The sequence below is a fragment of the Solanum pennellii genome, chromosome 9, assembly GCF_001406875.1.
Source record: "Solanum pennellii chromosome 9, SPENNV200".
NCBI lineage: Eukaryota > Viridiplantae > Streptophyta > Magnoliopsida > Solanales > Solanaceae > Solanum > Solanum pennellii.
This window is the reverse complement of record NC_028645.1, coordinates 71,659,841-71,731,929: the sequence shown is the minus strand read 5'-3', so window position 1 is coordinate 71,731,929 and position 72,089 is coordinate 71,659,841. Positions and strand designations below refer to the sequence as shown.

At 34.1% G+C, this 72,089-nt stretch overlaps 4 protein-coding genes and 1 pseudogene across 10 annotated transcripts; 2 read left to right on the top strand and 3 right to left on the bottom strand.

The window, feature by feature from the left end:
• Positions 1-21,236, bottom strand: part of LOC114073998 — a 25,150-nt pseudogene extending 3,914 nt beyond the window's left edge.
• An 18,529-nt stretch (positions 21,237-39,765) lies between these two features.
• LOC107031506 lies at positions 39,766-44,306 on the top strand. Of its 6 annotated transcripts, none has more exons than XM_015232907.2 (4): positions 39,766-40,060; positions 41,408-41,560; positions 41,664-41,888; positions 42,003-44,306. In XM_015232907.2, the coding sequence occupies exons 3-4, from the start codon at positions 41,771-41,773 to the stop codon at positions 43,610-43,612; spliced, it is 1,728 nt and encodes a 575-aa protein (XP_015088393.1). In that variant the 5' UTR covers positions 39,766-40,060; positions 41,408-41,560; positions 41,664-41,770; the 3' UTR covers positions 43,613-44,306. The 6 variants fall into 6 exon arrangements, with proteins under 6 accessions (XP_015088393.1, XP_015088394.1, XP_015088396.1 ...); XM_015232908.2 differs by having other exon boundaries at positions 41,405-41,560; XM_015232909.2 differs by having other exon boundaries at positions 39,943-40,060; positions 41,427-41,560.
• A 3,588-nt stretch (positions 44,307-47,894) lies between these two features.
• Positions 47,895-53,273, top strand: LOC107031167 (auxin-responsive protein IAA13). Its single transcript, XM_015232421.2, has 5 exons — positions 47,895-48,501; positions 51,371-51,693; positions 52,047-52,182; positions 52,608-52,675; positions 52,772-53,273. The coding sequence occupies exons 1-5, from the start codon at positions 48,119-48,121 to the stop codon at positions 52,822-52,824; spliced, it is 963 nt and encodes a 320-aa protein (XP_015087907.1). The 5' UTR covers positions 47,895-48,118; the 3' UTR covers positions 52,825-53,273.
• On the bottom strand, positions 52,128-57,120 carry LOC114073832 (MDIS1-interacting receptor like kinase 1). Of its 2 annotated transcripts, XM_015232418.2 has the most exons (3): positions 54,298-57,120; positions 53,788-54,211; positions 52,128-52,215 (listed from the first exon to the last, which is right to left on the bottom strand). In XM_015232418.2, exons 1-2 carry the CDS (start codon positions 56,957-56,959, stop codon positions 53,796-53,798), a joined length of 3,078 nt encoding a protein of 1,025 aa, XP_015087904.1. In that variant the 5' UTR covers positions 56,960-57,120; the 3' UTR covers positions 52,128-52,215; positions 53,788-53,795. The 2 variants fall into 2 exon arrangements, with proteins under 2 accessions (XP_015087904.1, XP_027767531.1); XM_027911730.1 differs by lacking the exon at positions 52,128-52,215 and having other exon boundaries at positions 53,580-54,211.
• A 6,712-nt stretch (positions 57,121-63,832) lies between these two features.
• LOC107031166 (bifunctional TH2 protein, mitochondrial) lies at positions 63,833-68,470 on the bottom strand. Its single transcript, XM_027911794.1, has 6 exons — positions 67,938-68,470; positions 67,722-67,830; positions 66,570-66,860; positions 66,035-66,449; positions 65,674-65,940; positions 63,833-64,778 (listed from the first exon to the last, which is right to left on the bottom strand). Exons 1-6 carry the CDS (start codon positions 68,132-68,134, stop codon positions 64,366-64,368), a joined length of 1,692 nt encoding a protein of 563 aa, XP_027767595.1. The 5' UTR covers positions 68,135-68,470; the 3' UTR covers positions 63,833-64,365.
• Between the last annotated feature and the right edge of the window lie 3,619 nt (positions 68,471-72,089).

Sequence of the window (72,089 nt, the reverse complement as noted above, 5' to 3'; positions counted from 1 at the left end):
GTAACTTATTTTCTAGTTTACTTCAGTTTTTGCATCTACAATTATATTATCAACAACTGTGTACAAAAATTTGAAACTATCGCATCTGTACATGAATAAAAAAGAAGCAAATATCAAATATAGTAATGAGGAAAAATAAACTTAACCTACATTATCAAAATAAGAGCTGAAAAAGAAAGTGAATCATTTTATTTGATAGCAAATTTCGTTCTTGTACAATATATAAGTAGATAAAACGTGAATATAATATTATCCATCATCTAATCCATTCCTTTATTCACATCAAACAATAATGAGTTGATATTTTATCCAGTCATATGTAATATATTTTCGATTCACCGATATGTGATATAACTCGTCCATTATCCTTCACTAGTCATGGCACATGACAAGTGCCATAGTTAATCACAAAGAAGTTCACAAAATTGGTTTAGAAAGTTTTTGAATTTTTAACTGTGACACAGTAGGGATGTCAGGTTTTGGGAAAGAAAAGGTCTAGGGATTTGAGATCGAAGGGGATTGGGGCTTTGAAAAGCTTGGAGTTTAGGGCTTTGAAGAGCTAGCGGCTTGGGGCTTTGATAAACTAGGGATCTGGGGCTTTGAAAAACTAGGAGTCTCGGGCTTTGAGAAAAAAGGAGTCTTGGGTTTTGAGAAACAAGGTATTTCGGGCTTTGAAAAACTAGGGGTATCTGTCTTTGAGAAAGAAGGTTTCTCTGGCTTTGAGAAAGAAGGGATCTCCGGCTTTGAGGAAGTAGGAGTTTGGGGATTTGAGAAAGAAGGAATTTCGGGCTTTGAGAAACTAGGGGTATCGGGCTTTAAGAAACTAGGTGTCTTAGGCTTTGTGAAAGTAGGGGTCTCGGGTTTTGAGAAAGAAGGGGTATTGGGCTTTGAGAAAGAAGGTTTCTGTGGCTTTGGGAAAGAAGGGATCTCCGACTTTGAGAAAGATGGTTTTTCTGGCTTTGAGAAAGAAGGGGTCTCTGACTTTGAGGAACTAGGGGTTTGGTGCTTTGAAAAACTAGGGGTCTTGGGCTTTGTGAAACTAGGGATCTCGGGCTTAGAGAAACTAGGGGTCTCAGGCTTTGAAAAACTAGTGGTTTTGGGCTTTGAGAAAGAAGGTTTCTGTGGCTTTGAGAAAGAAGGGATCTCGGGCTTTGAAAAACTAGGTGTCTCAGGCTTTGAGAAATTAGAGGTCCGTAGAATGTGACGTGCACTTGTAGTAGTTATAGTGTTGTCATGCATGGAGTAGATAAATGCAAGCAATAAGATTGAGGACATGTAGTTATGTTGAGCCATTTTTCTGCAGATGAAAGAAGCTTTGACAAAGTATGTGTTTAGAGCAAATGAAAATTTTATATTTTAATGGTTTTCTATTTATCTATATATATAGGTTTTTAGATGCATCCACAAAGGAGGATTTCACTGATTGATATGTTAGTTGACCTACTTGTGTGCCAATATTATAGTATCTAGAATTTGTCTTATGATATAAATATTGTAGTATCTTTAATATCTCTAGAATAAAGGGATCCCCAAATCTACTAATTTATCTTAGATTATATGATGGAAACAAACATTTCCTAAAATACTTATTATTTATTTGTAACCTTTAAATTGTTAATAACAAAGTAATTTATGTCTTTTCTGTATTTGTACTTTTTCTATTGGTTCCTCCTTTTAAGAACTGAAATCGTTAAATTTTTAAATTAATATTTTAAAATAAAAACATAAAACTCACTCACTTATTTTTGATAAGGCAACTTTTACTGAATATCGTGTTTTAATTTTAATTTGAATTGAGTGGTACCGTTTTATTTATATAAATATTATTTAATTATTGATAAGTTAATTTGTTTTGGAGAAGCTATTAAATTTAAATTGGATAATTAGAAATTGTGATCAATGCTCTACAAGATAAATGTTATTATTATTATTATTAAATTTTATTACAACTTCTTTTTCTCCAAGAGGTTGTGGTAGGGTCTACATACACTCTACCCTCTTCAAATCTTATTAGTGGGATTTCACCGGAGATGCATTGGGGTTTGAATATTGTTTCATGTTTCATCTCATAATTTAGTTGAATTTATTTTAACACTTTCCTTATTCTATTGTTTTTCATGTTTCTTTTCTCTTTCGTGTTTTTGAAAGAAATCAATCGAATCTATTAAAGGTTACCTAAGTAGCATGTTAAACATGAATTAGATCATAATAACAGATAGTATTAAATAAATAGTATAAAATAATATTAGTATTTACTGTGTACTAATCCTAGTCCTATTAGGATTAGTACTCCTTAATTCTAGTCCTATTAGGATTAGTACTCCTTCCTATATCTCCTATATATATCTCCCATGTATTTCCTTAACACTTGAATACAATCAATATTCCTTCATGGTATCAGAGCCAGAAAACCTAGATCTTCTTTTCTCTAGGTTTTTTTTTTCTCTCTTTAGGGCACCGATTGTTCCCTCTCTTCTCTTGGGCGGCGGCAGCCATGACAACCGAGGTGGATCCTCTCGATTCACTTCCTTCTGGCGTTAAACTCCTTCTCAGGCATCTTCATGCCCTGATTCCCGAAAAATTATCAGACATAAATTACCCTACATGGAAAATCACCGTTCTTACAGCCCTTGAGGCCAATTACCTTCTCAAATACGTCGATGGAAGCACAGAACCGCCGCCGGCAGTCATCACCGCCACGGACAAATCAGAAAAAACCAATCCGGCCCATGCCGCCTGGAAAGCCGTGGATGGCCAGATCCGATCATGTTTGATTGCGGTCATCTCTCCCACGGTTCAGAAACACGTCCGATCCTACACAACTGCTTCAGCCCTGTGGACGGCCCTCGCAACACGCTATGCATCAATTTCCCACTCTCATATTTTTCAATTGCGTGATCGTCTCCACACAATTACCAAAGGCACGAAAACTATGGCGGAGTATTTAGACGAGGTCTCCACCATCATCACAGCCCTCGACACCGTGAACGAAATCATTCCCGAAAAAGATCTCGTCATGTGCGTCGTTCGGGGGCTCCCATCAGCTTACTCCTCCATTAAACAGGCGGTTCGCATCAGTCCAACGCCCGTTGACCTGGCTACTCTCTCCTCGTGGCTAAAAAGTGAAGAAATCAACGTGGATCTGGAGAGCAAACTTCTTCTCCGAGAAGCCGCTGTTATGGAGCCGGCCACCGCCCTCACCGCAAGCCAGAACTATCGCGGGGGGCGTGGTGGCGGCCGGCAGGGGAGCCGCGGCGGCTACGGCAGAAACAGCGGAGGCCGCGGGCGCGGCGGTCGGCAGGGCAGTCGTCCGCCGTACGACGGTCAGCAGCACGGCAGCAACAACAGCCTGCACTCCTTCGGCAGCGGCGGGCAGTCATCTTCCAGCGGCGGGCAGGGCACTTACGAGCGGGATCGTCCAACTTGTCAAATCTGTCAGAAAACAGGACACACCGCTGTTCATTGCTGGTTTCGGTATGAGGAGAGCCGAAATAGTGATAACCGTGCCAATTATGCATCTCAAGCCGGCCCTTCCTCTGAATGGCTGTTGGATACTGGGGCCAACATGCACGTTACTTCTGATCTATCCAAGCTTAACGCTCCAAATCCATATCATGGCTCCAATGGTATTACTGTTGGCAACGGTGAGTCCCTTAATATTTCTCACACTGGCACGGGTACCATTAAAACCCCCACCGCTATCTTTCACCTAGGTAACCTTACCCACGTCCCTTCTATTAAATCCAATCTCCTTTCAGTTCACCAATTCACAAAAGACAATAATTGCTCACTCTTGTTCACCTCTAATGATTTTCAGATCCTAGACAATACTACCAAGAGGGTGATTTTTCAGGGCCCCTGTGAGCATGGTCTGTACGTTCTTCCTGGCACAAGTTCGTCTGCCCACCCAGTTTCAGAAAGCGTTCCTGTGGCTCCGGTGGCTCTTTCGGCTGATGGCCACAGTCTGTTGTGGCACAGTCGTCTGGGTCACCCGTCTACTCAAATAATAAATTCTTTAATGTCTCAATTAGGTTTTTCTTCCATTCATGTAAACAATTGTGACTCCTGTTCAATTGCTAAATCTCATAAATTACCTTTTACTTTATCTGAGAAGCGTACAACTGCACCTTTTCAACTTATTCATTCTGACCTATGGGGTCCTACTGCTGTTCCTTCATTTGCTGGTTTTCGCTATTATATTTGTTTTGTGGATGATTTTACAAAATACACTTGGTTGTACCCACTAAAACACAAATCACAGGCATACACCACCTTTGTCACTTTTGAAAAAATGGTCAAAACACAATTCAATTCTCATGTTAAACTTTTTCGAAGTGACAATGGAAAGGAATATGTCAATAACATCTTTGGCCAGTTTCTGCAATCCCTGGGAATTATACATCAAACCTCCTGTCCATACACTCCCGAACAGAATGGGGTGGCTGAGCGTAAGCATCGCCATCTCATTGAAACGGTGGTTACTCTTCTACATCAATCTCATCTCCCTGTCTCCTTTTGGGTAGAAGCTCTAGCCACCGCAAACTACCTCATTAACAGAATGCCCAGTCACACTCTCTCCAACAAATCACCCTATCAACTCCTTTACCAAGAACTTCCCAATTATACCAACCTCCGCGTCTTTGGGTGTCTTGCCTACCCTTGGCTACGCCCTCATATTACTCACAAATTACAACCCCGATCCCGTCCTTGTATTTTTTTGGGCTATCATCCTACCTCCAAGGGTTATCGCTGTCTTGACCCACAAACTCATAAAGTCTACATATCTCGTCATGTCAAATTTGTCGAAAATGAGTTTCCCTACGAGTCTATTTCCTCCTCCACAAATACATCATTCATTGGCGTCCTTCCCCTTTTTCCAACATACTCACAGGGTCCCTCACCACCTTCCCCCACACCTCCACCCACTACCCAACCACCCCTCATCACCCCTTCGACCGTCACCCACAATACACCCGCAACCACCACCCACACTCACAACCAACCCGAACCACCCCATACCCACAACATCTCCAGCCCGATCCGTTTTGGGTCCTTCCCGGCCACCCCCGAATCACCACCGCCCGTGCCACCCCCCAATACTCATCCCATGTTAACCCGTGGCAAAGCCGGTATCTTTAAACCCAAAACCTTTCAGGCTACCATACTACCAAATACACCCCTTCCCGATAGTGAACCAACAACCTACTCTGTTGCCTCAAAAAATGCTTATTGGCGTCATGCTATGGATGACGAGTTTAAGGCTTTGACTGATCAGAAAACTTGGGTTCTTGTACCTAAGCCCCATGGGCGGCACCCAGTGGGCTGTAAATGGGTGTACAAAATTAAACACAATGCGGATGGCAGTATTTCCAGGTACAAGGCTCGTTTGGTTGCTAAAGGCTACAATCAGGAGTATGGGCTTGATTACTCCGAGACATTCAGTCCTGTTATTCGGCAAGAAACCATTCGCCTGGTACTGTCACTCGCCGTGCGCAACAATTGGCTCATCAATCAGTTGGATGTTTCCAATGCTTTTCTTCATGGCATGCTTGATGAAACTATCTACATGACGCAACCACCGGGCTATGTTGATCCCCGCTTCCCTCAACATGTTTGCAAACTCCAGAAGTCTCTGTATGGGCTCAAGCAAGCCCCCCGTGCTTGGTACACACGTCTGAAAACGTTCCTCCAGGGACTCGGCTTCACGTGTTGCGTACACGACACGAGTCTGTTTACTCGACATTCAGCACACGGTACAGTCATTCTTCTTGTCTATGTAGATGATATCATTATTACAGGCTCTACTGCAGCTCTCATTCAGGATGTCACTCGAGCTATGCATACTACCTTCAAAATGAAGGACCTTGGCCCGTTACATTATTTTCTGGGAATGGAGGTTTCTCGGACAGGCAGCGGCTTGTTTCTTCATCAGTCAAAATATGCTCGAGATCTGTTGCAGAAAGCTGGACTGGAAAAATGCACCAGTCAACCAACACCGATGGCAGTCTCTTCGTCTACGAATGGAGCCGACACCCCCTTTGCCGATATCACCCACTTCCGCAGCCTCATTGGGGCTCTACAGTATCTGGCCATTACCCGTCCTGACATCCAGTTTGCTGTCAACCGAGTTGCTCAGCGCATGCATCAACCAAGTGAACATGATTACCATTGTCTAAAACGCATTCTCAGGTACATTTTTGGCACTCTTGGTCGTGGTTTACTCATTCGACCCGGGGACTTGGAGCTTCGGGGTTTCTCAGATTCAGATTGGGCGAATGATAAAAATGACAGAAAATCTACATCGGGGTTTCTCGTTTTTTTGGGGCCGAACCTGATCTCCTGGTGTACAAAAAAACAACCCAAGGTCTCTCGGTCCTCGACTGAAGCTGAATACCGCGCCCTTGCTCTTCTTGCTGCTGAGACCATGTGGGTCACATATATTCTTCGCGAACTCCGCGCCACTCACACTGTTCCTGCTCTCTATTGTGACAACAAATCAACCATCTGTGTGGCCAAGAATTCCGTCCTACACACCAGAATGAAGCATGTTGATACCGATTGTCTCTTTGTTCGCGATGAAGTTCAGGCCGGCACCATGACTGTGCAGTATGTACCCAGCCTCTCCCGAGCCGACAGCACGATTACCTCAGTTCCAAGCTTCCGTTCGCTTCCGCTCAGCTCAGCTTGAGGGGGGATAATAACAGATAGTATTAAATAAATAGTATAAAATAATATTAGTATTTACTGGTACTAATCCTAGTCCTATTAGGATTAGTACTCCTTAATTCTAGTCCTATTAGGATTAGTACTCCTTCCTATATCTCCTATATATATCTCCCATGTATTCCCTTAACACTTGAATACAATCAATATTCCTTCAGATCACTACTAATTCAAAGTTGGAGTTTGCATTTATATATTATATTTTACTCTTTTAAGTAATAACCAACCTGAAAGTGTTGCATATGTATCTCATTAAGGTGATGAGAATCAATTGTATGTTGTAAAATAAATGAATAATATTTGTATTTTGAATAAAATCACCAAAATTAAAAAGGGCTACTAATGTATCTTATCGTTAAGATGAAAGCAGGTTTGTGCAGCTTATAGAGCATGAAATGTGAATCAACAAAACTTCATTTTTGAAAGAAATCAATCGAACCTATAAAAGGTTACCTAAATAGCATGTTAAACATGAATTAGATCATTACTAATTGAAAGAAGGAGTTTAGTTTATTTTTTAAACGAATAACCAACCCAAAAGGCTTGTTTGTGTATCTCATAAAAGTGACGAGAAGCTGTAACAACCTGATTTTCGCTGTTAGGGAAAGTCCAATGGGGAAAGAATTTAGGCTAGAAGCTTTTTCGTAGTAACTTGAGTTTTCCCAACCTAGTCCAGATTTGGACGAAATCGGAGTCAGTAAGGTCTAAGAAAATCTGGTAAGATATGAGAGACCTAATTATAATTTTAATTACATATGTATACAGACAAGACGTTAAGGAACCCGTACGACTTTAAAGAATGAATTCAGGGCGTGTAGAGCTCCCGAAATTGATCTTGGCGTGAACGGTATTTTCTTAGTGTCGTTGGTTGAAAGTGTGTTGTGAAATGACTCTTGAAATTATAAATTTTGCTCATTGGTTCCCTGCAAGCTGTTGGGGCGGGATTTCTACCGCCAGGGCGGGGCTGCTGTAGTGGTATGAGTGCCGCCATGGCGGGTCAGACACAACTTAAAGTCATAAATAAACCACAAAAATCTTTTATTCTGCACTTATCAACTTTGAAAGCTAAGGAATGACCCCAGGTGTGTTCTTGATGGTTTTACACCATTCTTGAGGATAAAGGTAAGGTTTTTACTCCCCTAATCCATTTTTTATCCGTAGAACCTACTTGCTTGAGTTATTATCGATGGATGAGGGGCTTGATCTACAATATATGGTGGAAAGAACCCTAATATGGGTAAAGAGATCTAGGTTTTGGTCTAGGGTTATTGGGTTTGTTATAATCTGGATAATTAGACTTTTGATTGTTGATCAATGCGTAAAAATTGTTGTTTGTACACCTAGAACAAGCAGAAAGAATCCAAAAGGGAAGATTCAAGTGTCTTAGGGGATTCGAGATAAGTGATTGTTGTGATTCTATGATTTTGTGATATATGTTTGTTCTTGCTTCATTATGATACATGTATGTGAATGTTGCATTGTTGATCACACTTGTTGTAAACGAGATAGATGAATAATTATATGTGAATCATTTCTTGATTGTATGATGTTTAGAATATACTTGTGATTGTGATTGTGGTGTTTTGAAGGATCGGTTGTCACATTCTGGCATAATTAAATGGATTGATTGCCACTTTCCTACATAACTAATTGGGATCGATTTCCATGTTCAGATATAACTAATCCCGATTAGTTGCCATATTTCGGTATGCTAACTATTTGGGTTTGGTTTCAATGAGAGGACTAACTACTTGATTTAACAATGATGTTTGAGAATTTTGAAATGCTCTGTTGTTCATAAATGATAATGATATTGTATATGTTTGGTGTATTCATTTTCTTATTATGTTGTATTGACTTGCTTATGTTGCACTTAATGGGATAGGCCCGTGAACCTACCAGTACATTGTGGTTGTATACAAATACCACACTTTCTCTTCCTTTATTGAGTACAACGCATCTTCATGTGGCTATTGATAGACCTTAGCTAAGTGACTATTGAGTGTGACCAGATTCAAGGGTGAGCTTGTTCTTTCATGCTGTCATAAATCTTTCTTGTTTAAGTCCACTCTTTTCGAACTCTAACTATTTGTTTAAGGTATTTTTTAGTTTCGGGGTCGTACCCCTTGCTCTTAAACTTGTTGTTAGTATAGTTTTGGTACAATGACTTTCAGGTTCTAAGGGTTGTTCTATCGCATTAGTTTGGTTAGTTATTTGTTTAAACCTTTGGAGTTTATGGGAACTCCTATTTTTATTGTCATTTAAACCTGCTTTTGTATATTTCAATACCTTAATTTTCCTAAAAAAATTTAGTTTGAGTTATAGTAATGGTTTTCCCCCCGGAGAGTTAGTGCAAATGTCAATCACGACGGTCTGGATCGTGAAAAGTTGGTATCTGATCCCTAGTTTGTTGATCTCATTGTAGCAAAACAAGTCTAGTAGAGTTTTGCGTAACGGTATAATGCGTCTGTACTATTCTTCGAGAGGCTATAAGACTTTAGGAAAAACTCACTTCTTTCTACTCCTTCGTACTATGACTTGAATCCAATTGGTATTTGGGTGATACAAATTGGTATGTTTTCCTCCTCCACTCTATCGTCTGAACTAGAGGAACAAAAGTGGTAACACCATCACTAGCAAAAGAGAATGTGTGTAGACTACTGATAGTTGAATAGGGTCACCATTCAGAACAAGTATCCATTGCCTCAGATGATTACCTTTTGACCAATTGCAAGGTGCACCGATTTTCTCTAAGATTGATCTAAAGTTTAGTTACCATCAGTTAATGATTAAGGCGAATAAGATTTGGGTTTGACAAAGTTGGATGATTGAAATTAGCAGTTTTGTGGGGCTCGCTAGCTACTATTGTTGCTTGTGATAGAGTTGAATCCAATTGGTCTCTCCCGATTCCATTGGTATCTGAAAGAAGAGAACTAGACATCATAGTCCCAACTGAAGGGACACAAGCAAGTAAAATTGGAACAAAAAAGGTTCCAATTGGTATTTGGCCTTAGGGGTCGTATAAGGCATAGATGATCAGTAATGGCCATCTATGAAATGAACTAATAAATGAATTTGGACTTGTATGCATGTTATAACTTCTCGGGTGTCGTGAAACTTGTTGTTGAAAGGAAAGTCATCACAAAATTAATGCAAGGGTCTAGATAAATTACAATGCGGTTTATAAGCAAGAAATCTGAACGTCTGTTGCGACCAACTGATAACCGTGTAAGAGAGTGTATCCTGGGGATTTGTGGACTATGGTGTTGAATTAATGAGAATGAGTTGGATTGTTAATCATTGGATTGACTTGGGGTAGACAATAATTATCCTAGTTCCAAGGATTATCCTAAATTGCTCGGTAAAGCTAAAACGGTTGGGAGATTTAGAAAAGAGAAAAACCTAGAAAAATTATAGCCTGGGTACTGCTTCCATCTAAGCCGTTGGGGAGGAATATTTTAGCAGCGCGTGGCAGCTAAAGCGGGTGGGGCGAGATAGAACCTCAACCATGTCTCCAGTGTTTTCCCAGGTCTCGTATAGAACCCGAACTAACCCCGCGATCTAATTCAATGTTCAACAATTGAATATAAGTTATAAAGTGTGTTAAAATTGTAAAGAACATGAGCATACAAAGAGGTAATCAACGAGGCCATGGAAATGGTAATGCAGGTAAAGGATTAGTGCAACCACGTGATCTGGTTTCTCATCAAGATGACAGGACTCAATTATATGCTTTTCTCGGCAAAATCTAGTTTGAGGTGTGATGTAGTGGTTTCTAATGCTACTCTTGTCTATGCCCAGATGGCTATTGTTTTCTGTGATCTGGATTCTACTTATTTCTACTGTTAGTTCAATCGCCTTAGGATTTGATGGTGTTTGTGATATACTTGATGCCCTCATCCATGTTTCTACCCATTTGAAAAGTCAGTGATAGTCACTCTGGTATATCGTGTTTATCCTGTTGTGTTTATGGATTTTTAGACTGTGGTTGATTTGATTACGGTTATTATGACTGACTTGATATAGTATTAGGCATGACTTGGTTGTCTCCTTATTATACCGGTCTTGATTCTAATTCTAAGTTTGTAACTTTACAGATCCCCAGTAGGGAAAGATTAGATTAGAAAAGGGTGTACAAGCCTAAGCTAGCTAAGATCATATCCTTCATTTGGGCTAAAAAACTGCTAAGGTAGGGTTGTTTGTATTATTTGGTTCATATTTGGGATGTTGAGGTTGAGTCTCCCTCTATTTAGTCTATTCATGTGGTGTTGGAGTTTTAAGGAAGTGTTTCCTATGGATATGCATGGTATGCCTCCATATACAGATATAGATTTCTGCATTGACTTGAAAATTGATACTCACCCCATTTCCATACCCCCATATCGTATGGCTACCGAATAATTAAGAGAAATTAAGGCTCAAATCCTAGAGCTTCTTGATAAATGATTTATTTGTCATATTGTTTCCAAGTGGGGTGCTCCTGTCTTGTTTGTTAAGAAGACGGAGGGTAGTGTGAGGGCTGATGAGTTTATCTTAATCATAAGTGAGTGAATTGATGTTGGAATGCCAAGTTAAGCTTATGGATGATTAAATTTCCTTGAGTATACTTGGGTGAAGGAAATTAAAGATTTTAGTAAGAAAGTGTGTACCAAGGTTGGGTTAGTCCTTTAAATTTGATGAGTATACCTGAGTTTTAGGTGTCATGTTGACTTCATAGTAATAGTCAGGGCTGACTGAGAGTAATGGTAATAAGAGTTTGCAATGGATTGTAATTAAATGCAATATAAGATTGTTGGTTAAGCAAACTTTGTATAGTAATTACGACTTGCGAGTAAGCAAGGTCATGGTTTTCTAATATTTGGTAAGTAACTTGGTTGTGTGGAAAGTTTTAAGAGATCGTGGAACACCACTCGAATAGAATGTTAGAGAGTTTGAGTCATAATGAAGAAAATAGTGAGATATAGTACAACCTTTAGATATAGGCGAGGAAAAGAATATTTTATTTGATTGCAAAGAATAAAAGGATATCTTCATAGGGGTAGCTAATTGGGTTCATAGACGCGTTATTTCATTCGTATTGTTGTGTCTATGGTAATAGTGTTACAAGTCTATCAGATTGGTTAAAAACCATTGGAAATGACTTGAGAAAAAGTGTACAGACATTAGCTCAAGTGTGATGATAAGTACTTAGTTTTATTTTTTAGTTTAGTGAAGAGTACGATTGAATTTTTATCAAAAGGTATTTAAGATCGATGGAGAGGTGATCAATGATAAGTGAAGATCCATGAATTCATACAAATCTTCGACGTCTAAACTAATGTTGAGAGATAAATGGGATTGTGTTATACGGTTGAAATTACAATTCATATTTTTAATTGTAAACCTACATTTGAGGTGATATATATTTGTCAAGGTATGAATTGGAAAGGTGAGCAATGATCAATTGTATCCGGTATTAGTCATTTGAAAGGACTTACACCTCGGTTGAGTCGTAAAGTTATTACTATTGATTGTTAAGTACCTTAGAAAATCTTCTTTAAAAGAGTGTTGGTTTGTAATAAGGTAAATGGTCAAAGTGCTTATGATGGTTGTTAGTATTATGAGTATGATTTACTATCTATGTTCATGTGTATTTTCACTTTTGTGGATGGATCTCAGTGGTGGAACAGGTGTATTGATCTTGCAAAGTTCTCTTTGTTGAGTTGGATGATTGCAAAGACGTGGTTATTTCAGATAACTTATGTGGTATTGTCTTGGAGCTGTTAAAGCATTTAGTTGTACGACAATCTAATATTTCTCTTGTCGTCGAGCTCGTGTATCGATATGTGTGGTTGAATATGGGGATCATAGGATCCAATTCTGCTGTTCTTAAGAGGTAATCGATAATTACTAAATTAAGCATTTCAATATTTTTATTGGAGGGTTTGTATGCTTGGACATATCCCTCAATGAGTATCTAATTTCTAAAGAAAAAACTTTTATAACTTAAACTCATGGGAAATTTGGTTGTGAGATGGATATGTTGATATGAACTATGATTGTTTGGGTATGATGATTATGTGTTGGTTTGTTCAGATTTACCTGATTGTGGCTAGTTTTGATTTCGGATTTATTCATGGTTATGTGAGAAAGAATTCATCCTAATGTTTGTGTCAAAGTTCTTGATAACATTTTACAGACATGTGTACGATCAACTTTGGTGGTTATTGGGAATAACTTTATGGTTAGCTAAGTTTACATATAACAATACTTATCACTCGAGTATTGTGATGACTTCATCTAGGCATTGTATGGGATGATGTATAGGTATTCAATTGGTTGGCTGGGGATGAAGATTATATCATTAGTGAGACTCAATATAGTTAATAAGGCCTTTGGTATGAGGAAGAACCGGTTGAAATTCTTGATCACGATGTCTTGAAGCTAAGGACATGTGAGACAAATATCCCCGGTAGTTAAACATTTCAGATACTACTCTACCCTTACTTTAGTCAGTTTTTCCTAGTTGATCACTCGAGGAAGATTAATGGGTAAATTGGTATCTATTTTAAAGACTTGATTTCCATTGTTAGGGAAAAGCCAATGGGGAAAGAATTGGGGCCAAAAAACTTTTTTACACTAACTTCAGATTTCCCAACCTAGTCCAGATTTGGACGAAATCAGAGTCATTAAGGTCAAGGGAAATTCGGTAACAAATGAGAGACCTGTTTCTGATTTTAATTACATGAGTAGATAACCAAGACGTTAAGGAACTCAAACGACTTTATGGAATTGAATTCGCATGACATAAACAAAATTTTGTAAGTGCCGTAGGTTGAAATTATGTTGTGAAATGGGGTCTTAGAACTATTAGTTTTTCTCGCTGGTTCATGCAAGCCCTTGGGGTGGGATTTCTACTGTCAGGGTGCGGCTGCTGTAGCAGGGTGAGTTACGTCGTGGCGGGGCAGACGTGACTTAAAGTCATAATTAAAATCCAAAAACATTTTATTTTGCACTTATGGACTTTGAGAGCTTAAAAACGACCACAGGTGTGTTCTTGATGGTTTTCCACCATTCCTGAGGCTAAATGTAAGGTTTTTACCCCCTTAATCCATTTTTCGATCTGTGAAAGCTATTTTCTTGGGTTATTATCGATAAGGGAGGATTTTGATCTAGAATTCATGGTGGAAATAACCCTAATCCGGGTATAGGGATCAAGGTTTTGGTCTAGGATTACTAGGTTTGTTATAATTTGGATAATTAGACATTTTATTGTTGATATTTGTGTATAAATTATTGTTTGTAGACGTAGAACAAGTGGAAAGAATCCGTAAAGGAAAGATTCAAGTGCCTTAGCAAGCTTGGATTCAAGGTAGGTGATGGTTGGGATTCTATGATTATGTGATGTATGTTTATTCTTGCTTCATCGTGATACAAGTATGTATGCAAATGTTCCATTATTAATCACACTTGTTGTAAACGAGTTAGATGAATAGTTATATTCCATGAATCACATTCCGGCATAATTAATTGGGATTGATTGCCACGTTCCGCCATAAATAATTGGGATCGGTTGTCATGTTCTGCCATAACTAACTGGGATCAGTTGCCACATTCTGACATAAATATTGGATTAGGTACCACGTTTTGGTATACTAATTATTTGGGTTTGGGTTCCATGGACTAGCTACTTGATATAACTGTGATATTTGAGAATCATGAAGTGCTCTGTTGTTCGTAAATGATGATGATATTGTATATGTTTGGTATATTAATGTTATTATTATGTTGTATTGACTTACTTATGTTGCACTTAATGAGATAGCAGTGGATCCTACAAGTAGAGTATGGTTGTGTATTGATACTGCACTTGCTCTTTCTTTGTTGAGTATAAGGCATCTTTAGAAGGCTATTGATAGACCTCAGCTAGGTTACTGTTGAGCGTGATTGGATTCAAGTTTTGAGCCACTTCTTTCAGACTGTCATGAATCTTTTTTGTTTAATTCCACTCTTTTTGGACTTAGACTAATTGTTTAAGGTGTTGTTCAGTTTCAGACTTGTGCCCCTTGTTATTAGACTAGGTATTAGTAGAGTTCTCATACAGTGACTGTAACATCTTTAAAATGAATTAGGTGAAGATAGATCCTAACAGGTGTGTCATGAGGTTTTGAATTCCTAAAATTGTCTATATGAGTGTTTAAGATAGTGTCTAAAGTTTGGTGGTGTTTGGAGGTCAAATGTCCAAGAACGTCCAAGACGTTCAAAAGTTTTGTCTTGAAACGTGTTTGTGTATCTTACAGTGTTTTGGCATTTTTGACATGTTTGTTTTGGTTGAAATTGATGTGAGAGGTTCCTAACCTGTGTACGATTGTATTTGGGTTGGAAACGTCTGGGCAATACTCCCCAAGGAACAACTCAAGGGTCCTTGAGGAGGACCCAACTTGTGAGCCAAAACTGTCAAAAATACTCCCAACCAACGATGCTAATCAACGGGGACCGTAGGTCCATCCACGCCCCGTCAAATGAGTCGCAGGTTGACACTGAGTGTGACGAGATTGTGCTCTTATTTGGTAAACCTCTGACCCAAACCACGGATCAGCAGGACGGTCCGCAGGTGGGTCTACAGGGCGTAGAAGAGTTCATCGATTGACACCTGCATATTTTAGGTATTTCACGTAGTGTTCTAAAAATGGTTTGGGCTGTTATTTAAGGTTTTTTTGGGGTATTTTAAGTAGTTTTATAAGCCTAGAACCCCAATTCAAGTCACTATTCAAAAATTATACCCCAAACCCAAAGAAGAACTCTCTAGAACTCCATTGGTTCTTGAAGCAAGGTGGGAGATTTTTTTCCATAAATTATCCTTCAATTTTGTGGTTAATCATCAATCAAGGTATGGTGTTTCATCCTTGAATCTTCTTTCTTCAAGAATCCAAACTTCAAAGTGTTTTTCAAGATTTTTTCAAGTATGAACTTCTAAATCGAATTCTAGCCATGTGTTCTTGCATAAAACTTTTTTAATCAATGATTTATGATTGAATTGATGTTTAAGTTGATGCTTCTAATTTAAAAAATCTATGAACCCATGCAAATCATGAACTCTTTGTTTTCACTATTTTATGGGTGATTTAATCATGTCTCTATTGTATTGAATTCTCGTGTAATTTACTTTGGGCTATTGAATTATGTAAGAAGAGTGTTAGAATTGTGTATAGGTTGTCCTAATTGGATGAATTTCATATTGTTTTCTGTTGATTCATGTATAGTTCAAGTATTGGTTTGAATTGGTGATTATGGCTATTGGTAAGAGCCTTTGTGTATTGGATTGGTTGAAATTGCTATGGATTGGAGATGTTGATATTGGAATGGTGGTATGTTGACCTAACCACTTCTATATTGTGTAGTATAGGTGTTTCAATTGTGATGTTTGGTATGGTCCACTTATGGTGGCAGTGCTTATGTGCTATACTTGTGAAGAATGTGGCCTTGTCGGATTACTTCCATAAATTGTGATATTATCATGTTGTGACTTGTGATGTTGATCAAGTGAAGTATGACTTTGGTTATGGATATGTATAAAGTGAAAGTATGCGTTGTTTTAATTGATTATAGGTGATCATGATAGACTATAGTGAGGTCTTTAGGTGTGTATACTTGATGTTGAAGTATGATGCTTCCTAATTGACTATATGAGTCTTGTTATGAAGTATGTTAAGGTTAGGAGTGAATAGGGTGACTTATAGTTAACTTGGTTGTCCCTATGTGCTTCTTGAGTTATGCTATATGTGATAAGGTGAAGTATGTGTGTGTCTTGTTGTGGTAGACCTATGTCCCTCTACTTGATACATGAAGAATATGAATATGACTCTTGACTTAGTAGGCTAAAGCACCTTTGTCATGTATGGATATGTGTGATGGAAATATGACCTTAAACATAGAGAAGAGGGTCACTTATGTGGAACCTTCAACCAAGATGGAAGGTTATGATATCCTTGAAGTTGAAAGTCGTAATGGTATCCTTCATGTGTGAATGATGGACTATAGGTATTGGCTGGCTGGGACAACATGAAATCATCCTTAGGAAAGTCATTGAGCTATCCTAGTAACCATTGTAAGGCAGCCCTAGTGGACCCTCTTTGGTAAGGTTTATTATGATTTGGTTATGACTACTATATGGTACCTCTTCATATGCCCTTGATTGAATTACTGTGTGAGAACAAAAGCTAGCACCGAGTGAGTATTCTTGGGAGTGGCTTTGATTGAGATAAGACTAGAGTACAAAGAAATCCTTGACATTCCTTAACCATGTGCCTATATGGGATGTGACCTAGTTCTACCATTGGCAAGTAGAACACCCTCTATTGGAGTAGGGTTGACTCCGAATTCCATGCCTAGCTAGTATGGTCTATGTCGGTTATTTCCTATTTTCATCATGTGGGATACATGATAGTGTTAGTGAAGTTCTATAAAGTGTAGGTAGTGAAATGGGACGCTATTTTGACATTGCACGAGTAGGTTTTGAAGATGTTAGTATGTAGGTTCCCTAGGTGTTCTCCAAGACCATTATGTGAAAGTACTTAATTGTTGAATGTCTCTTAAATGGTTTAATGAACATAGTGACTTAGGTTAAAGGTATGTTAATTAAAAGGTACTAATCTACAGTAGATTTAAGGATTGCTTGTGTAGGCTTGTAGAGGGTGTATGAGCGGTTTTTCATGTCTTACTTAGGTGAGTATTAGAGTAATTATAGGTAGGGATTTTAATTGATGAACTGGGAATAATCTTATATTAGATAGTTTAAAGGATCACTTTGGTGTGTGTGAAGGGGTTGTATGGGCGGTCGCTTCATAACTCACTCAAGTGAGGCTTAGGATAACCTTTGGTTGGAGCTCTCATGCATAAGTGTTTTGAAGTGATCTTGTACTATATTGTGGAGTGTGACTTATATGTGATGTTGGTGTTAAATGTGGTTCTTATACTTATGTTACAGAGTTTTCTTCCAAAAGGGCATGCTTTATGAAATGTCCTTTTAGCATGATTTTAATTGCATGTCACCATACTTAATGCATTCTAAAGTACTAATTCCATACATTTTGTCTATCTCTAAATGTGTAAGTGGCAATTGAAAGGAGTTCATTGAAGTGAAGCTTGGACATTAATATCCATTCAAGCAAAGTTGGGGTACGTCATCAATTGACTCGAGGACATTACTATCTTTAGTTTTCTTTATTAAAGACATTGTAATAGACTTAGCTATTTTTATATTTTAATGTATGCGACGTGTCCCAAGATATTTGTGTGTCTAAGATGGCGACTTTGAGACTTAGCATTTCCTTATGATTTTCTATGAAAGATATTTTTAAATATTATTCGATTGTGTGAAAAGATTTAATTCCACATTACTTTTCATACATGTATGAAATGAATGATGTCAAAGGGCTTGTACAAGATCTCCGTGAGGTCAAGTACGATGTGCCACGACTTGAAGGATGCGCTATTTTCTAGTGTACTCTCGGGTCGTGACATTGACTTTTGGGTTCTAAGTTGTTCTTCCGCATTAGTTTGGATAGATATTTGTTTAAAACTTTGGAGTTTACGAGAACTCTATATTTTTATTTAAACATGTTTCTGTATCTTTGAATGTCTTAGTTTTCATAAAATTTGTTAGTTTGGGTTGTAGTAGTGGTTCTCCCATCAGAGAGTTAGTGTGATGTCAATCATGATGGTCTGGGTTGTGACAGAATCAAGTGTGTGTAGTAAAATAAATAAAAAAACTTATCTTATCGACATGATGAGAATCAAGTGAGCATATTAAAATAAATAAACAAACTTCGAATTTTGAATAAAAATGACCCAATTTGAAAAGGGATGCCTACAAAGCTTGAAATGCAAAGTAATAATCCTTAAACTTTTTTTATTTTTGAATGAGGATAATCACTGTATTTAATGAGGATAATAACATTTTAAATTTTTTTGAATAAGAATTTAATATTTATTTTCAATTTTATGAACTGAAATCACCGAATTCAAGAAAACATGCCTATAAATCCGATTAAGGAGAGAATCAGGTTTGCATTGTTTCTCCGGATTCTATAGTACTGTATTATTTTTTTGAAATATTGGAGCATTGTTTGATAAATATGACTAATTTTGTTGTTTTAAAAATGGTATGATAGACTTTTAAAACAAAATTAAGGCTTAATAATGCATAGCATTCAAGGTGTTCAGTTGCAAGGATTAGAGTTAGGTAGCCATGTTTAAAACTAATAATGTGCCATGTGCGGTGAAGCATTTGTGTATTCATTCATGTGAAAACATCTAGAACTTGCCATGTATGTATGAAAATTTGAACTTGTTGGATGCTATCAAGACATTTTCAACCTACAATTTTTTTTAGTACACCGTATACCTTTCTAAATATTTTCCTTAGTTAACCCTATTGAGCCTATAGGCTTGAAATGTGCCATTTAATAAGAAATTACTCTTATGTCTGAATTGTTTTTATGCTTAGTATATGTTGCGGGAATAGTAACTATTGTTCCCGATATGTTCGGGTGAGATTTTATTGGATTTGAGTCATTTAGTTGAATTATTGATTTTGGTCAACGTTATGAGATATGAGCATTAAATAGTGCTTCTCTGAGTAGTATTGAGTCAACAACATTGAGTTTGGCTTATTAGGGCAGAAAGTTAGAGTCTCGAGACCTTAGGTTGTGATTAGGGTATTTAGAGAAAAAGTTAATTTTTTTGCCTAAATGGGGTCAGAGAGGGTATTTTGGTCATAACATTTTTAATGAAATTTCGACGATTTCATTTGTTCAAAAAATATTTTAATGATGACTTTGCACTATTGGATCTTGTTGATAGGGTTTCAGATGATTCGAGGGTCTAAAAGATGTTTTAAAGGTTGTTGAAGCACATTTTTAGCGACGAAAGATGGGTTTTAGCTACCAAATCGTTGAGTTAAATATCTAGTCGAAACCATTTATTATTTTTGACATTTTGGGAGCTAGAAAGGTTCGTTTAAGGTGATTTCCTCCTGTTTTTTTGGCCATTGTTTTGATCTTATTATTTTCTTTCAAAGTAAGTTAATACCAAATAATTAGAGTATATATAATGGAACTTATTTTCTAGTTTATTTCAATTTTAATATCTGCAATCATATTATTAACAACAGTGTACCAAGATTAGAAACTATCGCATCTGTACATGACTAAAAAGAAGCAAGCATCAAATACAGTCATGAGAAAAATCAACTTAAACTAAATTATCAAAATAAAATCTGAAAAAAGAAGTGACTCATTTTATTTGATAGCAAATTTCATTCTCGTACAATATATAAGTAGATAAAATGTGGATTATAATATTATCCATTATTCATCCCATTTCTTTATTTACATTAAATAACAATGAGTCGAATATTTTATCCCCTCATATCTAATACATTTTCGATTCACTCATATGTGATAGAAGTCTTCCATAAGCCAGCACTAGACATGGCACATGTCAAATACTATTGTTAATCACAAAGAAATTTGCAAAATTGGTTTAGAAAGTTCTAAAAAATTTAACTTTGACACAGTAGGGATATGAGGCTTTGAGAAAGAAAGGGTCTAATGATTTGACATAGAAGGGGATTGGGGCTTTAAAAATCTAGATGTTTGGGGCATTGAAAATATAGGGTCTTGGGCTTTGAGAAACTAGGGGTCTCGGGCTTTGAGGAAGACGGGGTCTTGGGCTTTGAAAAACTAGAATTCTCGGTCTTTGAGAAACTAGGGTTCTCAGGATTTGAGAAAGAAGGAGTCTTGGATTTTGAGAAAGAATGGGTCTCGGGCTTTGAGAAAGAAGGTTTACATGGAATTGAGAAAGCATGGGTCTCCGTCTTTGAGGAACTAGAGGTTTGGGACTTTCAGAAAGAAGGGTTCTCGGGCTTTGAGAAACTAGGGTTCTCGGTCCTTGGGAAACTAGGGGTATTAGGCTTTGAGAAACTATGTTTCTTGAGCTTAGAGAAACTAAGGGTCTTAGGCTTTGAAAGACTAGGGGTTTCGGTATTTGAGAAACTAGGGAAAGGGGTCTCTAGCTTTGAGAAAGAAGGTGTCTTGGGTTTGAGAAAGTTGGGGTCTTAGGCCTTGAAAAATTTGGGGTTTGGGGATTTGATGATGAAGGGATCTTGGGCTTTAAGAAACTAGGTATCTCAAAGCTTTCTGAAACTAGGGGTCTTAGACTTTGAAAAATTAGGGGTATCATGCTTTAAGAAACTAGGTGTTTCGGGCTTTGAAAAAACTAGGGGTGTCGGGATTTGAGAAAGCAGAAGTATTGGATTTTGAGAAACTAGGGGTTGGTGTCTTAGAGAAAGAAGGGTCTCGGGGATTTGATAAACTAGGGGTCTCAGGTTTTGAGAAAGTAGGTGTCTCTAGCTTTGAGAAACTAGGGTTCTGTAGAATGTGATGTGCACTTGTAGTAGTTATCATGTGGTCATGCATAAATTAGATAAATGCAAGCAATAAAATGGAGGACAAGTTATAATGTTGAGCCATTTTTCTGCAGATACAAGAAAACAAACTATGTGTTTAGAGCAAATGAAATTTTTATATTTTAATGGTTTTCCATTTGCCTATATATAGGTTTTTAGATGCATCCATAAAAGAGGATTTCACTCATTGATATGTAAGTTCACTTATTTATATGCCAATATAGTATCTAGAATATGTCTCACAATATTAATATTGTAGTATCTTTAATATCTCTAGAATAAAGGAATCCCCAGATCAACCAACTTATCTTAGATTATGAAGGAAACAAGCATTTCTTAAAATACTTATTATTTATTAATCAACTTTAAATTGCTAATCACAAAATAATTTATATCTTTTCTGTATTTTTATTTTTTCTATTTGAATCAAATCAAATAAGAAGTGGGTTTTAGAGAGACACCTCGTGCCTTAATTAAATATAGTTGAACTTGATATTAATGTTGGTTGCTCCTTTTAAGAATTAAAATTGTTAATTTTTAAATAAAAAATATAACTCACTCACTCATGTTTGATAAGTCATGCTTATCGTGATTTAATTTTAATTTGATTTAAGTAGTATATTTTAATTTCTAAAAATATTAAGGTAATTATTGATAAGTTAATTTGTTTGAAGATACTGTTAAATTTAAATTTAAATTTAAGTTTGAATTTTATAAATAGTGATCAATGCAATACACTTTACCTTTCCCAATCTAATTAGTGGGATTTCACCGAATATGTATTGGATTATTTCAGAAATCCTTCATGTTTCATCTCGTATTTTAGTTGAATTTATTTTAACACTTTCCTTATTCTATTGTTTTTCGTGTTTCTTTTCTCTTTAGTGTTTTTGAAAGAAATCAAGCGAACCTACTAAATGTTACCTAAATAGCATGTTAAACAAGAATTATATTACTACTAATTTGAAGATGGAGCTTTTGTTTATATTTTAAATTTTATTGTCTTAAGGAATAACCAACACGAAAGGGCTGCATGGTATTTCATTAAGCTGATGAGAATCAATTGTGTGGTAAAATAAATGAATAATCATTGTATTTTAAATAAAAATCACCAAAATTGAAAAGGGCTACAAATGTCTCCCATCGTTATGACGAAAACGAGGTGTGTGCAACTTACAAAGCTTGAAATTTGAATTAACAAAACTCTTTTTTTTTTGTCACTTTTGAATAAGGATAAACACTAGCATTCAAGGTGTTTAGTTGTAAAGATTACAGTTAGGTAACTATGTTTGAAACTAGTAATGTGCCATGTGTGGTGAGAATATGTGTATTTGTTCATGTTAAATAATATAGAACTTGACTTGTGTGTATGAAAATTTGAATTTGTTGGATGTGGTCAACACAATTTCCTGTTTAAACCTACAATTTCTTTTACTATGTTGTGGGCTACCTAAATATTTTCCTTAGTTAAACCTATTGAAGCTAGGTTTGTAATGTCTCATTTAATAACAAATGACCTTTATATGTGAATTAATCAAGTTTCCCTTCCCCTTAATGTTTTTATGCTTAGTATATGTTGGGGAATGGTTAGTGTCGTCCACGATGCATTCAGGAGAGATTTTGATTGATTTCAGCCATTTGAGTTGAATTATATTGGAATAGTTGATTTCGTTAAACATATGAGATCCGAGCATGGTGATTCTGTCAGTAGTATTGAGTCCGAAACATTAAGTTTTATCTATTAGGGTGGTCGGTTAGAGTCTCGAGACCTTAGGTTGTGAATAAGGCGTTTAGGTAAAAGGATGAATTTTGGCCTAAATGGATTCCGAGGGGGTATATCGTTCATAACATTTTTTTATGAAATTAGACGATCTCATTGGTTAAGAAAACAAGTCCAATGATGAATTTGCACTATTGGTTCATGTTTTGAGGGTTTCAGGGGTCAAAAAGATGCCTTAGAGGTTGCTGAAGCACACTTTTAGACACAGAAAATGGGTTTTAGCGAAAAAACCGCTAAGTGAAGTATGTTTCAGATCCATCTCGTATTTTTGACAATTTGGAAGCTAGAAAGGTTTGCTTAAGGTGATATTTGATGTTTTTTTCTCTCTTAATCATTATGTACGCATTTCTAACCTTCTTTTACTTGTTTCTCTAGAACATCTCTTCAAACTTCATGATTTCTATCCATAAATTGTAGATTTTAAACCCAAAGTAGAAAAATAAAATGATTGATTTGAAGATTGATCTGGAATGAGTTTTCATTGATTTTTTGGGATTAAGGTCCTTTTATTGTGGATAAACTTATTTTGACAAAGGTTTTCCAGAACTCCTCGCTTTGAACTGCATTTTAACTGACATTTTTTTAGATTTTCCTCTTAATGATGAAAAAAATGGGTTTCACCCGATTTGATCATTGATTTGGTCTCGCTTTCACTTGGGTTTTCACCTATAGACTTTTGTCCCTCTTGATGAACATGAATTTCTAACAAAATTTTGATGTCAACTTTTTCATTTTAAAAAGTTTTTAGGGTGATCTTAGATATTATTCTAGACCATAGCATTATCGGTATGTCACGATCCAAAGTACACCCTAGACGTGACATGGTGTAGAAAACTCAGAGAGGCAAGCCCCTTAGCATGCGTCATACAAGATTATAGAAACGCAAGAGTTTAAAAGGTAGCATTTCATACAAAGAGTTTGACGAAAGCGGAAGTGTAAATATAAGTCTCAAATACATTATAAAGAAAGTGATTGGACATAACACATACATCACATACAAAGTCAGAAATGGAAATGACATGAAATAAATAAAATAATCTTAGTCAGAAATGGAAATGACATGAAATAAATAAACTAATATTTGCGATCGGGTCATGAGGACTTACCAATCTTCAAATGCCCAAACGAATCAACTAGCCACAAGTATGGGGAATTGAAGTGTCGGACCCTACATTAGTGCAACAATGTAGGAACAAATATGCATTAGTACATGAAATGTACTAAGATGAGACAATATGCATAAACATAGGCATAATTATATAAGTAACTTAAAATGAGTAGGCATGATCATAAAGGAATATTTAAAAGCTTTAAAGAAGAGATGGTATGAAAATTATGAAAATATGCTAAAATATATCAACATATAGGATATAACAAAAGCCTTGAAGAAAACTTTTAGTCATTCTGAGGGATATTAGATTTAACCGACAATAAGATCATGAGAGATATATCATGAAATCTGGTATATTTCTCACAACAAAAAAGGGGGAAACTACTTGTCAATTAGGTAAAATCCGTACATATCATTATTTGCTAAAGTGGATCCACTATCTAGGTCATTTAAGATAATTCTACGGGGGCACGTAGTTAGGGACTAGAGGTTGATACCAGAGACTACTCTATGTGAGCCTTCACCTTAAAGCCCTCTTGGTGCTAAGTCTAAATCCCAACGAAACAGATAAAAGTAAAATATCATTTTAACATAGAAACGACAATGATCAATAAAAATCCACATATTTCAAGATCAAAATATAGAATATCTCCTTAAACATAATTCAACATAGATGAAAAAACATTTCACCAATGTGAATTCATTTGTGATACATACCTTTCACAATCATAATCATCATAGTAAGTGAGAAATACCTTTCACAATCATAATCATCACAGTAAGTGAGAAACTCTTTCACAATAACATCAATTCTTTCTTTTCAAACCATCATCAATTCATTTTGAATAACTTCATGAAAACATGCATATATTCATAACTTCATAGTTGATAGGTTCATCATAGAATCGTGGCTGAAAAGCATAATTTATGCACGGAAAAATGCAATTTCAACTAAATAGCATAGATTGACATCAAATAATGCATTACAAGACTTAATTAATCATAATTAATTATAATTGTAAGAAACCCACATTTATTTAATTGAAACACTAATTTGATCAATTAGAAATTGAAATCCTTAAGGACCTATGGAGAAAAGTACTTCATGGGTGAATACACTGGATCTTTTAAGTCTAATAAAATTGGATAAATTGGAGACTTGATTGAAAACCCTAACTCTCCTTCTTCCTTAGACTTGAGAGAACTTGGGAGGATGAATTTGGTGAAGTTTAGAGGATTTAGGAGAATGAATAGTAAAAATGGGTTAATTGGGGCTTTAAAACATTTACATAGGGATCAGGGCAATATATAAAATGACATAGTATTGGGTTAAAAAATTTAATAACAGACCTAAAAACCTCTACAAAAATAGTTGTCGACCTCCATATATGGTTTGTATCTACGATCTGTAGGTCTTTATACGAACCATACTGGTCAACAATAGATTAAATACTTGGACTTCAAATGTGACTCACTTTCAAGGGAATCATATGTACGACTTGTAGGTCTTCAGACGGATCGTACATACCAACAGTTGAGCCAAATTTTTAAATTTAAAATTTCACGAATAAGTCTAGGGTCACCTACAAGACCTATGTATGACTCGTACAAAGATGTACGAATCGTACTGGTGAACCGTAAAACGGTACTGGACTTGTTTTAAAAAAAATACTTTCCCTCTTCCTACTAGGGGTGAGCGTTCAGTTCTTCGGTTCAGTTTATTCAAATTATAATTTGATTCTTCGATATTCCTTTTTAGAAAAGTGTGCACCATATTTCAAACCAAACTAGATTGGTTCGGTTTGGTTTTTTCTACTTCGGTTGGTTTATTTTGGTGTTTCCAATCAGTTTTCGGTGTTAATAAAACAAAGAGAGAATACGGTAAAGTAACAATTACTGTTCACTTCACACTTGAAACTTCAAAGTAACAACTAACGGTCTGGCAATAAAAGGTAAGAACATCAATTTGTTGTTCACACTTCAAAGTAACAACATAAAATGATAAAATCATAAAGTAGAAAGTAGAAACACCAAGTTGCGGCTCAAACTTGAAACTTGAATTAAATTGAGTTTTTTTAAGTTTAGACTTTCGATCTTTAGGGTTTACGATTTTGTTATTTAGATTTTTGCTATTTAAGTTTAGGCTCTAAATATAAAAATTGAAATGAGCCTAGTAAAGTTAAAAACTGAGTATTATAATAAATATTTTAAAATTTATTGAATAAAACTTTGGCTCTTCGGTGCATCGAGTTTCTGGACCCTTACACCGAACTTCGATTAATGAAGTTTAGACTCTTTTAGACCTATGTTGAATTGATTATTCCTTTGTGATATATGTGTTCATCATAGCATTGGCCAGCTTTGTTTGTTGTGTAATTTGATTGTTGAAATGAGAAATTATTTGTAACCTTACATATTTACTTCTTCTTATATTAATCGGTGGCAGTGATGCCAGAATCCAAGTGTTTCCTACTTCATTTCATAAGTTTGATTAATTATTTTATACTCAGTCCGTCAACCCTTTTGAGAACTTGTGGATTTTTCTCGCCCCTACTCTTCTAACCTTTATTGCAGTTAGGGGTGTCAAAAATGAACCCACACATAGGTAACCCACTCAGAATTTCAAGGGTTGTCTCAAGATAATTTGAATTAGGTTAAATCTCAACTAGGGGTGTGTGAAAACTGAACCGACCGACAATCCAAACTGGAAAAAAAATGTTGTTGGGTTATTGGATTATTGGGTTTTTAATGGGTTTATAAAAAAATTATTGGATTATTGGTTCGGTATCGATTAAATTTTTAATTAAATATTTTTTAAAAAAAATATAACTCACTCAGCCATATTTTATAAGGCATGTTTAACTGAATATCATGTTTTAATTTTAACTTGATTTAAGTAGTACATTTTAATTTCTAAAAATAATTAAAGTAATTATTGATAAGTTTATTTGTTTTGGAGAAACTATTAAATTAGATTTAAATTTGAATACTTAGAAATTGTGTTCAATGCTATATGAAATGATATTATTATTAGTTAATTGCAATTACAGCTTCTCATTCTCCACGAGGTAGTGGTAGGGTCTACATACACTTTAACCTCCTCAAATATTATTAGTGGGATTTGACCGGTTATGTATTGGGATTTCAAATTTCTTTCATGTTTCATCTCGTATTTTAGTTGAATTTATTTTAACACTTTCCTTTCCTTATTTTAAGTGCTTCCTTTCTCTTTCGTGTATTTGAAATAAATCAATCGAACCTATTAAAGGTCACCCTTATAGCATGTTAAACATGAATTAGATCACTACTAATTCAATGATGGAGTTTTCGATTTGTTTTTAAATTTAAGTTTTAAGGAATTACTGACTCAAAAGGTCTACAAGTGTATCCCATTGAGGTAGTGAGAATCAAATGTGCAAGTCACCAAAATTAAAAAGTGCTACCAACGTATCCCGACGTTATGATGAGAACGAGGTGTGTTTAGCTTACAAAGCTTGAAATGTGAAGTAACAAAACTTTTTTTTTTCGAACAAGGATTAAAACTTTTTCATTTTCTTGAATAAAAATTTAATATTTATTTATTTTTTGAACTTAAATTACCAAACTCGAGGAAAAATGCATATAAATCTGATTAAGGTGAGAATCAGGTTTGCATCGTTCCTTAATTTTTTTTGAAAGATTGGAGCATTGTTTGAAAAATGTGAATATCTATTTATTTATTTTTTTATGAAAAATGGTACGAAAGACTTTAAAACAAAATTAAGGCTTATGCATAGCACTGGAAGGTGTTTAGTTGTAAAGATTAGAGTTAGGTAACTATGTTTGAAACTATTAATGTGCCATGTGTGATGAGCATTTTTGTATTCGTTCATGTGAAAACATCTAGAACTTGCCTTATGTGCATGAAAATTTGAATTATTTGTTGGATGTGATGAAGACATTTCCTTGTTTAAACCTACAATTTTTTACTATATTGTACACTTAGCAGAAAATTTTTTACATAGTTAATCGTATTGAACCTAGGTTTGTAATGTCCCATTTGATAAGTAATTACTATTGTTTGTGAATGAACCATTTTTCCCTTTCTTTTAATATTTTTATGCTTAGTATATGTTGCGGGAATGGTTAGTGTTGTCCCTGATGCGTTCAGGTTAGATTTAGACGGATTTGAGTCATTTGAGTTGAATTATGATCTCAGCATTGGGTGGTGATTCTATCAGTGGTATTGAGTCTGGAATGTTGAATTTGGCTTATTAGGGTGGTCGGTTAGACTCTGGAAATCTTAGGTTGTGATTAGGACATTTAGGTAAAAAGTTGAATTTTTGGCCTAAAAGGGATATTTCGGTTGTAACAATTTTTTTATGAAATTCAACGAGTTCATTGGTTAAGAAACCATATTTAATAGCGACGGAAAATGGGTTTTAGCAATCAAATCGTTGAGTTAAATATCTATTTGAGACCATTTCTTATTTTTGACATTTTGGGAGCTAGAAAGGTCCGTTTAAGGTGATTTTTTCTTATGCTTTTTTTCTCTCTTAATCATTAGATACACATTTCTAGGCTTCTTTTACTTGTTTCCCAAGAATGTCTCTTTCATACTTCATGATTTCTATCCACAAACTGGAGATTTTAAGCCTCAAACTAGAGAAATAAAAAATGGTTGATTTTAAAGTTGATTTGCAACGAGTTTTCATTGATTCTTAGGATTTAAGGTCCTTGTATTGTGGGTGAAATGATTTTGACAGAGGTTTCTCAATATTTCTCAACTTAAACTACGATTCAAATGACATTTTTTTCAGTTTTCCCTTAAAGTTGAAAAAATGGTTCTTACTCAATTTGATCATCGATATGGACTAGTTTTCACTTGGGTTTTCACCCATAGAGTTTTTTCACTTGATGAACATAAATTTTCACTTTATCATTTTTTCAATTTTGAAGAGTTTTTGGGGTGATCATAGATCTGATTTTAGACCTTAGCAACAGGATATTGTTTGAACCCTTTTGATGTGTATCTTCCATTTTTGATAGTTGGAAATCTTGAGATTGTTGATAGAGAAAAGTATCGATAGAGTTATTAGAGTGAAGTTTTGAATTTCAAGGTAGGTTTGGCTTATCCTTCTTATATACTTGGTTAGGTAATTAATCTTTCATATGAACTAGATATTGAATGGGATCATAGTATGAGATTGAGATGTTGGAAATTGTGTACTTTATTGCTTCGCCTATGTGGAGCTTATTTGTAACGCTTAGCCCATGTGGGAGCCTTATGTGATACTACTAGTTGCTTTGGGAGCATGTGATACATGAGATTTTCCCGATAGAGGGGTTGAGTTGACTATTCTTGCATTTTTACTTGAAATGCCTGATTTAGAGGCTTGAACTTGGTTTTTTCATCACATCTTAAAATGAAAGAAATATTTCCCAATGGTTAAGGATTATTTCAAATGATTTATTTTACTATTTTTCCATGTGAAGGTTTGTATCATGATTTATTGAGTTTGAGGACTTTGGACTCTTTTATACATATGTTGAATTGATTATGCCTTTATGTTGTATGTCTTATCATGCATCCATCCTCATTCATCATAGCATTAATCATAAGAATATGAGAAACTGGACAAGTACTATTTTGAAAAAAGAAAATGAGACGCCTTACTTTTATTCTTGACCATGAGCTAGGTTGCAATTGATGAAATATTGAGATTATAAGATTGGTATATGGACTGAGAGTCCCTCATGTGTCCTTTTCAAGGAGTTAATGCTCAACAAGGTGTATACGAGAGGTTGTGTGACAACCTTGGTTCCATCACAACATTTCCTCATTAGATTGCATTGCATTGGTCAACTTTGTTTGTTGTGTAATTTTCCTGTTAATATGAGAAATTGTTTGTAACCTTACGTGTTTACTTTTACTTGCGATGTTCTTATATTAACTAGGGGCACTGATGTCAGAATAGGACTTCTTCTATGTAGGTGGAAGTGCTTTGTAGTTTATTTCATAAGTTTATTTAATTACTTTGTTCTTAGTCGACCAAGCCTATTGAGTACACGTGGATTGTAATCGCCTGTACTTATGTAACCTTTTTTGCAGCCCTTGGTATAAGTGGTAACTGAGACAACTGAATTGATCATGCAATGTTTGAGCTTCGAGGTTGTGGTGAGATCGTTGTCTGGATCATCATTCGAGCTTTATCTTTAAATTGTGTATTTATGCATTTCAAAGACAACTGTTAAATTTTAAATTCAGATATTGTTTTAGAATACTCTTTAATGCTTATGTGTAGCACCTTGCAACTCTTCTCTTAGAATCGTAATAATTTGTCACAAGTATATAAAGTTGAACCGGGTGATGGACTACTTGTGTAAGGCTCTTTACCAAATGTAGAAAGGGTATTAGAAGTGATTTAGAGTCATAATGGACCTCTAACACCAAGCCTAATTCAAAGTATTTCTATCGACTAAGTTTTTTCATAAGTCCATATAAGGTTCAACTTCAAAAAACCATATCTCTTAGAATATTAAGTTAGGTGATCTTAAACCTATCACATTAAAGCTCTATGGTTTCTTTTCAACGTTGTCAAGTTTACGTCAATTCGAGTTTGGAGTAAGAAGTTATGACTGTTTTACTAGAGACTATCTAACCTGGCAGAAGCTCTACGATGGCTCGCAATATAGAGTTAATACAGACCTCACTGCCCGAGGAATAAAATCCTAACATCTAACTCTTACTATTTATATTTTAAGGGTATTATTGTCCTGAAAATCATTAGGGGTCATCTAAATAGACATAAATGCGTACAAAAACAGTTTTTCATAATTAAATCCTCTCATTCACTCCTAAAATTCTACCCTCAAGTACTTCAAGAGACATCAAGGGTAGGGTTCATCTTTCAAAATTCTCCATCAAGCTTCTTCAATTAGAGTATCATTTCACTCTCATGCCTAAAGTATTTTAATTTTCAAGAGCTCTTCAAGATTCTTAGAAGCCAAGCTTAGGATTTTTGTGAACTTATGATATTCTTCATTACTTTATGTTTCATCATTTCGCTTTGATTTTAAAAACTTTATTGTACTTATTTAGCATGATTACATGGTTCCTTAGAACATTTATGACTTTTAGGCATGAAGACTTATATGATATGAATTTCAACCTAAATTCAGGTTACTTTAGATATGACTTTTGAGCTTAGTCTCATATATGATTCAAACTGATAAATGACATTCATACATATAAGCATTATATGAATATATGTTGGTTTGGAGGATTATTTAGTACCAAGAGGACACATGTTCCAGAAAATCCAAGTCCCATAATTATATGCAATCGTAGTATTATGTTCTACCACCTTGTCGAATGACCATTTAGCCGTGAGAGGCTCAAATTAATGGATCCAGATAGATATAATATGGTCATATACTCTGTAAGGTATAGGTCAGCCCTCCAAACAAGATTAGTTGTTGGATATCATGAGCTCACATGGTGTATGTCAATTATAAGAAATGTCATGACCCGAGTCTACACCCTAGATGTGGCCAGTACTCAAGAACCATTATTGGTCCCCAAACGAACCCTTATCCAGACTCATTACAAGCAGAAGATTAACTTAAGCATGCAAAAACTTTAAAGTTAAATAAATTCAAATACTCAACTTTAAGATAATCTCAACAATACTGAATTGATAACTTTGAATAAAAATAATATGTTCAACTCGCCATGAATAGGCAAGTTAAGTATTTAAAATATTTAATAAGATAAATGAAACAGACTTCTCAAATTCTATTTTCTATCTATGAAGCATGTAACTGAAAAAGATTGAAGTGGGGACAAGACCCACGACATTCTAACAACTGATATAACTAAAAGTACAAGTGGAACCCTACGGAAGCAAGGAGGTTTACCATAGCTAACTTGAACTGCATGTGGTATCAACAAAGTGTCTCTTAATGACCCTGAATATCTGTATATGCATCATTAAACAATACAAGTCAAATGACTCAGTACGTGGAATGTACGAGCATGTAAGGGGAATTCTAAAGCATAACATAAGCTTGAACTTGATAAAAAGGAAACATACTTACCTCTTATCAGCTCACTCAACTAATTAAACTCAGGAATAAAGATACTTTACAAAAAGATAAAATATTCAACTTAGTGAAATAAGGCTTAACTCAATAATAAGATATTCAACACTATGAAATAAGGCTCAATTCAATAATAAGACACTCGACTTTTGATACTCAAACTATGGATACTCAACTCAATATAAAGCAACAATAAGAGATGCAATATATGGAAATCTTTTAAAATAGTAAAAAGCAACTCAATGTATTAGAAAATACAACGTAACTCTGTTCATATGAAAGAACACAAAATAAACTCTATTTGTATATAAAGCTACAAATAAACTTTGTGTATATGAGAACACAAAATATGTCTATGTGAGCTTCTCTAACTGACAACTATCATTATGAACTATGTGATGATTCAACGTCTCGTCCACACTATCAGAACTGTCATATACTTTGTCAGGGTATAAGACCTACTCACTAAAGGCATCCACTAGTCTATGTTAAAAGAGTACTAACAAATCATCTAAAAAGTATGACCCTATCTACCCACGTTGGCTACATGGTTTATGGGGATTGTGAGTTATCTGAACTCTCCCCCATATCGATGCTTAATGCTACTCCCAATATATACTAGCTCATATTTTTAAAAACATAACTTTTTCTGTAGTTTGAGATTTTTACTCAAAAATCTTTCTCTTAAAAGAGATGGTACTCAAACTGCTCAAAACTCTTTGGAAATATCAGTTTGATCCTCTTTCAAATGTGATAACATTTACTCTTGAAAATACTTAGTTCCCATGTACTCATACTTAAAAATTCTTTATCAAAAACATATCAAAATCATATTTCAAAATGATCATTGATGACTCAAGAAGTCATATTGCATAAACATTGATTGTATATCTAGATACCATACTCTTAAACATTGATGACATAACTAGTTACCACACTACTTAAACATTGATATCATACTCAATTGTCATACTAATCATGTTTTAGAAACTCTTTCTCAAAACTCATCTTAACTTTCTCAAAAACTCAGTTTAGAAACTCAAGTGTTGGCTTTAAAAAGCTTTTTAAATTTATAAATCAAGTCATAGGGTTAATGTGGAAAAATGAACGTGAACGACTCAACTCAGGGATCTTATTAAAAATAAAAAAACCTCAATACTCACCGCTCAAGACTTAATGATACGATTTATCTCTCGACTGCTCGACTCATACGTTTCATGCGGAATTATGGGCATGAAAAACTCAACTCAAGGGCTTCATGGGTAACATATAGTAGTTCCATTAGGAGGAATATAATCTCAAAAGGATTAGGAACTCAATTCTCAAGACTTAGAACTTGAAAATTCTACTCCTCTCAAAGTATTCAAATTATGTAGTTCATGTGGAATTTATGGGCATGAACGACTCGACTGGGGGTCTATATAACAATATAGAACTCATGTATACAACTCTTCAGAATCTCATACTTACTTCCTCAAAACTCAGTTTAAAAGTCAATAATTAGGAATATGATGTTTAAAAGAACCATGAACTCAAGACAAAGCTTATCCCAAGAATATTCAAATCTAGGGTCAGCATCCTAGATTTCTCTTTTATTAAATTGAAAGAACATATGGGGACTGAGAACGAACTAGTCCAACACTATGATAGTCTTACATACCTGAAAGAACAAGTTTCATGAAGAATCTTGAAGAAGAACTTGATTAAAAGTCTTGAAACCCTAGCTTGAAGGTAAATCATCAAGAAAACCTTTACTGATTTTCTTGAATTTCTTGAAATCTCTATGACCAAGAATTATGATTTCCATTAGTGATTAATAATTGTATGGAGGAATTTGAGTTGAAAAAAAAACTGAAATTCTTGGAAAAAGACTTACCCTGAAGAAGAATCTTGAAAAATATTGAAAGAATCTAGAATGGAGTCTTCTACTTTGATTTTTCTTAGGGTTTTGCCCTAGGGTTTGAGAGAGAAGAGAATGATGGATTAAAAGATGAAAATATGATTGTTTTGAAACTTTTATTAGTCAAGAAATTTTTTTGGGGTTTTCTTGGAGGTAATAAATTAAAAACAACTCTTTTTAATGTTTTCCCGTCGGCGGCTCAATTCATAACAGCGTTGTATAGTAGTACATTCAAATACCTTCAATTTAATAGGTTATAAATCACGTAAATCTTTGTATTCTAAGATATATGATCGTTTAAAATTGACTAAGTAGAATCTTACATCAAAACTTAATCGATAAGGTAACTTCAAGAACACTTATCAAGAAATTAAATTGCTCAACATCTATGGATAGATTCCCAAAATAAACTCATGATTGGTGTGTGGCTGAACGAACCCAATACTATGGAAGCTTACATACATCTTAGCGATTAAACTCATGGAAAAAATCCGTAACAAAACTCAAGAACCTCGACGAACACCTTGATCCCTTCCTATTTTTCCTTCTTGAACTCTTAACTAAAACCCTAGGCATATATTAGAATTATGAAACTGAATCTAATAGGATTGGACCCTTTTAAAAACCTTAGTAAATCAAACTAAATCTGATCGGGTAAGGAAAAGACCATAATACCCCTTACTATTTTTGATTAACTTTCCTTAACTGGACAGCTAGACTTCAAAAGGGCATATCTCACTCACTCGACCTCTAAACTTAGCAAACTCGGTGGAGTTGGAAATATAATTCGAATAACTTTCATTTAATATCTTATGGTTTACCTAATTCATCATGTACTGAGATTTATGATCATTTGAAGTTGACCAAAAACTCATACCCTAAGCATAACTCGCAAAATTTCAGATTTTGCTATTTCCAATTTAGTTCTTTTTGGAACTCAAGGTGCTACATCTAGTGACCTTAACACTCAAGAAAATTTTAAATTTCTTGGTAAGAATCTCACTCACTACGAAGAACGGTTCGATTCTGACGTCAAAAAATTTCCTGGGTTGTTACAAGAAACTCCCTCGTTTATACATTTTACTTACAATATGATCTTAACTCTACTTGAACCACTTTAAGTTTGCTATTTACAACTATGATTATGCAGGACTATTGAAATAGACTCATCTATGCATATGTTTATGAAGAAAGACTGTGAATGGTTTTTAGACGTGAACTCCTACTATTCTATTTAGTTTTTTTCATTATGCATATGATTTTGGCAACCTTATTTTACTATCCTTGTTATGAAATTTTATGATTAATTATGATTGTTTCGCTTACTTACTCAGTACATTTCACGTACTAATGCATATTTCTCTCTATGTTGCATCTTCGCGATGTAGATTTCGGCGCCCATACTCGGAATCGTGGCTAGTGGGGTTGCAACAGTTCCAACCAGCAGTTAGTGAGTCCTCTTCATTCAAGGACTTCCTAGTTTAGTTGTTAGTCAAATTTTTGTACTTTTTTTTAGTTAATTAGGGACATGTCCTGGTAAATTATTTCATTAGAGGCTTATTTCAAACATTAGTAGTTCAGTCATCATGGATTTGTTGGTTTCCTTATCAAGACTTATTAATTGTGTGTTTATATAGCTTCCAGATTAGTTTCTATGATATGCTTTGATTTGTTATGCCAATGGTTAGCTTGAGGTCACTCGTGGTTTGACTATCGTGTCTTGGTTGGGGTGTAGATCTAGGTTGTGACATTATGATACCAAGTTTTGCTAATTATATGTTGTATCTTAGTTTTTCTTTTTTTATGATTCGACTTCATTTCCAAAAGTCTCATATGTGTATGTACCTTCTTTTTGTATCATTTGAGATGAATCTTGAGTTAGATTCTTTAGCTTGAACGTCGGGCTGGGTTAGGGTGTATGTCATCATGAACTCAGTTTTTACGTGAGGAAAACTTGGTATTAAATCACTAGGTTCACCAGTTTCATAAGTTAAAGAACATGGTATCTAGTAGAGTTTTGCATATCGGTATGGAGATGTTTGTACCTATATTCAAAAGGCTGTGAGATGCTTCATAGGGAAGTTTTTTTTCGTTGATTCCTTGTCGTGTGAGTTATTTATATCAAGTATTTTAAATCTATAATATATTCTTTCTGCATTAGATGTGAAGGTTGGTTTGGAAAGGGAAATTCTTGCTCGAGAATGATTTAAGGAGGCCCCACCTAAGCTCGATTATGAGCATGAGGATGTGGAGCATCATAAGGAAGAAGTGAGGAATTGGTTGGTTAGACTTCGAGTGTTGGATGCTAGATTTTGACTGTCTATTCACCTCTGGTTGACGTATCTTAAAGATTTATGGATCCACCTATGCTACTATTATTATGTCTACTTCAGAGCAAAAGAGTTTTAAGAGATTTGTCAAAATATTACCTCCAAATTTTGTGGACTGACTAGTGAGGAGGCTTATGAGTTTCTGCCTGAGTATCAGAATAGATTGTTCATCCTAGACATTTTGGAGGCATATGGAGAGTCTTATACCTCTTTTCAATTCACAGAGGTAGCTAGGGAGTGGAGGAGATCAATGTTACCAGTAGGTCTTTTTGTTTTCCTCAATTGACTTGGGATCAATTCACTGAGGTAACTCTGGAGAGATTTGTGTCTTATATTGTAACACCTTGATTATTTTTTTTAAAAAAAGGAAAACAAATTTCTGAACTGAAGTCTAGCTTACGGGTCTCATCTACGAACTGTATAACCTTATACAGGACGTAGATGACAACCGTGGGAAGTGAGAAAAATACATGTCTAAAATCAAGTCCCTGTACCCTTTTTACATTCACCAAGACGGTCCTATCAGTCATTGTACAATTCATAAGTAGGTCTCCTAGGTGAGTCCCAGACATAGTGAAATTTTAAGGGGTAAAGTTAGTTTCTATTGTTGGCATGTATAGACCGTAGAAATATCTACAAGTCGTACATGGATTCCGTCAAAAGTTGGTCCAAAATAATAGTATATGAACCTATCTATGATTGATTAGTACGGTCCATAGAAGGGTCCAAACTGTAGGTAAGGTTCGACAATTATTTTTAAAGGGTTTTTGGGTCTTTCTAAATGATTTAACCTAAAACTATCGCATTTTACCTACTAATCTAATTCCTATATAAACGTTTTCTAAAAAGCTCCAAATTTACCTATTTCAACTCATTCTCATAATTCCATAAACTTGACCAAATTCATCCTCCCAATTTTCTCAAGTCTAAGGAAGAAAAAAAAAAGAGTTTTAGCATTTCATTCAAGTTTCCAAATTCTCCATTTTCTTGGGCTTAAGAGATCAAGGTATGTGTGTATTCACCCATGGAGTCCTTTCCTCCATGAGGTCCCTAAGGTTTTCAACTTCTCAACTAAGTTTCCAATGGATCAAATTAGGGTTTCAATTCAATAAATGTGGGATCCATTCAATTATGATTAATTATAATTAATTAAGTCTTCTAATGTGTTATATAGTGTTAGGGGCCATTTGGTTACGGTATAGCTTACATTTCATTCATGTATAAAATAATGTATTAAGTTATACTATGTTTGGTAGAATTTTTTGTTTAGATAGAAAAGTCAACAAAACTTATACAATGTTTGGTTGAATTTTTGTAGTTCTACATAATAAATACCAACATAATTTATGAGGGATCTATGTATAAAGTTATGCAGGGTAGAAGGTGGAATAAGTTTATGTGGATATTAGTTATACATGTATTAAAGTGATAAATTACATTTTTACCCTATTAATTTATTTTATTATTTTAATTGGAAACTTTATTGTTTTCCTATATATAAATTTGTTGTTTTTATTCTTTTTTATATTTAGACTATTTTTACTTCTTTTATTTTTTTTAATTGGAAACTTTATTGTTTCCTATCAAGATGTGTTGTTTTTATTTCTTATTATATATAGATTATTTTCATTTGTTTTTATATACTTACCATTTTGATTGATTTATGCAAATATAAATATTTTTTTAATATTAGAAATTGATTGTATATTTTTTAACGGTACATATGCCAATTAAATATTAGCATTATATATTATTCAATATATTTCATATTTTATTAGCATGTATTATTATTTTATAAATAATATATATTAATAATTTACAATAAGTTAAATATTCAATATTTAATAATTCATGTTTGTAATATTTAAACCCTGCATAACTAATATCTGCATAAATAAACTCTGCATAGCTAATACCTACATAACTAAACCCTGCATAACTAATACCTGCATAACTAATATCTGCATAAATAAACTCTGCATAGCTAATACCTGCATAGCTAAACCCTGCATAACTAATACCTGCATAACTAAACCCTGCATAGTTAATACCTGCATAACTCTTACCAGTAACCAAACAGCCCCTTAATGTATAATATTTAGTTGAAATTGCATTTACCCAGCCTTAATTTATGTTTTCAACCATGATCCTATAATGAACCTATAAAATATGAATTATGAAATGATAGAGGATATGCATGTTTTCATGAAGTTATTGTAAATGAACCGATGATGCTTTGAAAGAAAAGTACTGATGTTATTGTGAAAGGATTCTTCATTGAATATGATGATCATGATTGTGAAAGGTATTTTCACACATGATTTTACATTGGTGAAAGATTTTCTCATCTATGTTGAATTATGTTTAAGGAGTTATTTTATGTTTTGATCTTAAATTTTGTGGATTGGTATTCATCATTGCATTCTATGTCAAAATGATATTTGACTTTTATCCATTTCGTTGGGATTTAGACTTAGCACTGAGAGGGCTTTGAGGTGGAGGCTCGAATAGGATAGTTTCTAGAAGCGATCTCTAGTCCCAAACTATGTGCTCCGTATGATTCTTCTAAATCACCTAACTAGTGGGTCCACTTTAGCAAATGATGATATGTGCAAATTCTACCTTGGCAAGTAGTTTCCCTTTCTTTCGGTTTGAGAGATATATCAGATTTCATGATGTAACTCTCATGATCATATTATCGGTTAAAGCTAATATAACAAAAAATGACTATGTTTTCTTCAAAGTTTTTCTATGTCCTTAGTGTTAATATACTTGACCATGCTTTCATGATTTTCATGTCATCACTTCTTTAAAACTTTTAAATGTCTCATTATGATCATAACTATTCGTTTAAGTTATTTATGATATCATGTCTATGTTTATGCATATTGTCTCATACTTAGTACATGAAACTACTTACTTGTGCCTACATTATTTCCCAAATGTAGGATCCAACGTTACCATCCCCCATACTCGTGGCTAGTTGCTTCTTTTGGGATTTTGAAGATTGGTGAGTCCTCATGATTCAAGGTCCAAGAGTCTTATATTGCTTTCATGTCATTTCCGCTTTCTGACATTGTATATGATGCATGAGTTACATCTTAATCAACTTCCTCATAATATAATAGACGAGTTTGAGACTTATGTTTAGATTTCCGCTTTGTCAAACTCTTTTATATGAAGTGTTACCTTTTAAACTCTTTTGTTTCTATTATCTTGCATGATATATGTTAAGTGACTTTTAATTATTAAATTTTAGCATTTAATTGTTTAAATACTTTTTTAATATATATAGATATAGATATATATTTCAATAATAATAATTCATGTCAAGTTTAGTCGCTCCTAATTAAATGAGGCTAGCGAGATAAGGCCTATTTTATCATAATTAATAACCCATAAACGAATGTTGGATATGAGTCGAAAACAACAGTTGACGTCGTCATTCATCGTCCACTATTTTTCTACCAAAACACGCAAGAATTGATTCCCAGAAAGAAAGAAGAAGAATTGGGTATTCTTGATTCTTGTAGAGATGCTAAATTGTAGTTTTGAATTTCATAATTGATTTGAAGGAAAAAAATGTTTGGATGCAAATGCTTCCGTTGGAGTAAAATTTCAGATCTTTCTTCCCGAGAACCTGATACTTTTCTCCTCCCAGAACCCATCCCTCAATGGCCTCAAGGTATGCAAATTGCGTAATCAACATCTTTTGTTGCCAATGTTAAATGGGGTCACTTGGATAATTAGATTTAACATGTGGGGTTTATCTGTTGCCATTTTTTTTTTTTTGTAGTAATTGTGCCTATCCTTGCTCTTGCATTGAAAAGAATTTGTTTTTATTCGTAACTGCTTAGCAGAGGCGGAGCTAACAAGGGTTTGATGGAAAGTTATATTGTTTATACCCTACATGTGTTTACTTTTTCATATTTCGGAACTTTTTGTGAAAAATTCCTGGCTCCGACACTAGCTTAGGGTGTCTCACTTTTTGCTCGGCACGGACGGAGCTAATGAGGGTCAAGGGGTTCACCCAAACCCTCTTTGATGGAAAAGTAGACCGTTTATATATAGTTAAAATTATTTTTTTAGGACTTATTTGTGTGTTTACTTTTTCATGTATTAAACCGTGAATATTCGAGCTCTGCCTCTACTACTTAGGGTGTCTCATTGACACTGAAATACTTCTATGTTTCCAGCTAAACTGGAAATTACACATCCATCTTAAAGGGGCTTATAGTGGCATCTTTGCTATATTTTTCATCCAAAATATCGTGACTCTGTTAGGGTCCTTTGTCTTTTTATCTTAGATTGGACTAATAGGTTCAGTATTCAACAAGGTTCTCGTTTCTAATGTGGTTTATTGACTGACAGTGATGAAAGATAAAATGATTATGCCTTCTTAAAAAAAGAGAGAAGAGTGTATGCTATTGTTTGTGCCTTGTGGTGAAATATGAATGAGTTGGTATCCATGGCTGATTCTTTTAGCACTGTAAGAAAAGAATTTCTAATCTTTGTTGTGGTTTCCAAGCATGTTAATGAGTGTGAATCATTCTTAATTGGTAGTTTCTCTTTTGCATTAGTTTTTATGCTTTCAATTCTATTTACCCCTTTGTACAAGCGCTCTACAAGTTTCAATACATAGAGTTGTCACTGAAGTACACTAGTCTGCGAAGATGCTGCTGTAGCTTTTTTGATTGATAGGCACAGGGATAATGAGCAGTAAAATGGAAACTTCCTGATGTTATTTTGTTCTACAAGAAACTGAAATTAGCACAAATTTCTGAATTGTGAATACCTTCTGAAAGTTCCACTTCCACATACTTTGTTTGATCAGTAAATCTTATGTAATATTGGTTTCAAGATTTATCTTGGTTTTTCTTCATGATTAACTTCCATATATTAATGAAGGAGGTTGTTTCCTGACAATTTCTTGTTCAACTGATTAAGTTTCACTTCAATTTTCCTCTCTTCCTGTTCTCTATGTTGTACTTTCATTCTATCTGACAAGAGGTGTTTTGCCCACTTGAAGAAGACTTGAAATAACTCTGCAGACTGATTTGGCAATTTGCTGGATCCGTTATCACGAAACTTGGAAGTCACAAGTTTCAACTTGAATCCACTAAATGAAATTCTTAAGAGTTGGGATAAGTTCGTATTGGATGGTTTAGGATACTTTCATGTCTCAGTGAGTTACTTGTTCACCTTATAAGTTTTCATTGTGATCAAATGACTGTTTTGGGTTAAATGTAAGAGTTTTTCATTCAATTTCCTTCTTTTTCTTGGAGAAGATTGTCTAGGTTCTTGGACATGCTTTAGTTTTCTCGGTCGCTTGATATGATGTGTCTGTTTATGGGTTGTCGAATCAGCAGTGTACCCCAATAGACTGTTAGAATCTATGTTGTTCGGACTCTTCAAAAATGTCAACGGGTGCGTGTTGGATTCTCCAAAAGTAGTGTATTTTTTGGAGACAGACACGGATGCAACATTGAAAGTGAAGAGACCGTGCAACTTAGGTTAGAAACATGTTAGCAGATTGCATACAAACCTATATTAATTCCTTTATTTAAAATTAATTCAGAGAACATCTCTAATTTCTAGTTTTTTCCTGCTTTCTTCCACTGTCTTAGGATGTTCAGGTACAGGATTCGCTAGTGGAACAATTAAACTAGGGGAATTGGAGGTTCATAAAATCAGCAAGTTTGACTTTGTCTGGGGTTGTAATCTGTCACAAGATTGGAAACAGGGTGTTAGCTTTTATAAGCCAAGGGGGGTGCCTGATGGATTTTTCAGCCTTGGCCACTACTGCCAATCTAACAACAAGCCTCTACGAGGGTTTGTGCTTGTTGCTCGGGAAGTGGCTAAACCTGAGACAGGAGAGCATTGCAGTGGAAATCCTTGTTTGCCTGCGCTTCAGAATCCCCTTGATTACACGTTAGTCTGGAGCTCTAATGATGGAACTGAAGAAAATTTTGATGGATGCGGTTACTTTTGGTTACCTCAACCACCTGAAGGTTATAAAGCCCTGGGGTTCATTGCCACTACTAAGCCTGTTAAACCTGAGTTAGAGGAAGTCAAATGTGTTCGAGCTGACCTCACTGATGAATGTGAAACTTACCGCTTAATACTTAAAACCAGCTCAGTGCTTTCAGAAGTACTGGCAATTTGGAGCATAAGACCGCGGCATAGAGGAATGCATGGTAAAGGTATTTCAATTGGTACCTTTTTCTGCAGTAGCTATTGGAGCACAGGGCAAGAGCTAAACATCGCATGCCTAAAGAACTTCGATACGAGTCTACAAGCAATGCCAAACCTTGATCAGATTCATGCAATCATTAGGCACTATGGTCCTACTTTGTTTTTCCATCCCAACGAGGTCTATCTTCCATCTTCTGTACAATGGTTCCTTGACAATGGCGCAATGCTCTATACAAGAGGCGATTCAGTTGCTAAGCCCATTGAGCCTGAAGGTTCCAATTTACCTGGTGGTGGGACGAACGATGGCCAATGTTGGATTGATTTGCCAAGCGATGTCCGCAGGGATATTGTCATATTTGGAAATTTAGAGAGTGCAAAACTTTATGTTCATGTTAAGCCAGCCTTAGGTGGTACTTTCACGGATCTTGCAATGTGGATTTTTTGCCCCTTCAATGGGCCAGCTACTCTAAAGGTAGGAGTAGTGAATGTTTCTCTAAGCAAAGTCGGTCAGCATGTAGGTGATTGGGAGCATTTCACTCTCCGAGTGAGCAATTTCACAGGAGAGTTGTGGAGTATCTATTTTTCTCAACACAGTGGTGGTGAATGGGTGGATGCTTATGATTTGGAGTTCATTGCAGGGAATAAAGCAATTGTTTATTCATCAAAGAGTGGCCATGCTAGCTTTCCTCATCCTGGAACTTACATTCAAGGATCCTCAAAGCTAGGGATTGGAATTAGAAATGATGTTGCACGTAGTAATCTCTATGTAGATTCAAGTACCCAGTATGAAATTATTTCAGCACAGTATCTCGGACATGAAGCTGTTAGTGAGCCATGTTGGTTACAATACATGAGAGAGTGGGGTCCAACCATTATTTATGACTCAAGAAAGGAGCTTGAGAAAATTGTTAATCGCTTGCCAATAATGGTTCGAAATTCAGTACAGAGTATCTTTGATAAGCTGCCAATGGAACTGTTCAAGGAGGAAGGCCCTACTGGGCCAAAGGAGAAGAACAATTGGTTTGGAGACGAAAGATGGTAGCACATTTCTTTGTCTATGGGTATCTTAATCTTGCCATTGGCTTGTTGTAACATTATGTACAGATTCATATTACTCTAGGACTGGGCTTTGTAGTTGCTTTAGTTTAGCAATTTGTGAGGACGGACTACATTATGGATCCCAACAAGTTCATAGTCCATAGCAGGAGTTATGTTGATTATTTGGTTATCTACAGAAGGAAAGCAGAACACACTACTCATAAACCAAAAGGGAATCAAGAACGCGGTAATCCTTCACCTTAAAGCAAATTGATTCTTGTTATCACCATTTTGTTCTGCACCTATCACCATGTGCTGCTTCTCTTTCATTGTGGCATCAGATTGTCCTTTATGAGCTGTGCAAAGTTTAATGAGGACATTCCTCAATCCAAATCCTAAACTTCATTGCAATTCATGCCATCTTTTCTTCTCCATGCGGGCATCCTTTACTGTCTGAGCAAGTCATGCCAGTTTAATGTTTGGCATTGGCAGTCTGCCCGTGCATCCCTCTAATCTTAACAGGTAAGAAACTTGGAGAATGATCATTTGGTTCGAAAACAAAGTCAGGGATTATTTAGTGTATATGTTATTTTAGTGAATCTTTAAGTTCATTGCACTTGTATATACTGTGTACATATATTAATAGAAGTTCACAATTTGAACCTTGTTTTCGAATGAAAGTCATTAGAAGATACAAAGATGAGATTGAGGTTACTTTGGTCTTTAAGATGTGTTTTAGTTAGTTGATTTAACTACCTAAAAGGTTATAAAAGTAAAGAATGAAAAAAATTATTTGGTCCCCTCAGTAACAAGAAAATTGTTTGGTAATTTGATGTGTTTTTAGTTGGACCACTTCTGTTATGAACCATTCATTCAGCATCAGCTATGCCTATTCTCTACTGTTGATAAGTACGATGTTTGACTGAACACGAAATTTTACGACTATTTTATAAAAAAAACTAATGAGGGTAACTATCTGCATGAGTCAATCTGCAATACTCAACTAAAAAAAGGTACCTATTTCTCATTTTACTGTCATGAAAGTGAAAGGTACCCTCACATTAAGTATTCTATATTATTATTATTAATTATTAATACTAAGGTAATGATGGAAGTAAAAGCCACGTCAACCAGAATATTTGATGATTAAGTTTGAATGTGATTTTACGCATTGAACAACTAAATTAGCTCAATAATAGCAACACCAAGAACAAATGATCATTAAATTTGGATCAATTATCTAAATTCACACTATTGATGTAGCTCTGTTACAATATTCTCAATCTAATATAAAAGAAACACTATATTATATTATATTCATCTATTTAAATGACCCATTTGAATATTTTTGAATTATAAAAAAATTAAAAATATCCTTAAATTATGTGAAATTTAATAAAAATATCATTTATTAACAGAATTATTCAAAAAAATTATGTCGTCAATATGTTTGTCTAAAAATGCACCTATTATTACTTTTGGATCAAAAATGTCATTTTCCTGATAAAACATTTTTTTCTTCTTAAATACATTATTTTTAGAATAATATATTACTTTTAAAGAATTTTTGTTTTACTTTTTTTCTTTTAAAATAACTTAAATTAATATAGAATTGAAAAGTAATCTTGTGTTCTCTTAATCTCCTTTTATCAATTATTTTAGAAATTACCTGATATACTTTTTTAATTGATAATAAAGACATACATAAAAGATCATAGTAACTCAACACTAAATTTTATTTAGATAATCATTTTTAAATATAAATAAAAAATATTTTTTTTATTTCTTAATCTTTTTCTTCTTGAAGTAAAATAAACATTTGTTAATATATTTCTTGATTTTAAAGTTAATATTCAAAGAAGAAAAAAAAAAGAAGGGGGGAAGGGGGTGAACAATAACTTCAGCAATGATATTTTAAAAATATTTAATGACTAAAAGTAATGTAAGAAATTTTTCTATTTTATGATATTATGATTGTTATATCTTTAACTTTAAAATCAAAAATTATACAGCGAATGCTTATGGTTCTTCAATTTTAAAAATATTCAGAAATGAAAACAATTCTTATTTTATTAGGAAAAGAAGTTTTACGTTATTAAAATAAAAATTAATGATGAATTAGTGCAATCTTATATATATGAAAATACATAATGATTTTCCATGCTTCTTATTAAAAAGGAACGTGTTTAAAGCAAAGGAAATACTACTATAACCAACTTTCACATGTAACAAATATAATAATCATATTCTATGTTATAGTTATAAAGTACATAATTGCATTTCATAGCAAATTTGATGTTTCGTTTTGAAGCTTTTGATTTGTATAATTCGTTACAAACATTCAATTTTATACAAATTGTTCAATTTTATATAAATTTATTTATGTATTATAATTTGTATAATAAAATTTAAATTTGTGTAATTATAAATGAGTAAAATGAAAATATATATATTTATATATATTTTTTTCTCTCGCTTCACACAAATACATCCGTACATATGGGGTCCTAAAACTCTATGAGTACATTTCTCATACGACGCTACCCACAGGTTTGGTACCTTTAGGCATACTTTTTTTTTCATTAATAGATATAAAATAATTTATAATGAATGTTAAAAGTAATAAAGTAATTATGATTATAAATAAAATATGATTAATTTTTTTAAAAAAAATAATGAATACTTAACTTTCAGAAAAATAATATTTAATACATTAATTTCTTTAAAAATATGTAAAAAAATTAATGAAATATGCGAATATAATATATATTTTTTATTGACGTAAACTAAAGTTTAGGATGAGTACATAAATTTTAATCATATAACATAAAATTATAAGATACAGTTAAAGTGTTATTGAACAAGCAATTTGATTTCTTATGCACTAATTTCGTATTTAAAAATTTTCAAATCGTGTTTTTAAAAAATTTGAGAATTTATATAATAAAATAAAAATCAACTTGGAATTACTTCTCCGAGTGCTAACTTCATATCACGATATAAAATTACATATCCAAATACCTATTTATATTCAGTTTCGCAAAATTTCGATGTCTTCGTTTTTGTGTTTGCTTAGCGTAGGTTAGTGGCGTTCCACGCAGGGCTATGGTGTTGTATTTTAGGTTGGGGAGTGGGCTATGTTATTAGGTGGGCACACCTTTGTCTGGTTGTTTTTGGCAACTCTATACCCACTTTTCTTTGTCCCTATGCTCATCAATTCTTCAAAATCATTCATAATCAACATTTTTAAAACTTACTTGTATCTGTGTTTATATTAAATTTAATATAATTTTTATTATTATGTAATTTAATAAAATAAAATATATGTTAATTAATTAATATTAGAAAAAATGAACGATAAATTTAAACACATGATTTGCATGTATTGGATTGATATAAACATCAGTGGATATAATTTTACCCGTTACGATGGAGTGGTAAATAATTTTTCATCTTTAATTAGAATTTTAATTTTGTTGAATATTTCTTCGTTCATTTTTATTTGTCATGTTACGCTTCTTGAAAGTCAATTTGATTAATTTTTAAATTTAAATTAGAATACATAAATTTGATATTTTAAACAAAAAGTTTATATATTAAAAAACTAAATGATAAACTACTGTGAACTGCAATTTTCTGCATTACAATATGATGAAAAATACATTATAAAGTATTAATCAAAATTCTGAAAGTTTGACACTAAAATAAAATTCATGACAAATAATAGTGGACGGATGAAATATAAAATTGTCTTTATTAAAGAAAGTTTATCACAATATGATAAAGTTAGATTTGGTCAATATTTAATATTTAATATCAAACATAAAAAAAAAATCTCCAATAAGTCTAACCAGTTTTACCTTCTATCGAAAAATTAGGTGATTGGTCAAACGTTTGTCGATCTTTTTCAGTTGATTTTAGTCGTAAACGTCAATTAACGTATTTCGCTCTCAATATTACGAAGCCGAAAATTAAAAATTTTCCTCAATTTGACATCGATTTAGGTCAATGAACTGATGACGTATCACAATCCAATATCTTCTATATTTTTTTATTATAATCTTACCTTAATCGTGATATCGATCTATCCAACTCAAAAAATAAACATGTTATGTATACAACGATTATATATGTATGCTATATTAAACCCCAACACATCATCATCCTTGTTGTATTTCTTTTAAAAAAAGTGCTAGCTAATAGAGCCGATTATATACACATATATGTTATATTTAACTGCCAAACAAATTTGTATAATTTGAAAGCAAAATTGTCAATTTTCATAATTAGTGTGAACCAAATTTGGTATTGTTGCAAAAACAAGATTCGTTATTGCCTGCTACAAAATGGCATTAGCGGGGACCGTTTAGGAGAAAAATCATCATCATATTCATCTTCTGAAGCGCACAAAGCAGACAAAGCTACCCCACTTTTCTTACCTTCTCCAACACCCTTTACTTACCTTCCCTTCAATACCATCTTTTTTCTCAAAACCCTTTAGGTTTTCTTGATGAAAGGTACTCTTGGTTTAATGGGTTTTGGAGGAGTTACTTATGGGGTTTCAGTTGATGGCTCAATTTGTACTCTGTCAAAGGAAGATAATAATGGGGTGTTGTTATCATCTGAGGCTTCTTCATCATACCCTGATGAGACTCAACTTGAATTGGGTCTTGGACTGAGTCTTGGTGCTTCTGCTGATGTTGCCCTTCCTAAGGCTAAAAATGGTTCAAGGGGTGGTTATGCTAAAATATTGACACCCAAAAAAGATTTCCATTCTTTGGGTTCTAATTCATCATCTTCATGTTCATCTTCTTCTGCTATTAAACCTAATAATGCTTCTTGTGGCACTAAGAGAACTGCTGATTCTATTTCTCCTCCTCGTTCTAGTGTCAGGTATCACCAATTTGTCTTTCTTCTGTATTGTTATATCATGATTCTTTGATGTAACTATGCATCTTTCTTCTTTGCTCTGCATTTCGAATCAGATACCTATGATCAAGTGCATTTTCTTTTTATGATGAAATGTTTGTCTGGTCTGTATCCATTCGAATATCTCGTCCTCATATTGTACTAAGCTAAACGACCTGAATATATCTGTGCACTGGTTTAAAGGAAGAATCTTGTTTGATGTGACACAAAGCTGAACCAATTGGGGGACACACATCCTTTGTAATGTTTGACAGAAACTGGTAATGCAAACATTGTTCTAGGAGAAAGAGTCGAAAGAGATGGGGCTTATACGTCAAGTTAATTTTTTGTTATGTCATGGGATGCACTCACAAATAAGACTATCTGGTTTTTATTGGAAATGGTATTGACAATGCAATGGTTGTCATGTTGATTGATGATTATATCAATTTAAATTGATCTTAACTAATAGAATTTTTGACGATGCAAGATATTTCCAGTTGAAAACTACTTTGTAAATATGCTTAGAAACCAAAAGGCAGCAGTATGGTTAGTAGAAATGGAAAGTAACTGGATTTCAGCTTGTTTTATTTTTTTTCATACAAACAATGGCAAGCTGCTGACCTGAATATTGGAAGATTTGTAGGACAGAGGTTCTTCTCGTAGATTCGGTTTTCCTTCTCATTTCCATTATAGAAACTGTCTGGTCTCTTCAGCAAATACAACACAATTCCAAGCATCCTATTTTGCAAGAGCAGTATTTAGATGTACTTTTTTGAGAATTGCATAAGCATACCAAACCAAGCGGGTGATGAAAAATGTAGTTTGTACAAGTATGCGGTAGGGTTCCTAAAAAAATCAAGCCAACTATCTAATCTGTTGAAGTTTCATTTTAACAAACATAAAAGGAGGGAAACCCGAAAGAACAAATGAAGCAAGAGGGAATTTTTGACATTTAGTAAAAACTTCTCTAGTTCCTTAATGCTTTTCTATTCCCCTCTTAATAGCAGCCAAAAATATATGTTAGGAAGGTTTTCACTTGTTTTTTCGTTTAGCATCCAGTGGTTTCATTCTCCTACTTGCCCAACTGTCTCTGCCATTTCTTTAAGAAGCACCTATGGAATATTAAAGATGGGGATACTATGGTCAATAGTCCCAACTCCCAAGACATAACTTCAATGCAGTAGGAAACATCCATGATCCCTTTATAGATTTTGCACATGCTGTGCCAACTAACAACAATTCATTCTCTTCTTACTCTTAAGTTGTTTATTATTAAAATGGCTCCCATTGCTATTGATGTGGAGAAATGGAGATAATGTTCTTCATATGATCAGTCATTTTAGAGCCAACTTTTTTCTCAACCTTTTATTGCATACTGAGTCTGTTATAGTATTTTAGACACTAGGATACGATGCACTGTTGTGACAAAGTTTTCCATCTTCAGAATGATAAATTTTAGAGAAAAATAGGTTTACATCAAAGTAAGGTGGCTCCTTCACTTGGAAGTATTATGGATGATTTTAATCTTAGTCAAGGACTCAAGCCAAGATGAATTGATTCTTTGGCAGAACGATTGTCTGCACCCAGTATAAAAGAGAAAATGAAAAAGAGTTATCCTTTATTCAGCTTACCATTCAAGAGATTTGGAACTAGAAAACTAACTCAATTACCCATAGAAAAGAGAGGATGCTCTTTGGATGTTGAGCTGGTTTTAACCTAGCACAATTGATGATTGCCAGAGACTGCAATTATGTATTGAACTTCCTTGGGAGGATTGTGACATTAATTTCCTGCCAAAATGGGCATCTCTGTGTATAGTTGTTATAGCACACTCGTTGTGCTAGTTTATCCATAAATTACCTTCTTATTAAAAAAAACTGCATCTTTGTGTAACATTCTGTAGGGTCAGACTCAATAAGTTATAGTTTTATGGAACCAATTGATAGGTTTATGGCTAGTTATTTGTTGAAGAGTGATTATATAATTTTGGTACCGTTCTTTTGGTTATGTTATTCCTTGAAGTGTTTCAATTCTAATTTGTTGGGTTGGAGATAACAGATTCCTTTTTCGGGAATCTTATTGTAGCTAAAATGTACAAACTCTATGTGGAGTAGTATTTGTTATGGCTTATATGTTTGTAATCTAATGTGGTATTGTTCCAGATCATTATTACTTGTACAAGTATGACAAGTATACATCTTTTAATTGACCGTGTGATTTCATATTGACTTCAGACAAAGGGCTATCTTGTGCAAATGTAAAATGCTACTTCAAGATTCCAATTTATCTTCCTTTGATTTAAAAAAAAGACATTCTACATTATTATTAATATGTTCATATGAATATTGTTCCTTTAAATGACAAATTTGTATCTCTCCATGTTAAACTCGATGAATAATGTGTCTGGTGTAAGAAAAATGACTGGTATAGATTGTGGGGCTTAGAAGTTAGGATGTGTGTCTGGTCAATTACTCTTAGGCGTGATCCCTCAGTCTTTAGTTTTAACATGTGCATCCATAGGCCATCTCAGATCTGACATTATTTTCATGTATGGTTCTTTTGATTGTTCTGCTACTTGGCACCCGCTCAAAGGCTGAAACTGATGTTGTCCTACCACTTATGACTAAACTATGCCATCACTGTTATTTCATGTATCATCATCATATTTGAAATGTCCGCTACATCAAAGGAAAATATATCTTTTTTTTCTTCCTAATAAATGTAGGTAATGCATTTATGTAGTGAGTAGACTATAATAAGCTGCTAAAAACATACTTGAGATATATACTTCTCTTTCTTTTTGACTTTTTTCCTTTTATTTGTTACTTTTGCTTGACATTCAACAATGCAGTCAGGTTGTTGGATGGCCTCCTATAAGAACTTATAGGATGAACACCCTGGTTAACCAGACAAAACCACCACCCCCAGAAGAATTTTCTGTGACAAACGAGAAATGCAAAAGTAAAAATACTATCGCTAATGCTGGGAGCAGCAAGATCAACAACTTTGCAAAGGAGAAAGGGCTCGTCAAGGCTTCTCTATTTGTGAAGGTCAATATGGATGGAGTTACAATTGGAAGGAAGGTAGATCTGAATGCACATAATAGCTACGAGAACTTGGCACGAACTCTAGACAACATGTTCTTAAGACCCAGCACGACTGTTTGTGCAAGATGTGAGTAGTTCTTCTCCCTAGTACATTAATCTTGGAATGACAAACTTGTTACCATGGATATGTCCCCTGAGATCCCATAAACGAAGGATAATGAACTCAAATTGTTTTAGTTGTGTTACATGCTGAATGAATTTTACACTGAGTATTGCACGATACAATTTTCATGGTTGTAATAAAAGAAATGGTTGGAAATGTTTGCTGTCCCATATGTTCTGAGCCCGACACCTGAGAGGAACTGACATATATGCCATTCTTGCTCAATTCTGTTTTTTTAACATTTCTTTTGAGTTCTACTCTAGTATTTGAGGTTCATTTTCCATGGTTCCTGACTTTAGCAATTTGTCTGCTGCCAGCATCAAACGTACAGGAGCTAGGTGTCATGTCAGAAACAACGTCTTCTTCAAGATTATTAGATGGATCATCTGAATTTGTGCTGACTTATGAAGACAAAGATGGAGACTGGATGCTTGTTGGAGATGTTCCTTGGGAGTATGTCCTGCCTCTGATACCTTGCTCCTCCTCCTGCACAATGACAACTAAAATACGCTTTTATAAAATGTGTTGTGAAAAATCAACAGATACATCATACTTTATCTCTGAACCTTTGTTTTCTCACAGTGCTCAATATATAATAAGGGGATTATTTCCAGCATGAGTTGGGGATTTTTTATTCTTATCTATATGTCTCCTATTTTATACTTATTTTTGCTCGTTTTAATACTTATTATGTTCTAATAAAATGGTCTGGGATGGTTGGATGCGGTTTCAACTTAGGCTTCCTAGAGATTAGTATTTCTGTTTCCTCTGTGCTTTCTGGCTTATTTGTAGAACATACATTCTGCTGTATGGAAACTGACGAAATATAACCATGTTTATCAATATGGTTGTCTTACTTGTTTCCTTGGTTGTTTCAGGATGTTTATTAGCTCGGTCAAGAGACTACGAATCATGAGGACATCTGATGCCAATGGACTCGGTACATGTAGGTGTTGAGTCATATATATGATGCACATGCACCTCATACAGATAAAAACTGACTTAACTTCATGCTGACCAAATTTTTTTGTTGAAATTTCAGCTCCAAGTTTCATGGAAAGAAATGGTGGAAGACCGGGGACTAAGCCTATATAGGTCAGACAAAGAATCTACTTTCAAAAGATAAAGAGACCTCCATTTGAAGGATGAAGTCTAAAAGGAAATTTTAGTGGATGGTAAAATAATTTTCTGAGTTAACAAATTGGTCCTATATGACCTTATTGGTTTTTTTTTTTTTTTTTTGGGTCACTTTTCGTGCTTTTTTTACTTCACGGTCTACCCCACTCTCTGGGAGGAGATCGCTTTTACTGGATCACAGAAGATGCCTGTATATGTCATTCACCACGCGATCTTCAGCATAAGTTTCATTTCACCCTTGTGTAGCATGGATGTATCCACTTATACTATATTACAATGATGAGCTTGCCGCTCCCTGAAACAGATGAACACTAATGTTGTTGAAAGGAAAGTTTGCTAGGTTCATACTGGGAACCTTTTTTGTTGGTTTTGATAAAATCTTTCATTACTTTGATGTTTGTATTTCAGTTTCTTGTCTTCTCTATTCTGCAACTATTTCTTGGAGCAAGATACGTTGTCTACAGAACTTAAAATTATTTGATTGTAGAAGTTTTGGGAAGAAAGTATATCTTAGCCATGGTTTCTTGTGTTGCATATTGTCACTGGTTCAAGAGAAAGAAGCCTTATGAATGCATGTTCCCCGAGCCATGATTATCGATTAAATGAGCTCTAAATTGCTGTTTTTCATTAGTGAGGTCAAGCTGCTTTCATTTTATTGAATCTAATGGATTTCAGGTGAGCAATACAACTCCTAGTCTTGATTAGAGAATATGTGTGTTAGAAAACTCTGTTATTCGATCTATAACTTCTTCTTACATGATCAAAGAATTAGTAAAAACTAAAACATCACTTGCAGCAGTAATGGGAAGAATGCTGCCTGTACTACCTTAATTCTACACATACAAGAATCAATGTATGAACCTCTAAATACTACATGACAATTACAAATAAAATGGACTCAAATAGGGAAAGGGAAATGACCTCTCTTCTTACAGAAGACCATTTACAGGTGATGTACTGAATATTGGCTTATCTTTGTTAGGAGTAGCAGCATGGCTACCTCCACTGTTGCTACTGCTTTTTCTCCGAGGCTTTGCCTCTTCGAGCATCGTCAAAACATCCCTCATGGATGGTCTGTCCTTGGGGAGTTTGGCTGTACATAGAATTGCTATCCTTAAAACTAACAACATTTCTTCTTGAACATGTTGTGTTGCTCCTACATTCGGGTCAAGTGCTTCTTCTAAAGACTTATTGTCTCGGATCTTCATCCGAAACCACTCTACAATGTCAACAGATTCCCCGAATAGAGGATCTAGAGGACGTTTACCCGTTAGGAGCTCCATGAGAACAACTCCAAAGCTGTAAATATCACTCTTCTCATCCACTTTCAACGTGTACCCGTACTCTGCAAAGTCAAAATCCAGATAAATGATTGCTAACAAAGATCATTCTAGATTAAACATTGATGAAAAATTTGAAGTAGGGACTTACCAGGGGCTATGTATCCATAAGATCCAGCAACCATGGAAACTGTTTCATTCTTCTTGAGCATCATTCTTGCCAAACCAAAATCTGCAATTCTTGCCTCTAGATTTGCATCAAGAAGTATGTTATTTGACTTGACATCCCGGTGAATAACTGGTGGATGGCAGTAATGATGGAGATAAGCAAGGCCTTGTGCCACTCCAAGGGCTATGTTATAACGAGTGACCCAATCGACAAGCAGTCTCCCTGCTGCTTGTTTACCATGTAAAACCTCTCCAAGGCTACCATTTTGCATATACTCGTATATTATCATTGCATCACGTTTGTTGTGAAGGAATCCCAGAAGCCTGACAATATTTCGATGCCTTAATTTTCCAAGAACATTCACCTCACCTACGAGATCATCACTGTCCCCCATCTCAATATCAGTTCCAGATTTCCACAGCTTCTTTACTGCAACAACCATATTCTCGCGTTGCATTTCAGCTTTGTATACAACCCCTGTTGCTCCCATTCCAATGACATTTGACTCTTTAAGGCAAGCCAAGATGTCATTACTAGTGAATCCTAGCCTCTGGAATGCCATCAACCTCCATGGCCATTCACCACTGCTCATCTCAAAGCTTGGTCCAAAGCAGTTCCCATTTTCATGCCATCTCTTGTATAGAGATCTAGCTACAAGACCTGCTGTCACAAAAAGCAGAAGAGCTGCCACACCAGTTAGCCATCCTGTGATGATGTGCTTCGTGTGCAAGCTCTTCTGCTTTGATGTGTATGCAGCATTGTGAGAACATGGAGGAAGCACTCCACCACATAGACCGGCATTTCCAATCAGGTCATCCGGATTGATTGTTCTTAACATGCCATTTTCCGGGACAGGACCCTCCAGTTTGTTATGAGAAACATTCAGCATTTCTAATGCTGGTGAATTGCCAAAGTTCTCAGGTATCCCACCAGTTAAAGAATTGTTAGATAGATCTAGAATAGCTAATGTGGGCATCATGGAAATCGCTCTTGGAATTGGACCGTTTAATAGATTGTTTCGAAGGTTCAAAGTTACTAACTTCTCACATGAAGCAATGCTAGCTGGAAGATCTCCAGTGAAATGGTTTGTGGATAGATCCAAAACAGTAAGAGAAGGACAATCCTGGAACTGATCCGGGATTTCGCCTATCATCTTATTGTCTGAGGCAATGAAATTTTGAAGAGTTGGAATCGCAAGAATGAATGAAGGAATAGAAGACTGAATGTGGTTTCTAGAGAAATCAATAAAAGAAAGAGAGGTAGAAGAAGCAAGATCACTTGGGATTTGTCCTGTCAGACTATTATTTGCCAATTCCAGCCTCTGTAGTTTCCCAAGTTTACCAAAACCTGCTGGAATCGTCCCCGAAAGAAGATTGTTCTGCATTCTTACACGAACGAGGGACGTGCAGGTTGATAAACCAGTTGGAATTGGACCAGAGAAAGCATTGTTAAACATGATAAGCTTAGTGAGGTTACCTTTGGCGCATAATCCTGCTGGAATTGGACCGGTAAATGAGTTAGATGAAATATCCACCCATTGCAATGGCGAATTTCTTCCAAGATCACTTGGCAAAGGACCTGATAAGCTGTTATTCCATAGCTCAACTACTTCCAGCTGAGTCAAACCTCCAATCCCAAAGGGCACCGAACCTGATAATTTGTTCGACATCATATTCAAAAGCTGCAAATTCTTAAGTTCAGCAATCTCAGCTGGGATTTCACCCGTAAGCATGTTATCAGACAGATCAAGCAGCTGTAATGAAGTCATGTTACCAATCTCTGGCGGAATCTTGCCTTCAAGCTTGTTCTTGTATAAAAAAATCGTATCGAGCAGCTTCAACTTTCCTAGCTCAGAAGGAATTGAACCTCCAAGATTTCCAATAGCAAGATCAAGATACTTGAGATTTGTCAAATTTCCAAATTCAGCTGGAATTCCACCTTCAAAAACATTGTATCCCAGTACTACAGTCTCAAGCGACGAAAGCTGCCCCAGCTCACCTGGAATTTTTCCAGTCAAATTGTTCCCTGAAAGACCTAAAAACTTCAATTTCCCCAAATTCCCATAAGATTTAGGTATTGAACCTTCGAAGAAATTCCCTCTAAAATCCAATGTCTCGAGTAATGTAGCATTTCCAATATCCTCAGGAAGATAACCGGAGAAATTGTTACTCGAAGCATTCAAATACATAAGCGCTTCTGACATTCCAAGACCTACAGAGAAGTCATTGACAAAATAGTTCTGGCTCACATCAATGCTTTTCAACGCAGTTAGATTTGAGAAACTTTTTGGCAATGGCGATGAAAACTCATTGCAGCATAAATTGAGATAAGTCAAACTCTTCAACTTTTGGATATCATTAGAAACTGTTCCAGTGAGATTCATATGGGACAGATCAAGCTTCTCGACTTCCCCACGGGAGTTGCATTCAACTCCCGTCCAGCTGCAGGGAACAATACTATTGTTCCCTGCAGCTGCATGATTGGGCACTGTCCAATCACGAAGATGATCCAATGGATCAACGAGACTTTCTTTAATAGAAAGTAGTATAGACACCTCATCATTCAAATCAACTTTCGCAACCACCCCGTTATCAAGAACACTGTAACAGTAGAAGAAGAGTATGAAAATGGTTAATAAATTCATTACTACTTTTTTCCCTGCGCTTACACTCTCTCTTTTGTTAGTAATTTGTGTGCTAGCATTGCATCAATGATTGTGAGGGAAATGATGGGACCAACAAGGGGCAAGAAGAAGAAGAAGAAGAAGGTAAGAAAAATGAGATGAGTATTAGTATTATTATATAAGTAGAGTACAATATTTATTAATGGAGTTAGTAAAACACTCTACTTGTATCAATTTATACGACTTACTTTCGTTTTAATCAATTCTAAAAAAATGACCTATTTCTATATTCAGTAACAATTTAATTATTAGAACGTATTTATCGCTTATTTTAGATTATAAATTTTAAAAATAGTTTTTATTTTTTTAAAATTTTACGTCAAATCAAGTTATATCGTATAAATTGGAGCAGAAGTTCACATGGGGATTAGTTAAGTGAAAGAAAAAGTAGCTGGATTAATAGGTCGTGAGATCTTGGGTTCTGCAAAAAATAAAAATAAAACAGCTGTGTTTATATAAATGGAAATAATATATTGTTTGGGAAAATATTTGGACTTTATTGTAAGTGACTCCGACATTGAACATGGAGAGAATGTGTTCTTTCTTATTGTTTTTTATTTTTATTTTTTCTCCTTTTTAGATTGATTAGAGATTTACAGGCCAGGCCAATAAAAAATATAAACTACTTCTTATACTAATTGCAACGCACTTAAATGTAGCGATGTGGACGATTTCTAATATATTTGGGATTGAAATGTAATTTCTATATTAAATGTAGCGATGTAAATGATATTTAATTTATTTGAGATTAAGGCATAGCTTCTATAGCTATCACATATTTATGTGTGAAGTTGGTTTCTATTGTCAAAAAAGAGTAATGAATTGTATCAAATTAATTATTATTATTATTATTATTTTAAAAAAAGGGTTAATTTAGCTAGATGGTGGATGAGGAAAAAGTGTGTATAGTGAGAGAATATAGGGAAAAGGCAGCTTTTTCTTTGGGACAAAGGTATTGTTAACTCATGTGAATGACAAAGATTTCAAGATTAATTACGAGTAAAGGTTACTCCATTCCATTCTTAATGTTTTCACTTACCCTTTTTTTTTTAAATTCTAAAGTTTAACAAGATAGTTTTTAATTGATGACAAACATAACCATTCAAAAAACATTATATATATATTGACAGTGTAAAAAATTTTATCATATAAAATATTGTTTAACACGTGATAATACATTAGTTAGAAGTTTAACAAGGTTGTTGATTTATGTTTTTTTACTTGTATAAATATTTAATGTGGAAATAATCATTAATATTGTTTGTATAGGCATAATACATAAATGAGCCCTTTAACTTGGTTTTATTTCACATTTATGTTCTTCAACTTTGGTATGCACAAACAGATACTTAAACTTGTATAAACTTGAACAAGTAGACACATGAGTACTACTTGAAACGAAACACGTAGGACAAAAAATGACTTGTAGGATGTCATGTAGGACATATGTGTCTATTTGTTCAACTTTATACAAGTTTAAGTGTCTATTATGCACACCTAAATTTGAAGGGCATAAATGTAATTTAAGTCAAGTTAAAGGGGATATTTATGTATTATGCCTTTTGTATATTATGGTAGATTGTTAGTTTTTTTGAAACTCTTAATGAAACTGGAATTATTGTACACCGAGCTATGGTTTTTCTATAAGTATTTTTATAATCAATCATGCATATGACTTGAAACTTCATTTTGTTTGATATAATATATAAACATGTTATTTAATTTAGTCTCGTTCGATATTTATGTATTTCAACTTTGAATATGTAAGAGTACATATTTAAATTTGTATAAATATACATGCCCTATGCACTATGTAATAATGAATATATTCTACATATATTATGTCAATGTCATATCACTTGACGTGTATGTTTAATTGTTGAAGTTTAATGTCTTCTCTTGATATATTTATACATTACGCCTTCTTTAGATTAGACAAAGTACAAAGTGGCCACAAGATGACTTTCTAAAATTACTTATTTCTTTTCTAAAGTTAGTTAAAAGACCCTACCCACCTCGTTTTCTGTTTCATTTATTGATCTGGATCCCAAGAAACTTCTATTCCAAATTAAGAGGTAAAAATCAAAAATCTAACACAAAGAGAAAAAATTGTAACCAAGTGGCTCATACACACATTGACACAAATAAATGAAATAGTATGAGCATATCATGTTTGGAATTAAAGCTATACTGTTATTATTATGATGTGAGTCGTTTAAATTAGATAAAAAAAATTTTATTACGTCTTTTTCAATTATTATGATCGCAAATTTTACATATATAGAGGTGTTTGAAACTTTTTTTTTTATCTGAATCTGAATACATGACCCTTCCCTTATATTGAAGGATAGTCAAATGAATAGAAAGTTAGTTAAATTAAAAGGAGATAAAATTAAGAGATAGGAAAAATGGAGGAAACAAGTGTACATGTATTAATTAAATTAAAAATAAGAGTAAAACAAAGGAGAAAACATGAAAAAATTCACATGGAATCATGTGGGAGCATTTGAGGTATTTTTCTTTGAATTATAATATAAAAATAATAGGTAGTGAGTAGTGTGTGACTTTGTTAGGTACTGTGTTTTCTTGCCTTCTCAAAGTATTGAGGGGCTCATGTGAAACTGCATCTTCCTATCCAATTATTTATTAGACAGATAAATCATGTTAAGACATTTCCATTATTCCCCCCTATTTTCATAGTTTAACTTCTTAATTTCATTTTATTACTAATGACATCACATGTTGAGAATCACAAGAATTTGTAGATAATTTTGTAAAAAAATCATCAAATTTTGTGTTATTATTATAACAAATTAATGGTATTACTTCTAGGGAAATAAAATATCCCAACATTTTATAAATATTTTGAATAAGTCAGTAGTAACTTATTTTCCTCAAATTTAAGGAAAATGACTTATCTCCAAGCAGTAAGGAAAACATTTTTCAAAACTTTTTTTCAATCTCACAATTCAACTTCCCATCCTAATTCAAGTCCTGTGTACTAATCTTTTATGCTAAGCCGAAATTCGAGTCCAAATTCTTGATTCAGAAACCGACTTCCGATCTTGATTTGAGATCAAATTCTTGGATTGAGTTGAACTCAAATCCCAATTTAGGTGTCGCGTCTCGAGTGAGGATTTAAGGTCTGATCTCGAGTTACGTGTCGTGTCCTGAGTCAAGTGTTGAGGTGGGATTCTGAGTAGGAGTTGGTGTCAAATTTTGAGTCGAGTGTCAAGGTTAGGTTCCAATTCAAAGGTTAGGTCCCGAGTCGAGAGTCGAGAGTCGGAGTCGGATCACAGTTGCGAGAGTCGAGTCTTATGTCGAGTGTCGAGATGGGGTCTTGGTTTGGGTGTCAGGTCTTAGTTCAGGAGTGGGGAATCAAGTCTTAGTCTAAATGTCGGGACCTAAGTCGGGTGTCGAGTCTTATTCAAATGTAGGGGCTTGAGTCAGGAGTTAGGCTTAAGTCCCAAGTCGGATGTCGAGGTTGGATCTAGATCCGTCATCGTGGTCGTACCATGATATGAATGTCGGACCCCGAGTCAAGGGTCGAAGTTAGGTGTCGAGGTCAGATCCCGATCAATTGTCTGAGTCGTATTCACGCCGCCGTTCGTTTTCTACCGAGGTCGGGAATTTTTTGAAGACAAATCCATCATTGAAGGGCTAGAGGCCAGATCGCTCACTCAACAATTTCTGCTTCTCTCAATGGGAGCCTTTACTAGTAAGGACGCGTGGAACCGGGGAGGCGGATGGGACTCTATTTAAAGGCTTCAGGTCGAGCCCCCTTCCTTCAATAATGTCGAAGGTGATGCAAGTGTCTAGGTCGAGTACTGAATCAATTATCGAGGTTGATTTTCGAATTAGAAATTATTTTCCTTGAAAAATATTTTCTACTCTCTAACTAAAAATAAAAAATCTTTTCTAGACCTGATCTCGACCTCGATTCAGGACCAAACATTTTCCAAAGAAAAAACTTTCAATATAAACATGAAAATATTCTCCTTCATATCAAACACACGCTAAAAGGAGAAAAGAATAAGAAAAAAACCTTTAAATAAAAGTATTCTCTACATAATGTAAAAAGCAATGGATAATATAGGTAATATGAACACACATATTATCTAGTTTTATCCATATCAAATATAAGTCAAGTTAAATATTTTATCCATTTTCACCTCATTAATTTTCGACAGATTTATATTCGACTTGACCCGCTATAGAAGTATAATTAATCTAGGTAGTCATTGGACACTCACATTCGGTGATCTAAATATGTTTAGAGAAAGATAAATTATTTAAAATTATAAGATTGATTCTCAATGATTTGATGTATGGGATAGATGGGAGTGGGAGCATCCACATGGGGTTAAATGTACTTTCTATACATCCCAAAGGTTTTAAAGTTTTGTTAATTATATTCCCAAAGAGAGAGAATTGAATGATTGATGAAAAAACAAAACCAAAATCACAGTGGCTCTACATGTGCCACATGCACTACAAATAGACTTACTCACTAACATGATCCCAATAAATTAAAAATATAAGAAAAAGTGGTGTAAATTTAATACATATTATTTCCATGAAAAAAATGCCCTTCGTTAAGATTATAAGGGGGGGATTAACACATCTAATTTTTTTGTTTAGAAAGTGTTTAACCTCATAATTAAAGAACAATACTTGATACTAGAACTAATAATGATGCCATTATTTTAAAGATAAAAGAAAGTGTCCCAAATCTTAATAATGACAATAAATTAAATTCATGTTTGTCTAAGTTTTCACACTTATATTAATATATAAAAAAATCATGTTTTTGAAATGCGTTCAAATTAACCTAAATACTAATATAAAAAATCACACAAAAAAATTTCACACTTAATATTAACTTTAGTTTATTTGCTAGCTTTCGGTTTGCTATCTTTTTAAAGTCATGGCATTATTGCCAAGTACTTCCACAAAGCAGACACTAGACTATAGAACAATCAATTTGTGAATCTTATTTTAATGCTTTTAAGACATCGTAGAGAACATGTCCATAACATTTAGAGAAAAAGTAATTAAAAATACTTTTAAATTCAACACGAATTATCAGAGTTATTCTTAAATTGTTAATAGCCTTAAAAATATTTTTTTACTTTGATTAATGAAACTTAAATACACTCTCATTTTATAATATCGGTAAAGTACAATCTTAGGTTCTCGCCAAATTTAGGAGTGTTTCAATCATTTCTCAATTTTTTTATTAAGCGTTTGATGCTCTACAAGAGTTTGTGACCACTTATTATGTTACATGGCAGATCAGAGGTATATTTAAATTTAATTTTGTCAAGTAGAAGGGGTTCTCCAATGCTATCAACAGTTTAAGTACGAAACTAATAATTTATGTCAAGCTCAACATATTTTCAATACTTTTCTTTAAAATTTGACTTTACAGTTCTATGAGGAAAATAATCCAAACATTAGAAGGAAGAAACCAATTTCTCTATATATTTAGTTGGTCGAAATACTATTTTTTTTTAAAATAAATTTCTTAAAAACGAAGAATATAATTTTCTTAATGGAAATAGGAAAAACGAATTGCATGGATAATCTTCCAAAATTTATTGTTTCCTCCGCACCCCTCTGATCACAACCCCCACCCCTTGACCATCCCACCCCCGCCACTTGCTAACAACATATAAATATATTTGGGATAATATTTTCTTACTTCCTCCGTTTCACAAAGAATGACCTATGGTCCTAAATTAAAATTAGGTTAAATATACAAAAGTTATCTTGATCTTGTGGCCTTAAACATGTCACGTGGAAAGCTGAAATTAAAATATTACAAAAAAAAAAGAGGTCATTCTTTTTTAAATAGACTAAAAAGAAAATGTCATTCTTTTTGCCTTTTTGAAATGAAAGGAGTATTTATTTATCAAATACTAAAAAAATAAATAAAAAATCTACTTATTTTCTGAAAAGACTTTTTCTAGAAAATCATTTTCCTTCCAACCATAGTGTCTCCAGGGCCGCTCTATGCCTATTCGAATAAGGCAATGGCCTAGGCCTCTAATTTTAGGGGGCCTCAATTTTTTATCAATAATAAATGATGTATATATTATTTTATTCTCTTTAATCCTATTTAAATAGAAGAAATCAAGAAGAATTGTTTTATTTTCTCACGGTTTCTATGCTAATATTCACATTATTTTATTCTTTCAACTCTTTTTACACTCTCTTCTTTAAATTTTTGATAAGTTAGAGTAATACTGTATCAAAAATATGAATCAATAGTCAAAAAGTGTTGAGCAAAGTGAATTGAAAATTCTTTTTCTATTTCTTCTTAGATTTTCAACAAGCATAGTAAAATGTGGGGCATACAAAATTATCAACTTCTTGAATCAAATTCAATGTTAACAATTTATATAATAATTGTCTGAATAAGCAAATATTTTCCAATGTTAAATTGATAAAATCTTATCTATAGCTAATAATTGAAAAAGAAATCGAATAAATTATTTATAAAAAAATAATAAGTATACTTCGCATTTAAAATGCAAGCTTTTTTAATAAAAAAAATGTGTATGAAGATTTTTTAAAGTTTAGGCCTCTAATTGAAATTTCGCTTTAGGCCTTCGATTTCATTGAGCCGACCTGAGTGTCTCATTTATCTTGAATATTCAATGACAAAATGGTGGTAGCTCTGCTTTTATAAATGACTAGTAAAACAAACTAGCTAATTTACCATATACCACAAAACCACTTTGGGGAAACAACACATCCATTGAGATAAACATTTAACAACTGAGGAAGTGATACATTCCCCATAATTAATTCATTACTCCAGGGAAAAAATGATAACAAAAAACAATAGTTCAAACCAATTTGTTCAGTTTACAAGTAAATAAACAAACTTGATAAAACAAATGACATTTCCATGTTGCCTTTAACTAAAAATATATGTGAAGCAACAATATCCTGAAAATGAGATTCCTTAATAAAATCACCTCACATTCAGGATTTACACAAAAAAAATTCACTATAAGCACTCCCTCAATGAGTCTCATTCTTCTCTCTCTCTTAAAAGCTTGAGAAAAGTAATCAGCCTGCTAGAAACAAGAAGCCGATGCGCTGGACTAGAGGTGAGTAGCACAAAGAAAACAAACTATAAGCCTTGGGCCCTATAAAAAAACACCCACTAGAGTACAACTTGACACAGGCTACTAGTCCTCGACGAAAAAGTGATCAAGAACTGACAACATGGGAATCTACTTCGATTAGCCACATGTTAGATGATATATAACCTATCTAAATGCTTGTTATTTTCAGACAAACTTACCGACCCCCAGATCTCTGTGACGTATGCCTCCAGCTGGGGACTTGGAAGTCTATAATCCCAAAATGAATGCATGTATCTCATCCCAACTGGAGACAGTGTAAAGAATACCAGACATCCCCGTCCAACCAGAACAGCTACCTTCAGCCAGTCCTCTCTGTTTTGTTACCAAACCAGAGAACAAAGGAACAAAGGAAACACCAAACTGGTCGCCTAGTCTCTTGAGGCCAGCACTCATACCAATCACAATGCCCACATCTGCATTGAGCAGGCAAAGAAAGTCACCAACTGAACCTCCAACGTAAACTGTAGTATGTTTGCCATTATTCTCACGGGACTTCAGGATGTCGTTAAAGGCTTGAAGCTTGTCCATAGGAGATTCCATCTTCTTAATCATGTCGCCAGTGGTAACAGATCCTTCATAAGGTAACTCATTTGAGTGCACATGTAACTCTGGTAAGGCCCCTGTTAATGGGAGAGAATATCAACCAACAGCTTAAAGTTGAAGAAATCAATACATATCTAACAGAAAAGAATTCCAGATAGCATAATTTTCTCTGTCCATAGGAGTATGATGGAATATCAACTCCAAATCACTCTCCCAAAACTAAATGTTTACACAACCTTTTTTGCTGGATCAAGTTAAACTGACTTTTGGATTTTGTTAGCTCCCTAGTCATATATAGATACATTGTAAAGGGATTGTCTAACTCTTACTTGTACACTTTAGTACTTCTGCCTTATAAGTTGCAATAATTCATCTTCTTGATGTTTTTCAATGAAATATCATTACTTCATCAAAAAAAGAAGAGGATATCCACATCTATAGGTACACAACCTAGTTCCATTCACAAGTTCTTTTATATCTCATTAGTGCTCACATCTGCACTATTTGATTAAACTACAGAATACCAGGCATTATTATCCACTATCCCTGTGTGCATTTTGTACAATTTTTGGGTACGTACAAGAAAATGAATTTGATTTCCTGTTTTGATCACATTCAGCCAGCTAGTTTATTACATACTGGAGATGTTTCCATTGCTTTGTGCTCTGCAGCAAATTATTTAATGGAGTGAAAGCTACTCACTTTGGTGATCAACCTTAGAAAATTCCTATTAGTCTCTACTCGTACTTTCTCCTTCAATGAGATGCATAATCATCTTTCCCTGTGAATTCTCTATCCCTCATTGAGATCTCTTGCGTGGATTATCTTAATATGTCATCTTTATAAAGCGAGATATCCACTATTCAGCACTCAAAAACTTTCATATTGGTGACTTTGATGATATAATGCCTAATCTGAAAATATAAAACTCAATGAAGTGTATGATCAGGCAATAAGCTGAAACAAGCATACCTGAAGAAAAAGCTGATCTGATGAGATCTCCAGACCAGCAATATGACAGTATATGAACATCAGCATGCATGTTTTCACGTCCCAAAATTTCTTGTAAAATATTTTTGCAACCGTTTTGGAAGACGAGGTGCTCCCCAACCCGTTTTATGTCTTCCTGACTCAACCCTCTTAATACACCAGAATGAACCACCATATCATTTGCTCTACTTTCAAAATTAGATAGCTGCACTAGTGCTTTACACAGACCCTCATAATCAAACCTCCCAACTGCGATAAATTGGAGATGTCTTAGGGCTTCTCATTGCCGTAATATTATGCTAAAAAGAGGCATCTACAAAAAGAATAGATGAAGACTACATACCTGTTTCACTAGGACTGATGCTTTCTATGCATTGCTCATATTCCTCAATATACTTGCTGGAAAGATTGCTCCAAGTAGTCCGAAGATCAGCTGCAGAAATATGAACATATGGGGATTCACAATCTTCCAGGTCAGTCTTTGCTGCTGCAATGATAGCAACATCTGCCAAAAGAGCAGAGGAATCAACAGCACTGCAGGTCATGTCAAAATCACAAAACAGAGTAAGATTGCATTCTGCTGGCTCTTGGACTTGAGAAATGGGGGTTATAGTGGATTGAGTAATTGACTGAGAAGCAATGAATTCCAATTCAAGTTTCATAGCTTGGTGATATAGCTTTTCCACAACATCAAGTTCCTCGCCAGTCAAGGTAACGCTTAGTTTATCCAGCAAGTCCTCAATCCTTGAAGCATTTGCCTAAGTACAAAATCATTACAAGAGAGCAGTTAGACGAATTCCAACTAGAGTTACCTGCCATTTGGTTAAGAAAACCCTATAAAAACAAAAAATAATGCATTCCTTAAGAATCAAACACACCTCAAAACTTTCTGAACATAGACAGTCGATCCATCTCTCATAGATGTTATTGCTCTCTTCACGGACTAGAACAGCCTTAATCTCCTTGCTAAGAAAGCTGTAAAGCCTCATACAGGGTGCAATTGCGCTAAGTGCATAGGCAGCAAGTCTCGTCTTCTCAAAAGGAGTCACAATTTTACCACGACCTTTCTCCCCTTCAACTTTTCCTGCTGCTGTGGCCAGCAAAAAGTCAGTGTATCTAACTGTGGCACTGTCACAGGTGCTAACTTCTGGAAGTTCAAAGCCCCATTCCTGCATTATGATATATCCTTAAAAACTGAAGATGGACATTACCAATAAATAATACTGACAGTATGGACTACAGACAGCTCTACAACAAGCTGATATGATTAATGCAAGAACAGTCGCTTTTTAGACTTTATCCATTCTTCGGAAAAAATCAAAACATTTTGAAGAGGTTCCAGTAAGTGTACAACAACCCATCAAACCACTGGACTCTCATTTTTCTTCTCTTTGTCATATTTCACTTCACATCTTATGAACACGTAAAAGAGTGAGCTTCTAACCCTAAAAAAATCTTCTAGTAGTACCCCCAAATTAGCACCAAGAGATAAACTACTAGATCAACAGTTTATCCGTCAAAATTCATGTATTCAATTAAACTACTGAAAAACAAGTTCCTAAATGAGAAAGATGTCTGATTGTCTCCTTTCCGCCCATCTCCATCCCCATAGTCCCCATCCCACCACCACATCCTTCCCCCTCTCCTCCCTCCATAGTGTTTGAATAGATTATATACAAATGTTTTTGGGACAATATCTTATGCTTACTTAGCAAACACTAGAAAATAGTAAGAAACCATTTATTTTTTTAAAAAAAACATGTTCCTTAATACCAAACACGCCTATGCCTCAATTCCAGATCTCACACTAACCCAACATTAAACTACAATACAAATCTCTAACAAGACAATAAGTTTATATAGCAATCAACACTTGAGCCTTAATCCTAATAAGATCATCATTTACTAAGTGTTAATCAACTAGTTGGTACCATCATTTGCTTTCATCCTATGTTGGTGTATCAATTTCAATATGAGCAAGAGAAATTAACCAGATAGGGGAAATTCTTATGCATAGGTGTGTAACTTACCCGAACAAGATCATCTTGATCTTTAAGCTTCCTTAACACACGCTTTCTCATTACACGAATAGCTTCCTTATCTTCATCATCATCAGCATAATCCTCCGCCAGCTCATATCTATAATCAATGAACATATTCCATAGAAATCAGCAACCAGAATTTCCCTTCAATACCAAATTAATAAATAGCGATATAATAAAGTGAGGGGGGAAAAGGGGTCTTACGCGTGAGCAAAAGCTTGAAGAAAATAGACATCTTGAGAGATACAGTGAAGAAATGATTTTGAATCTAAAGTCCCAGATGCCAAACAAACGATAAAAGGAGTATAAAGAGCACATAAAGATTCGTTTTTGAACTTGACCCAAAGCCTCTTTGCTATCCCACCATCATCTGGGGTTGCTTGAAATCCTTCCATTATCATCTCCAACTTATCAAACTAATCTGAGGTTGTCACAACAAGTAAGAGCAGCAATTCAAGATCGGCAACTTTGTTTGAAAAAAGACGAAAAGGGTGTGTGGTAGACGTGAGAAAGAGTCGATTTTTCTTATAGATTTGGTGTAAAAGGGAGAAATGGGGGGGAGGGAATGCGCGTTTGTTTGTGAGAAGACTAAGTTTGAGTTGGTCACAGGTCGTCTCTGACCAAAGAAAGTATAGAGATGATGAAAGAAGGAAGAAGAAGAGGATGAGGAAGGAATCAAAGAGTTGAATGGAGGTTGTGGGGATGTAAAAAGGGGGCGCTAAATGCGGTGGTGGCAACGAAGCAAGCAACTTGCAGGTACACCATACGGAAGGGTCCTACTCTCTCCTTTTTTGAATTTTTCTACTTACTCGGAGTTCGACTAAATTCAAATAGCATATATATAAATTATTTGGGGTGATATTCTCAATAAAATTTTATCGCTAAATTAAAATAAAGGAAACTTATGTAGACTAGTAACCATTTAGCCTATTTAGATACTATAGTTACGATTTAAGAAAAATGTAATTTACGGTTGTAGTTTCCTCAATTCTTGTTAATCGTCTGATTATAAATTCAGAATTTGTATAATTTGGTTTTGAATTTATAAATTCAGAGTTTTGTATATGTTTACCCTAGTTATTTTTATACGATTTACAAAAAAATTCATAATAAATTAACTTGTTTATATATTGGCAAACGAAATATACAAGTTCGTTTTGAAAAATGTATAAATATATCATGTATATACTTATCATATTTATAGTTTCGCAAGTGGAATATACAAACGAACAGATTATATAAACCGCAATATCCATAACGAATAAAAATATAGCTATACAGCGCAATTATCAAAACTATAGATATATAACTTTATTATATTTATTACTTTTAAAATATTATCTTAAAATAAATAGTTTTATCATTGCACCACAATTCATAATGGTCTGCCTACGGGCTGCTACTTTACTATAATTCAAACTACCCACCTCTCACCCCTTCTTCCTTGTGAATCCAACTTATTACTATCACATTCTTTTATCATACAATTAATAATAGTAGATTTTGTTAATATCACAGGTCAAAACAAATGAATAGTAATATTTAAGTCTATGAAATGGTCAAAAATCGAAACTTGAGTTTTGTTTTTGAATGAAGTTGAACGATATAATTTTTATTAGTTTGATAGTTTATTTACAAATTATTCAATAAATCGATTGATTGATATTACAAAATTGACTAATATTAATATCGTCTACCTATAATAATAGATAAATCAAATGTTTGAATGGATTAAATTACTATGATTCTTTTCTCACACAATCTCATTATAAATTGCTTATTAATTATATTGTAAATCTCAAAAGCCAAAACAAAAATAAATAGTATTATGTTAGAGTTGACCAAATTACTATTGATTCTTTTTTTTCATACAATTAGATTACTTATTTGAGTGTTCATTATTAAATATGTGGAGAAGGCTATAACTATTAGATATAGGACAAAAATGACATCTTTGATAGCAAATTAGCTCAATAATGTTTATATTTAGAGTCATTAAAATGAGTTATGTCATCAAATTGGCTTGCAAGCTCATGGGACCAACTCAATTTAATTCAACTTGTTATAATTGAGATAGAGTTAGAATAACATTTTTTAAGTCTATTTAAAATTAGGGTCTATAAGCTAGGCCAAAATAAATCTTTGGTCCTCGAGGCTTCATCGAAGTTGGGCCAGGATTGATCCATGGCCAAATATATTAATTAATTGAATTAAAATAACTCAAAAAAAATTAAGGCGTTATTGTTTTTTAGTTTATAAGTTTGTTTTTTCAAAAATTATTTATTTGTCAAAAAAGATTATTATTATTTTTAAATAATAATATTTTTTTGCTAGATTTTTATCTAGAATTATTGAAGCAGCATTATTATTTGTCATATTTGATATAAAAATCTTTTCATTTTCATGATATATTTTAGATATTAAAATTAGAAGCACCACTAATCATATGTAATGTATGTTATGATTGTAACTATTATGTGCTTTCATATTATGTTGTTACGCATGTTAAAAACTTAATATATGGCCAAACTCATAAATAGATCTCTAAATTTGTTGGCTTTTTTCCCTCAGGTATCGCAACTACGTCATTTTCCTATTGAATCATTGAATCACTCATAATTTGTTCCTTTTAAACACTGTTGGTTGATTTTGATTGGCCTTTCTATTGTATGTCTTTAATTGTGTTCGTATTATAATGATTTTGATTGAAGGAATGAAGACAAATTGTGTGTTGGTCTCAATTGTTTTCTAATGTGTTCAAATGACTTGAAGTAAAACACAATTATTCTCGAATATTTTAATTATCAATTGAACTAATGAGTTCTGGAACAACATATGTATCCTCTATCAATACCCCTTACAAAATCTGGTTACCTATCAGCCAAATGGTGTTTAAAAGGAACAAATTATGGGTGGTTCAATGATTCAATACGAAAATAGCATAGTTGAGATATCTGAGGGAAATAACCCAACAAGTTCAAAGATCCATTTATGTATTTGGCCTTAATATATTGACATAATTTTAAGTTTGATTTAGATTAAAAAGAGAAAAAAAATTATCTCTATCTTTTTAGTGCTGGGTTGGGTTAACCATTTCAAGGTCCTTTCAAACAAAGAATCGATTCATTCTAGCCCATCAAATTTCTTAGCTTACTGACTTAGACTCAACTAATCTATTTTGACAACTCCACTCATATCCCATTAACAAACTTCTAAGTCTAAATGTATAATCCCTATGTATAAACCTATTATTTCTCTAGTTGAGATGGACTTCATCTCGAATAAAAGAAGAAAGAGTACCTCACTTACATCTTATATATTTTGTCTTTCCCTTTTAAAAATAAAATAAAATATGCATAAACATTTCCAGAAGTTTTCATCTTTTTGCTCCTCAAAGATAGAGGATGCTTACTATCTGAGCAATTCCTTTTGTTATTTTTTTTAGGGGTGTACATAGGTCGATTCGGTTTTATAACTAAAAATATTATTTATAATCTACTTAGTTAGTATTTTTTTAGTTAGTTTATAGTTTTCAATAGTTATATATTTTCTCTCATATTTGGACTTGTAAATATTTTATTTTTTAAAAAGATCCGAAGTTACAATTATGTTGTTATAGTTTTTCAAATTCGAAGTTAACAATTTACTTTCTAAATATTTTTTGTATTTATTTTGCCTCTAGCCTTTAATCTTATTAATTTATCATAATGAACGTTGATATTTCAAAAAAAAACTATTTTGTACTCATGTGAATTTTACGGTCTTTTCAAAAATTTCTATTCACTTAACATTTATAAAGTTTAGTTTATCACACATGTAAGTGAAAAAACATTTGATCGCTTTTTCAAATATCATATAGTTGTAAAAAATCGAAAGAACCGAAAAAACGAAAAAAACACGAAAGAACCGACTAAAACCAAATCAAAAAAATCGACTTTATATAATTTGATTTGATTTTTAGATTTAATAAACCGACAATTGGTTTAGATTTTTTTAATTTTATATATNTATATATATATATATATATATATATATATGAAAGAAAATATATAAATATTGAAAACTATAAACTAACTAAAAGTATATTAACTAAGTAGATTATAAATAATATTTTAGCTATATATATGTGTGTCGATTTGGTTTGAGTTTAGTTTGACTTTTTTTCTTCTAGTACCAAACCAAATTACAATCGTTTTTTTTTTTTGGGTTTGATTTGATTTGTCGGTTTGGTTTGACTTGTACATTCTTAATTTTCTCATAAATTTATTAGTAAAAATGGAAAAAAAAACTTAGCGGGTGTTTATATCAAACCAATATACTTTTCGTTATTATTTGATTTAATGAAGTAAAATACAT

What these genes read in the sequence shown, in the direction of transcription:
- LOC107031506 (XM_015232910.2), top strand. Translation starts at nt 41,771, where the DNA reads ATGTTGTTCGGACTCTTCAAAAATGTCAACGGGTGCGTGTTGGATTCT. An exon ending in GAAGAGACCGTGCAACTTAG is followed by an intron (nt 41,889 to 42,002) that starts GTTAGAAACATG and finishes CCACTGTCTTAG; the next exon opens with GATGTTCAGGTACAGGATTC.
- LOC107031167 (XM_015232421.2), top strand. Translation starts at nt 48,119, where the DNA reads ATGAAAGGTACTCTTGGTTTAATGGGTTTTGGAGGAGTTACTTATGGG. An exon ending in CCTCCTCGTTCTAGTGTCAG is followed by an intron (nt 48,502 to 51,370) that starts GTATCACCAATT and finishes TCAACAATGCAG; the next exon opens with TCAGGTTGTTGGATGGCCTC. An exon ending in GTTGGAGATGTTCCTTGGGA is followed by an intron (nt 52,183 to 52,607) that starts GTATGTCCTGCC and finishes TGGTTGTTTCAG; the next exon opens with GATGTTTATTAGCTCGGTCA.
- LOC114073832 (XM_015232418.2), bottom strand. Translation starts at nt 56,959, where the DNA reads ATGAATTTATTAACCATTTTCATACTCTTCTTCTACTGTTACAGTGTT. An exon ending in TTATGGATACATAGCCCCTG is followed by an intron (nt 54,212 to 54,297) that starts GTAAGTCCCTAC and finishes TTGACTTTGCAG; the next exon opens with AGTACGGGTACACGTTGAAA.
- LOC107031166 (XM_027911794.1), bottom strand. Translation starts at nt 68,134, where the DNA reads ATGATAATGGAAGGATTTCAAGCAACCCCAGATGATGGTGGGATAGCA. An exon ending in ATCAAGATGATCTTGTTCGG is followed by an intron (nt 66,861 to 67,721) that starts GTAAGTTACACA and finishes ATCATAATGCAG; the next exon opens with GAATGGGGCTTTGAACTTCC. An exon ending in TATGTTCAGAAAGTTTTGAG is followed by an intron (nt 66,450 to 66,569) that starts GTGTGTTTGATT and finishes TTTTGTACTTAG; the next exon opens with GCAAATGCTTCAAGGATTGA.